Raw genomic sequence first — 72,089 nt, 5'->3', positions numbered from 1 at the left:
CACGTTATCACATCGTTTAATCAAAAATATCTTTGAAGACAGATAGTAATTGAAGTTCATGTTTAAGCCTTCGCGAACAATAGAATATTGTAGTTGATGAATGCGAACATAAAAACAGTTTTGTATGTGTGTGTGTGTGTGTGTGTGTGTGTGTGTGTGTGTGTGTAACTCAGCAGAATGGGATTTTGTTTTTATTATGCTCATTTCAGGAGTAATGCTGCTTCTTTTAATCACTCTGTATAACGTCGCTGACGGATTAAACTACAATATAAGTAAGTACTGTATTTAATTCTCGTCTAGTTCTTAGTGGGCGTGTCACAGTTGTAGAAAAAGATTTAGGTAGACTTTGTATTTTTGCAGCTTCATTTATATCGTAATTGATGATTCTTTTTTCAAAAAAAAAAGCTTTTTTAGATCGAGGGTGCAATCACTGGACTTACCCTGAACGTTATTATGTTTGGCCCACTGGAATTAACTCGGTCGGAATACTGAAGCCTCAAAGCGAAAATAAGTACAACGGTAAACGGAACTGCTCTTACATTCTGGTTCCTGTGGGTGTCCATGGGATTATGGTTTCTGTAAGAAAACTCAGTTTCACCAGAGACGATTGTAAAGACAACATAACGGTAAGGATCTCCTTCTACAACATAAAATGCATAATTCTCTGTACAGATATTTTACTGAACAATACATTTTTTAGAAATACAAATGATTATACTTTTTACTAACAATCTCTCTTTTTTTAAAACAGATCGTGAGCGGTTTTCCAAAAGAAACTTTGTGTCAAAATGGTGACTATTCTGATGAGAGAAAATCATTCGCTTCAGAGGGAGAATTTAAATTTCATTTTGCCGCGGAATCCAATGAAACGCAAGATGCTGTTTGATATAAACTGCTGTTTTCCGCATAATCAAACGGTACGAATATTATTTCGATAAACTTCTACAATTCTACAATCTCTTTATAATAGAAAATAAGTAAATAAATAAAATAGAAGTAGGTCTGTTCAAAACCAAAACTTCAACGCCACCTGTGGGTAAAACAGTCGACCATTATACATTTTACTAGTTCGATACACAAAAGGATAGGTAAATAAACGAGTGAAAATATTTGAAAAATATGAATTATTTTAAATATTCTGAAAACTAAGCCTTGTAGTAATTTTTAAAACTATATTCTTGGCAAATTCTGTTAGCAATCAGTCTCTTTTTTTGTCTTAATTATGTAGCGTTGATTTATTCGATACAGTTAGGAGTTGCCATTACTTTCTTTTCTTGATAAACTTGCTAGTCATATAATTTGTCTTTTGTTTCGCTTTACAAAGTAAATCGACTAAAACATAACATAAAAATAACATAATAGAAAAATACTAATTGCATAGTCATTTTCTGTCTTTAAACATTAGAAATAGGCAGTCCAATGTTTGTCTGAGATTTTAAACAAGAGTCTAACTATCTCTTCAGGACATCCCGTATCTAGAGATGTATTCTTCAACTATCACTAACTTTGTATACAAGAGTATTATCATTTTTAAAAAAGAAATCTCCCAATGAACTTATTTTTGAGCATGTATTTCAGTGTTTTTCCACAAGATATTTCTTATAATTGCGGTGTTTTGTGTAGCATTAAGAAGGTAACAAAACAAAGTATCATCACGTGTCAAATTAGGCGTGTTGGGTGGTGAGAGAAAGAGTTGCTTATTGTTCTGAACTGCTAATACTAAATTACAAGGATAGTTCTTGGTTGCCTTTGTCTTCATGGAGTAAACCAATCTCTTTCAAATCGAAACAAATCTGCATATTAACACACATCCTACTGATATTGTGGTGTTACAAAAAATATCTATTTTTTGTAACACCACAGTATTTACTATAGAGATAAATTTTGATATCTTTTAATAAAACTTTTAAATTAATCCAAAAATGTTTTTTTCTATGAATTTTCTTGTCATTTTTCTTGGGATACATGTTCATCCTCCCCGAATTTTGGATGAGGATGACGCCTTCCTCATCCAACGGCTGTTGCAACGTCAGCGCGGTTAGCCTAGTGGCTGTGCGCTTCGCAACCAAATGCCTGGGGAATGAGTGTCCTGGGTTCGATTCCCGTCGGTGACGTGAGGAGCTGAAGGATCTTCCTCATCTCGAGCCAAGTTAGCCGGTCTTGGGCGTGGACGGCAGAGTTTTCCCCCAGTTTATCTGGGGGGTTTCATCCCACAAACAGGCAAATCGGCCCAGTGAACACACACGGATACAGTCAGGAATACTTAAGACAATCCCTCTAGCCATAGGTCTGAACTGTCAGCTTTACCGATCCCGTTCCGGGATAAAAATAGGGGGGAGGGGGAATTGAGGTGGTGCCATACCTCCCCGTGAAAGGGGCTCACGGCCGTTGAATCACTATACGAAATGAATCAATTGTTGCAACATAGTCTATGGTAAAAAAAAAAGAGATAGAGGTCAACATTCGCTCTGATATCTATTATTATTCCAGTTTGAAAACTAATCTAAGAATTGGTATTTTAAATTTAAATATTAACATCACTTTTATAATTGCTCCTTGTTAATGCCACCGGGAGATTGATGTAATAATGTTTTCTTTTTTCATTTTATTCGTATGGGGGGTTCCCCCAATTCCTCCATCGTGTCTTAGGACTTGTTGAGCTCTCCTAATGAGGGATTAAATATGTATTTTATCACTGTAGATCCGTGTGTGTTCACAGGCCAGTTTGCCTGTTTTGAGGGACGAAAAATCCCGATTTTCCGGGTGACCCCCCCCCCCTACATCCATAGGAGACCCGCTTCCTCACCTTCAGCGAAAGAGATCAAATAGAGGTTCCTCATCGTGGACGGGAATCGAACCCAGGACCAAAGGACTTCGCCTATACCGATTGAGCTACGAAGGCGGATTCTTTCTGTTGGAAAGACAATTGCTGCCTGAATTCGAAACCCGTCTAGGATGTCAATAACCTCTCATACGAGTTATGAGAATTCAATATCTTCGAAATGAAAACATAAAAATATACTCCTCACACAGCCTTGGCTGTTTCTACCGAAATTACAGTTAAAGCAATCAAATTGGAATATATTTAAATAATATCATTTTTATTACGATTGAGAATGGGAGATGTAAGAAACTCAGAGAACAATAATCCATTTTGAATTAATTAATGATAGTCCTATGAAAGACATGAAATGAAGACACTGTTCATTGCACTGTAGTCCATGAGTTAGATAAAATGGAAGCCATATTCTGGAGATAAAGTGTCGTTAATTTCATGCCCCATTAGGTCTCCAGAAAGAAAGATGATGGATAGTCTCACGCTCCACTGTGAGACTATCCATCACTCACTTAAAGTCTTGCTTCTACCACTTAAAGACTTTCGTGTATTTACTCAGGCTGTCAAAAAATTAAACATAAAGGTTTTTATAATAGATTTTATAATAGATAATAGATTTTTACAATCTTTACGATATGGTTTCCATTTTGTGAGAAGTGCTTCGATTAACTGAGGTTAATTATTTGCTGTTCAACACCAACTTCAGGTTAAAACATTGGAAATCGATTTTGAGCTAAAATCAAACTGAAGAACTGCTCTTTATAAAGAATAGTGTTTTGAAAGTGTTTATTCTTTCCAGATGAATTTTGCAAAGCATCGGATCGATACAAATGTTTTGATTCAAATGTTTTCGATACAAATGTGACAATGGAAGATGCATTTCGAGGGAGGTCGTGTGTGATGTTCACAACTGCGGCGACCTATCGGATGAATATTGTACGAGTAAAAAGTCTCGTAAGTATGATATTTTAATACAGATAATCATGGAATGTTACCGATGAGGAGAACATTATCAGTTGTAATCGATAAGAGACAAACTTAAAAATCCCAAGACAAAAGTAAAAAATAAGCGAATATTAACTCAGCAATCGATGAAAAATACTCCTGGGTGATCACGGTAGTCTATAATGGTTTACTCTGGATATAGGAGACCAGAGGAGAAGAAAAGATTAAAAGTATTTAAAAATTTTTAAATTAAAATAAAGTCGTTATTTTCATATTTATTATTTATTGAATTTCACTCAATAATTAAAACATTAAATAATGTCGATTTAATTAAAAATGCCTTTTGGAAATTTAGTATTACTAAAAGACAACTTCATCATCATCATCATTTATTATTATTATTATTATTGTTATTATTAATTAGGGTGCAGATGTGAACAGTAACATATTGTTGTTAAATGATTTATTTAAATATAATGGTTAATCTGACGTTTAAAATCAATGTATAATTACCTGTTTGAAATATTATAACTATTTTTTATTTTGTATTGCAGTATCGGCAATAGAAGGTGTTGGAATTTCTGCTGGCGTCATAGCTGTGATGATCATCATTGTCACTGTAGGAATGGTTATTTATAAAAGGACTACGTTTAGCTCCTCCACTTCTGGAATCAGAAGGAATGAGAGTGCTGACACTACCCTATAAAAAGTATTAACATTCTGTTGTGATTCGAGCAAGAGCAGTGACACTTCCAAAATGTTCGAACGTTCTTAAGTATCAAGGAAAGTTTAAGAAGTTTAAATGTATTCGTATAATAGATATAATCGTAGGTATTTGTATATATTTGCATAAAATGTGAAACTCACTATCGGCAGAATGATATTAATATGAATATTATAGTCATTTAACATAATGTGTTGATGCATCTTAAGTCAGTTACCAACCTTATGTGGATGAGAACTGTGATTAATATATAAGAAAAAACAAAACAACAACAACATAAAAGAATTCTGCTTTCCTATACTAAGAATATTTTCATTTCTCTCCTTTTCACAAATCGTTACAGTGAACTCGTTTCTATTCATTTTATGTACAATTATTAATATTCTTAATAATTAACTAAAATATTTGAAATTTTAAAATACTTAAAATTAAATAAAATACTTAAAAGTAAATCCTGTAATATATATATATATATATTACGCAAAGGGAGTAGCAAGTAGACTTAACTGTTTTAAGTTCGACCTTTTTAAATGCCAGCTGAACTCCACTTTTGTTCGTCATCGGTTGCTAAGTTCGTGGCTACAGACGGTTTGAAGACCGACAGGTAACGAACGTATCCTAAACAATTGCTGCCATCTATGTTCCCAACACAACTAGTATTACTGCCTGAAATAGTGTAATTTCTAAGATTGTTTTAAGTCACAATTGTTTAACCGTTAAATCACACAAAATATTACTTATATTTTGTGTGACTGTTTTTTTTCTGTGTAAAAAAAATGAAATTGCAATCTAGATCATATTGATTTGATAAAATAAAAATTGGTGATGTTAAATATTAATTAATCCCTCCGCATATCACACATGTATTTACTGATCCGTATGAATTATTATTAATAATTTGACAATAATTGATAATAATTAGGATTATAACCAAGTGTGTATCTCAAGAATCTAAATTTCTTTGTAAGCTATGGTTCAAACTCTGAACAGAGATTCGAACTCTTCGTAGGGCTGTAGGATAAATGCTAGTGTGCGTGTGTGTGTGTGTGTGTGTGTGTGTGTGTGTGTGACTAATACATAATTAGTCGCCCGGATATAATTTTTTTCATAATTATTATCCTTAATGAGATTTTTTCGTTCTTGAAATTTTTCTTATTTGACTCAAAGAAGTACTTTGTAATAAAAGAAGGATTCCTATTTCAAGTAAATCTGGAAATTAGAAAAAAACAACACTCACATTTTTAACCCACACAGTTTCTTTAATTGTAAGCAAACATTAGTTGCTTTACAGTTAAATAAAGAATTAAATAAATGAAATGAAATAAAATAAAATGAATAAAATAAATAAATTATTATATAACTCTTTTTATTTGAATAAAAATCTTTCAAACTTCCCTTAATTCGAAGTGTTTTATTAATAAGTTGATAATACACCTTTTTATACTCTGAATACGAAAACTATATGAATTATTCATTATGGAAATTTTGGTTTTATCTTCTAGGAATGGTAAACTTGTCCTAGGATGATATGTTTAATTTTCATAATTTGTTTCCTTATCATAGTAAATGTTTTTAAACAGATTTATTACTATTCACGTTAGCACTAATACATATTTTCGTACAGTGCTAGGAAAGAAGTCAACGGACATCCCCATGGGCAAGGTGAATTGTGCCGTATGTAGCCTGTTTTTAAATTTGAGGAATAAAATGCTTTGAAGTGAATGCAACTGTGTCCGAGGGAAATGGCTGCGAAATGGGAACTTTTATTTATTCGTGTAGGGTCCCCCCCCCTTTTCCTCAATCAAGGGAACTGACGGAGTTTGAAAGATGCGCTGTGATAGGATGCTAAGTTGCAGGTCTATCTGTTCGGAAAATTGTTGACAAATTGGGCCATCCCAAGTCAACAATCAGTGAAACCATACCAAGATAGTCAAGTGCAACCTGCAGTGGACGACCCACTACACTCACCGAACGTGATCACAGGGTGCTACGAAGGGTAATATCTAAAAACCAACATTCGTCAGCCGACAAGTTAATACGGAGTTCTGGGAATCGACGGGTACACCAATCTGAACAAAATCATTCAGAACCACCGAGGCTCACAACATGGATTTCCATAGTAGGACAGCAATATGCAAGCTCCACATTACCCGAACCAACATGTGTCATCTTTAGTGCATAGTGGAACTTGGAAGCTTGAAAACCTGTGTTATGGAGCGACGAATCACCCTATACTCTCTACCGATCAGATGGACGGGTGTGGGTGTGGCAGATGTCCGGTGAACATCTGTTACCAGAGTGCGTAACTCCCTAACAATGAAATTCGTAGGTGGAGCTGTGATGGCATGGTCCTGTTTGGCCTCATATCTCTGTTTGTTTGTTTGTATTGCCCCGAACATTGAACTTCAGAACATTCTGGACAATGTAATGATTCCTAATTTGTGGCTTTTCCGGAACAGCCCATTGTCTCTTTCAGGAAGACAATGTACCGTGTGATAAGGCATCTGTTGTAATTTCGTAGTTTGTGGACACGAACATCATTAAACTTGACCGGATTCCACAGAGCCCTGATCTTAACTCTATTGAACATCTGTGGGATGAACTGGAGCGTTGAGTGAGGTCATGAGACGTCCGTTCCACCTTACATCTCTCATTACATGCCTATAGGAAGTATGGTCCAAAATTTCCATTGAAGGTTATGCTGTGCTTGAGGAAAGTATGCCCGTGGGAGTGCTGCATTCATCACAGCGAAAGAAGGTCCTGTATTTGATTAATGAGGGACGCTATGGCAGTTTGTTCCTGGCACTATGGTGTCCATTGACTTCTTTTTCAAGCAGCGTATATGCATTTGACCAATCTAGAGAACCCGTGGAGCGATTAATAAAGGAATCATTTTCAAAAAAAGTTAACTTACCTTTATTCTCGTGTATTGGAAGAGGGAGTTCTTGTGTTATGATAACATTTTCGATGAACTTGGCTTGCTAGGAAATGAAACTATTGGTCTGAATTGATATTTGATCTTTCGAAATATATTGAAAAGAGAATGAGTGGAATCAGTTTTTGAAACATATATATATATATATATAAGATTTCTTTGTTATCAGGATGGAATTAAAATTGTATTACGCAGATGAATATAGAAATGAGCAGTTCGTAGTCTAGATAATGTAATCTAAACATGCCTCACATGATATCAATTAACAACAGCTGTTCAGATTTGTTTTCGCCAGAGAAATACTTCACATTATTTATTTATTTATTCTAATTTTAGGCATGGTTTCATCACGATGTCAATTAAATCTTTGACAAGAGATAGTAAGCTGGGTATATTTGACGCATTATTGTAACATTTCAATAAAACCAGAATACTGCAACAGTTGAATGTGAACAAAAAACTGTTGTGTGTGCGTAGATCGTCAAAACTTGCGAATATTTCTGAACAGTTCAGTTGGATCGGATTCTTTATTATGTTTATTTCAAGAGCATTGCCGCTTCTGTTAAGCCTGTATAACTTCTCTAACGGTTTAAATTACAATATAAGTAAGTATGTACTTATGTAAATAGATAACATATTAGTTATGAAATTGGTTCATGAAGCTCCTCTATTCACTAGTCAATGTAAAATAATAGGACGCTTATGTGTTTACAAGCACCTCGAAGTGATAAACTAGTTGACTTTAGATCCTGTAGTTTAGCGACTGAAACTTAACGAAATGTGCATTACAATTCAACACTAAATTAGAAATAGTAATGTGTATTTTCAATAAAACTAACTTTGAAATTACACTTAAGGAAGGAATGATAATCTTCATATTTCTATCTTTAAAAAACATTTTTGGTATACTTTGATGATGATACTTTTTTTGGTGACTTTTTTAATTTATCACTGAACGTTTCGTGTTTCCAACAGACTTTAAGAAAACCGTGGTAATATCAATTTATATACATAAAAAAAATGGATGCAAAAATGATCTTAACAATTATAGGCCAATCTCTATTTTCAGTTTTCCCTGAAATATTAGAGAAATTAGTTAAAATTAGATTAGTAAATTATTCAGAAAAAAAAATCCCCCTCTAAGAACCAGAATGGATTTAGACAGAAACTAAGTACTGAGCATGCGCTGCTGAACTTTCCAAAATTGATTTACTCATCACAAGACAAACGCAAACTAGTTTCAGAAGTTTTTCTAGACCTCTGGAAAGCTTTCGACACAGTATCCTATAATACTTTATATTTCACGCGCCAAACTTTGTTTTTCTTCCTTGGAATAAGGATTTAAACCAAGTATAAAATTTCTTGGCATCTTTAACATATAATAAACCCAAGTTTATTAACATATAATAAACATCAAAACTTGACCATCATAATAAGGTCAAGCACCTTTTGTCTACTTGTATATAAGATGTATATGACTTCTGCATTACTTGAACCTTGGTATCTCTCTCCCGGGTCAGGCTTCCACTGATGAGGCCTCTATGTCGAAATCGGTTGGACGCCTGGGTGGTGGATAACAATGCGGTAGCCAATGAAGTTTACTGAGGCGCGGCTGTTGTTGCAACCCAGGTGTGTGTGTGTGTGGGGGGGGGGGAATGATTGGCAATGCTGTAGCCCATGAAGCTAATGAGCCACGGTTGTTGCTGTTACCCCTCAGAAGAAATATAAGCGGCTCTACTCGGTGGTGGGGGTGAGCCTGCAACGGGGTAGAGCCAACGCTGAGAGTTCTCGGTGACAGGGTGAGCCTGTTACGGAGGGGAACAACGCTGACTGAGGTTTGGGTCCTTCGGTTTGCTCATTGTTGGGTGATCTTGGGGACTGCACAAGTTTTTGGGAATGACCTGTACTTAAACTCTCAATAAAGGTTGAAACCGGCATGAGCACATGGTCAGTGGCCCTTCTCATTATGCATTGCATTATACACGCCCAAAAGGGGATTGTTTTGCATTATATATATATATATAAAGGCATATATTTATATATACAAGTAGCTTAGACTTGAATATATTTCACGCGCGAAACATTGTTTTGCTTCATTGGGAAAAGGATTAAAACCAAGTACAAAATTTCTTGGTATGTTTAATGTATAATAAACCCAAGTTAAAAAACTTTCTACACACCCACACAGGGGGGGGATACATACTAAGGCAAGTGATATGAAGTCATTAGCCTCTATATATATACAAGTACCTCAGACGTGAATATTTTTCACGCGCAAAACTTTGTTTTGCTTACTTGGGAAAAGGATTAAAATCAAGTTTTAATCCTTTTCCCATATACATTTCTTGGTATCTTTAGCGTGTATCACACCCAAGGTAAAAAACTTTATACATATATCTACATATATATATGTTATCGTTTTGTTTGAAGCTTTTTTAGATCGACGGTGCAATCACTGGACTTATCCTGAACGTTATTATGTTTGGCCCACTGGAATTAACTCGGTCGGAATACTGAGGCCTCAAAGCGAAAATAAGTACAACGGTAAACGCAACTGCTCTTACATTCTGGTTCCTGTGGGTGTCCATGGGATTGTGGTTTCTGTAAGAAAACTCAGCTTCACCAGAGACGATTGTAAAGACAACATAACGGTAAGGATCCTTCTTCGACATCAAAAATACGTATGATTTGTATGTAGGTATTTTATTGAACAATTATTTCTTGAAATCGAAATGACTGTGATTTTGACATTCGTTTTATTATCATTATTATATTTTTAAACAGATTGTGAGTGGTTTTCCAAGAGAAACTTTGTGTCAAAATGGTGACTATTCTGACGAGAGAAAATCATTCGCTTCAGAGGGAGAATTTAAATTTCATTTTGCCACAGAATCCAATGAAACCCAAAATGCTGTTGGATACGAACTGCTGTTTTCCGCATACTCAAACGGTAAAGAGATAGATACACTAGACTTATCGACCATTGCATTCCGCATAATTACTAAAGAAATATAATTTTCCAGTTACTTAAGTATAAAGAGCTAATAATGTAATAACAGCATAATGTAATAACAGCATACATTTCCTAGGAAATGTGTTTTTACATTATGGAAAATACCTAAGAATAGCGATCTGAACTTTCCCCCACCTTTGCAACGAGTCGTCCGGTATTGTACTACGTACTAGGATCACTTGCATTGGCTAACGCTAGTGTTCGCCGATACTTTATAGTTTACTATATTCGGCAAGAAACTCTGATTCCGATCTTTGAGTTTCTTATTCGGTTTTAAAACTATGTGGGATTTAATATCCCCTTAATTTAAGTAATAATTTTCCAGTTTATTTGTGAAGATATTCTACAATATTAAACTGTAGAGCCATCAATGGGTAAGCAACAAACTACCTTTGAGTCGATAGTTAGAACTCAACCTAGTGATTCATGTAGAGATCGTCCATCGCACTTATTTGGTATTGATGTTCTTATTAGTGCATCAATAATCTTTTAAATGTGTCCTAGTAACTCCTATGATGAAGGATTATCCTGACATGCTTTATTAAATTTCAAATTTCTAATTAATTTCTTTAAAACAATAATGTACTTATAATATTTTACTAAAATATTATTAATTTTATTAAATTAAAGATAAATAAACCAATATTTTAGCATTATAACTATGCACGTATAAGAAGTTTATTTATATTATAGAATACAATAATTATGGGGGGGATTATTACTCTGAAGGTGGGGATCTGGGTTGGAGATGAAACCCTGGGAGGATAATGGATTGCAATGCTCTAGCCTATGAAGTTCTAACCGAGGCTCGGCTATTGCTGTTATTCTTCTGCCGTGATCAGAGCTTTAATAGCCCAATAACCCCCATCCCTACACTGTCCTCTACAGATAACGGGGAAGATCAAAAGCATTCTTGCTTCGCCCCTTTAAGCCAGTCCTTATAAGGACTGTGAAGGTGGTGAGAATTTTTGGAAAAGATGGATGGATGAAACCCTGGGAAGGTAATGGATGGCAATGCTGTGGTCAATGAAGTTCTAACTAAGGCTATTGCTGTTACTCTCCTGCCATGATCAGAGCTTTAATAGCTCAATAACACCTTATCCCTACACTGTCCTCTACAGATAAAGGGGAGGATGAAAAGCATTCTTACTTCGCCCCATTACGACAGTCCTTATAAGGACTGTGAAGGTTTATTTTTAAAATGCTCATATTTTTTATCAATGTTTTCTGAGCGAGAATATTCTTGTGAGTTTATCATTCCATGAACACAGATGAGTGACAGACACTCATTTACTTAATTATGTGCACGTGTGGGATTAAAGGACTTTTCAATAATGTGTGTGATTAGGAAATCAGAATGTTACAATAGAAGTATTATTTTCTATGACTTGGAAGAAAAGTCAGAGAAAAAAAGTATTCCACAGAGGAAGTACGCATTGGATACGAGTACTTCCTCGTATTCAACGAGTTCTATTTTATTTTATTTTATTATTATTATTAATTATTAATGTTTATTATTCACATCACGTATACAAATTATACATATTATACTATTCAACTTGTATAATTATGACAATATTTCACAATACAATTCAATGTACAGTACAATGTTACAAAATAAAATTCAAGTATTACTATCATATTCTGTTGGTACTAACACTTATTTTGGCTATTATTTTATTATGGTTCATAAAAACTTTTCTCATATATGCAAGTAGAATATAATATATTTCGAATGGTTTCATAGTTATGATAAGTAACTGGTTTAGAGTAATGTAAGTTAGTTAATGCAAATATGCGTAACAAAGGACCGTAGCCATACTGGTTACTAGAAAAGTAATTAACTTAAAACAGACACTGAGAGTCCGGGGACCGCATCTAAGAGGGATCCCTTACCAGTTATAATAATGTATATGTTGATATTTTAATTCCTAATTGAATGAACCAATTTGTAAATCAATACCTTAATTAGTAATGATATATGAGTTATAATGATCTCTTATACTATACGTTTAAAATACGTTTAAAAAAGTTTCTCAATCTTTTTCTGAATATATATTCTGAGGTTATAGATTTAATTTCATTCGGAAGTTTATTATAGCTGCTCGTCGCAATGTACTCGAAAGATTTATGTAAAATTTCTTTGTTAGCCTTAGGTACTTTCCAGCGTGTTTCGACCGCAGCGCAATCCATAGTCTACATAATATACCAAGAAACTTTGAGTGTTTCTTTTTACATCTAACAGACAACCATAGAGATATAGTTTCTGAAATGGTAGAATATTATGAACGATATACAGATCATGGGTTGAATGTGCGAAGTCGGTAGTAGTTATGGCTCTAATTATTCTGTTTTGTATTCTTATTAATGGAAGCAGATTGTTATAATAGTCTCCTCCCAACAGGTAATGCTATATTGCAGTGAAGAATTTATCCAGGAATATTATAAACATCTTAAGAATGCTCTATTTACAAATTTTTTAACATAATATATTCTGTTAATTATGCGCCTAAACTTATTTGTTAAGAAAGTGGTGTGGGAGTTCCACTTCAAATTGCTATCGATATGGAGGCCCAAATACTTGACGGTATTTGTTTTTTTTGATTAAGCTACATTTACAATTTAGAGTATTACTACATTTCCTTTCATGCCATTTTATAGTTATACTGTGATCTAATTTGTCTGTTAATGTAAAGTACATATATCTCGTTTTGTCGGTATTAATGTTAAATCCGTTGTTGCTAAACCATATGCTTAGTTTTAACATATCGCTATTAATCTGATTTTTTAGATTTTCAAGGGTTGTTTCGGTGTATACTAAAGCCGTATCGTCAGCAAAGGATATCATTTTGCCAAAAAGTTTGTATTTACATAGATCATTAACATGCATGAATAGGATGGGTCCTAGTACCGACCCTTGTGGGACTCCGTATTTTATTATGTTCGTTGTGCTTTTAAATATATCATAGCTGGTATATTGTTTTCTATTATTCAGATAGGATCTGAATAATGCCGTATTTTGACATTTTTAATAGCAATAGATCATGATGAACACAGTCGAACTTTAGATATATCAAGAAAAACAGTTGCCGTGTGCATTCCTTTATTTATTCCACTATAGACCTTTTTATGAAACTCGAGTAGCGCTTTTTTAGTATTGCTTCCGGATCTGAACCCATATTGATTAGTAGCATAAAAGGATATTGTATTTAAGTAGCTATTTAAGCGTTTTTTTTTATCAGAATTTCAATAACCTTTGAGATTGTGGATAGTATAGATATTGGTCTGTAATTTTTGATTTCATTTCTATTTCCTCCTTTAAATAACGGTACAACTGGGGCAATGACATCAATGGTATTTGTAAAGAATTGTAATTTATGCCTAATGATAATGTTTAACTTTTTAACATTTATGATGTCACATCCCACTTTTTCCCCTTTTTTTAATCCGATTACTACACTCTTCACTTCTTCTTCGTTTACTGCATGTAGATACATAGAATTCTTAATCCACGGAAGGTGACTGACATACTTTGCCCTTTCTGCAGGGTCGAAAACACAACTGACATAATTGGTAAAGTGGTTGTTCATTTTGTTAAGTATATCAGTGATGTCATTGCCCTCTGGAAATTCTCGCGTTTTCTGTTTTGTGTTACCTCAGATTTTTTTACTGTTTTTCTTCACTGAAGTTTCCCGTCTATTTTATTTCTTATTCTGTTTTGTATTATGCTGAGATGCATTTTTAAACATGTTACAAGAAGTTTATTATGACACAATGATAACAATGTGTAGCATTAGCTTTCTTTAGTATAGGGATTATTACACTTTGAAGTCGCTTTTTCTTTTCAGACAATAATAACCTACACAATTGCAGATGAATTTCATCTCGTGGGTTGAGACCACTAACTTACTTATTGGAGACCTGAAGTAGGTTGTTCTGAAGTTCCGTGGTTGGCCATTGGAGTGCGGTGGTGGTTATGTTAACTAAAGTTTCGAATTATTAATCCTTGCTGTTAATACCAGACCCACGGTACTAATAGCAAGTGAAGTTTAATCTGTGAGATTCACATTAAAACTCATTCGAACATTCATAGCCACGAACTGTATGTAGTTGACGGATACTCATTTAGTATTATACACGTGCATCGGATATAAGTAGCAAACGATGCACTCGTTCTGTTTGTTACTTATATTTTAGTTGTGTATCTTCCGATTTACAAGCAAATCTTTTTTCTACATAGAAAACTTTTTTCTACACTTTTAGATTTTAGAATAAAATCTAAAAGTAGAAATATGATGTTTTGAATGAAATAGGCCATTTATTATGTCTATTAATCGGGGGGGAAGAGCCTGCCACCTCCGTATGGGATCAACTTATTGTTATCATTATTATTTACTGACCTATAGAGGATCGACATTTTTTGTAAGAAAATCATATTATTTCTACAGGAGTTAAAAATGCTAAATGCAGCTTTTAATAACATATTTTAATTAATCTCAAAATATTCCGTACTTTTTTCTGTAGATTCATCGGTTTTCTTTTGGATGCATCCCTTTCTTTCAGAATTTTGATTAAAATCCTTGACAGAGAGGCGTGCTTCAATGATATTTGAACCCACAGCCAGTTGTTATTATCATTCAGAATGCCAAAGAAGTTGTTGACTTATCTCTAGCTAAGTAGTTTATTATTTACTGTTTAAACTAACCAATGTATGCTGGAACGTTGGCTAAAACATCAGATATTGGTTTGTACCGATTAAAATAATCTAAAAACCAAACTCAAGAAGTGCAATTTTTCACTTCAAATGTTTATTCATTTCAGATGAATACTGCAAAGCATCAGATCGATATAAATGTGACAATGGAAGATGCATTTCGAGGGAGGTCGTGTGTGATGGTCACAACAACTGCGGCGACCTGTCGGATGAATATTGTACGAGTAAAAAGCCTCGTAAGTATCCTGTTTTAATGCAAATCATCATCATTTGCATTAAATTCCTCATATGTGCTCTCTCAAATTATTCCTCTCTTATTCCATATAAATTTATTCGCTTGACTTGAAATCCTACCATACCACCTGTCTAATTCTATTGATTCTATTTCCGTATTTAATTTATCATCTTCACGAAAAGTTGGGCTTGAATAGTTGAAACGCTTTTCTTGTTCTATAGGATCTCCATTCAGAATGTAGTTGATGCGTTCACTGTTCCTACCTATTTTCTTAGTCTTCGTCTTTCTATTTATATTCTTCTTACCAAGCTTATTACAGCAGTTATTCAGTTTTGTTTAAGGAATCAGTTCTCCAGATTTTTGTTTGATTTATTTAAAAGTATAACATTATCTGCATAAAGTAAGGAGCTAAGTTTAGTATTTCCAATTTTGATATACTACTTTCCTACATAATGTGATCCATATAGATGATGAATAAGAGTGCAGATAATAGGCACCTTTGATTCGTATTTAACATCAAATTTAACATCAAACCATCTTTTTGTAACTGCTCCAGTTCTAACTGCTGATTTACAACTAAATATAGATTGTGTATTGCTCGATATAATAACCCGTTTACAATATCAGGGGCGACTCGTGCACAGGCACTGCGGAACTGCAGCACCCCCAATTTTTCTCGATATATAAATATATTTATTAATTTATTTAGATTTGCTTGTAATATTTAATTTTATCGTCAACATTCCTATACAATTCTCTTATTTTGTATAAAAAATAATAAAAATCCATCTCCATCTTGTAGCACTTAGGAGGGCGAAGGACGCTAGCAGCACTGTGGTGAACACAGTGTCATATTTAAACTAAACATATTTGGTCGTTTATATAATTCAAATACAAACTTATTTATTAATTACTGACCATTTACGAAAAACAAAACTACACTAGCGCCTACCAGTTTCGCCAGCAAACTGTCTGGCTTTTTCAAGGCGTTTATGGGGACATGAAAACTGGTAAATGCAAATTGAAAGGAACATAAAAAAACGTTGTAAACCAACTTGTAGCTAAGGTTACACGTTCGCGTGACAGAGAGGACTTATTGTTCTTATTCATTATCACGCATGCGTGTTTGTTGTAAACGTGTAATGTGATTACCGGCTAGCTGTAGTTCACATTGATTTAGATAGAAGATCAGGTTTTTCCACGAACTGTTTAGGATTGCACCCTGCTTTCTGTTGAGGTTTCCACCAGTTATTAACACTATTGCGGCTTCCTTGAATAAACGATGTCTGCAGTCGTCATCCATATATGACATGGAGCTGTTTTGCCACTCTATCGTGTGGTTAGACGTACAGAAATGATGTGCTAAGCCGAAAGAGATACTTCTGTTGTGGTTTACATCACCAGCATGTTCTTTTTGTGTGATTTCTAAACTCCGTGAAGTTTGTCCGATGTAGGCAAGGCCACAGGAGCAAGGAATGTAATATACTCCTGGATATTTGTAGAAAGGCACCATACTGAACTCTCACTAATAGCCAACACATTATCACAAAATGGATATCCTTAAAACATCGTCAAAAATATCTATACGGTGACAACCCCAGACAAGAAGAATCACGCTCCCAGCACATTTCTACTGTAGTGATCCCTTTCATCAAGTCCATTCCTTATCAAATAGCCAGAATAATAAGAGTGTACAATATCAGAGTGGTCTTCAAACCAACCACCAGCATCAGACAAGTTTTAGGATCCCCAAAAGATAAGGTGCCTTTCTACAAATATCCAGGAGTATATTACATTCCTTGCTCCTGTGGTCTTGCCTACATCGGACAAACTTCACGGAGTTTAGAAATCAGACAAAAAAGAACATGTTAGTGATGTAAACCACAACAGAAGTATCCCTTCCGGCTTAGCACATCGTTTCTGTACATCTAACCACACGACAGAGTGGCAAAACAGCTCCATGCCATATATATGGATGACGACTGCAGACATCCTTTATTCAAGCAAGCCACAATAGTATTAATAACCAGTGGAAATCTCAACAGAAATCAGGGTGCAATCCTAAACAGTTCGTGGAAAAACTTGATCCTCTCTCTAAATCAATGTGAACTACAGCTAGCCGGTAATCACATTACACGTTTACAACAAACACGCATGCGTGATAATGAATAAGAACAATAAGTCCTCTCTGTCACGCGAACGTGTAACCTTAGCTACTAGTTGGTTTACAACGTTTTTATGTTCCTTTCAATTTGCATTTACCAGTTTTCATGTCCCCATAAACGCCTTGAAAAAGCCAGACAGTTTGCTGGCGAAACTGGTAGGCGCTAGTGTAGTTTTGTTTTTCGTAAATGGTCAGTAATTAATAAATAAGTTTGTATTTGAATTATATAAACGACCAAATATGTTTAGTTTAAATATGACACTGTGTTCATCACAGTGCTGCTAGCGTCCTTCGCCCTCCTAGGTGCGATTTTAGTGGCATTTATTTAATTTTAAAGAAAGTGATCGTCGTTTTGAACTCTGCCATTACTAAGCGATATACCGCATATGTGAATAACACCGTAATTATTGATCGTCTCGTTTGAATGTAATAATTAATCGGATGTTTTAATTAGCCTATACTTACCTCTTTCTGAAACATAACTACTTGTTTTCTTTGTATTTCTCAGTATCGGCAGTGGAAGGTGCAGTAATTTCAGCTGGCGTCATAGCTGTGGTGATGATCATCATTGCCCTAGGTGTGGTTATTTATAAAAAAAATACATGCAGTTCCTCTTCAAACAATTGTAGGGATGAAAATTTGGACACTGCCCTATAAAATGTATTAACATTCTGTTGCCATTTGATAGAGAGCAGTGACACTTTCAAAATATTCGAAATTTTCTTCAATATCAAAGAAACTTGAGTTTAAATGTGTTCGTATGGCAGACAATCCTACGCATGTGTATATATTTGCATAAATGTGAATCTCACTATCGATAGAACGATATTACTTCAATATTATAAAGTCATTTATCATACTGTACTAACGTGGCATAGTTTATTTACCCTTATGTGAATGGGACTGTGTTTTAAAAAAGTAGATAAATATATATATATATATCTTGTAGACAATCTTACTTGTTAATATGATCATGCATAAAATTGTTTGAGTGTCTTACTTCTAGATAATTAATATTTGCTTTGAATTTTAGACACTGGTAGCTGATTGTTCTTTTTCTCTTCACTTTTGTGCCTCACCAGTTATTGAGTTCATGGCTACAAACAATTTGTAACCTGACATTTACGAGAGTACCGTAAACACATGTGGCTATCTCTTCGTTCCTAACCTAACCTAACTGGTATTATTCTTTGTAAGTTATACCATCGTTTTTTAAGTTTCCAGGCTGAAAACTGGATTATTGTAAAAACTACTGCCCTCGCCTTAGCTTACATAACTCAGGAATTGGCTGAAAAAAAAATACCTTTAAAAATTCCTAATAAAAGTCAGCGATTATAAAAGCTCCCAGAATGAACTTTCTTCTGGCAATCTAGAGGTATGCTTGATGACTAGTCATGTTGTATACCATAATATTATTAGGAGCCTTTAAATACTTATTATTGAATTATTTTTATGCTTATTAAAGTATTTTTCACAAAATTTTAATATGTTAACATTTTTAAAACATTATTTTATATTATATAATAACATTAATAAACACATTGAAAATTCATCGGCTCCTTTTTATTAGAAATTGGAAAGCTAAACTTGCATGGAAATGCGGGTCGAGTTAAAGGTTATTTACACTTTAGCGAATCGATGGTTCTAAATAGACGATATGAAAACATATGAGAACACTAACCCATGTTAAGTCAACTATTTACGTTTAATTGTGTTATTGAAAAATATAGATTATCTACAGATGACATGAGAGTCATTAAAATCCTGAAATACAACGATTAACAGTAGGATGAGTCGAATAATAAAAGTCGAGTTTATGTTTCGTAAGTCTTAGTGAAAATACAAGCATTATTGTCTGTTTAGCTAAAATTTATTCGATTTTAAACATATAAAATTTTAACATTTATTATTTTTAAAAAATAATTGTACATTTAATAAAAAACTTAAAAAGTGATTTAAATAAAATTTGAGTCTCCGGGGAGGGTGTTCTCCGGCACGGCCCGCTGAGGGGCTTTGTCGGTGAATGATTTTCTTCGGAATTTGAGCGGTTCTGCTCGGTGGTGGGGGAGCCCGTCACTGAGTGGAACCAACGCTGAGATATGTACGGTCTTTCGCCCACTATGGAGTGGCCTAGAGATCGTCCGAATTTTTTTGAGTTCACCTTTACTTAAACAGTCGGTGATTAATACCCTTGGAGGGTAATGGATGGCAATGCTGTAGCCAATGAAGTCCTAACTGATGCTCGGCTATTGCTGTTACCCTCCTGCCATGATCAGAGCTTTAATAGCTCAATAACACCTTTATCCTTACACTGTCCTCTACAGATAACGGGAAAGATGAAAAGCATTCTTGCTTTGCCCCTTTAATGCCAGTCCTTATAAGGACTTCATACTTCAGAAGTGTTTGTTTGGAGATGGAAAAAGTCCTTTTTAGAGCTTCCAGGGTAACGAATGGCAATGCTGTAGCCAATGAAGTTTTAACTGAGGCTCTTCTATTGCCGTTACCCAGCCATGACTAGAGCTTTTTAGCTCAATAACACTCCATCCACACAGATTTTCTTCATTCAGATGACGGGATAAAGAGTCAAGGACTCAGTCCATCGCCCAGTTCTTATAAGAACTTCAGACTCACTTCGCAAAGTTGTGTGGAGGTATAACGAAGTAAGCTGTAATTTTCCTTTTTTTATTTTTGTAAAAGCACTGAAAGTATTTCGTGTTATTCCTTCTATTTATCGCTCTGATAAAATCAGCACTAAAGTTTAAAGATCAACTTGCATGAGGTTCAAAATAAATTATCTTCTTAATGGTCAACACGCTTCCTGTTTTAAAAATATCGAGGCCTCTTCACCCATACCACTATAACCACAATGACGATGACAAGTAGGACGAAGAGTCCCACAATGAGTCCAGTAAGAGAGGATACAGATATTCCTGTAAATAAAGAGATCCATCAGAAACTCTCTCTCTATATATATTATTTATGATGAAATACTGATTTCAGAAACGCAATGCGAATCTTAAAAGAAATACTTACTGCATTGGTTACCACTCACATCAAATTCATCAGAAAAGTCAGCGCAGTTAATGTTCCCATCACAGTAAAGTTTATTCCAGATACAACGTCCATCCCGACATTTGAATTTCTCTTTTATTTCGCACTTTGGGTCTACATAATGAAATAGAATTATTCAATACTTTTAAAGGCTACAGTATTTAGTGTTCCTGTAATACTTAATCTATATTTCGTTTATATTTATTAAAAAATTTTTTTTTGTTTTAAAAAAAACTTACCATATGGGTTAGCAATAAGCTCGATATCTGTATTATACGTGCGTTTAGTTAATTTGTAAGTAAATACAAATCCTTTATTATCTTGGTATACGACCCCTTTCTTGGAATGATAATTACAAGTAGTATAAGAGTATCCTTGAATTTCAATAATCTGAAAATAAAATGAAAGTTTGTTTAATAGTGTGATGTACTTGGGAACACAAAATTTAAATACTATCGGGAATTTCGATTCCCTTTATAATTAATGGAAGAACGTTAACCTAATAATTTCTTTATACTTTCCATCCTTGGATGTTATTCGATAAAAGTGCTTGAATCTGTGAATTTTAGAGATTATGAATATACCTTATTTTCTTGCTGAGACTATTGATCGATAGAATCATTTTATGGAGCGATCATGTTAATTAAGTCTTTCTTCACGGTGATCAGCATTCATAATTATGAATTTAGGGACACAAAACACACGTGTTGAAAAGATTATTTTACTGATTAATAATAAAATAATAACTTGACGTTTCGACCCCTGTATTGAGGTCATCATCAGAAGGATACATGTGTATAAGAACCAAGCTACATGTTGTTGCACTCTATACAGGTAAATTACATCTACGTTGTTAACTAATCTTTTTTCTTAGCCTGCCCTCTAGTGATAAAAAAATTATCAATAAAAACTACAATAAACTGTGCTCAAGTCCTCACGTCCTAGGATTCTTCTGGAATTATACACTTTATATTGTTATACTACGATTATCTTCTGGATTTGTACAGATTGCTATTGAATGTTCAGGGAAAAAAAAAACCACTTCACCAAGTCTTCTTGTATTGAGATTTTTCTTCGTGGTTGCTATGAAAGTTGCAGATGGGTCCTCCACATTCTTGGAATGGTTAGACCATCATTTTTATTCAGATTCGGATCATGTTTGAGCATTTCACATGCTTCCTTGAATTTCCACTCGAACCAGGTTTTGGTGCTGTGTAGGGACTTAGTACCTTTCCAGTCAATTCTGTGGTATGTTTGGAGTGCGTGTTCAGAAAGGCTGGTTTTTCCAAAATGCAGGTATTTAATGTGTCGTTTGTGTTCATCTTTTCTGATTGGGATGGTTCGCCCTGTTTCCTCTATGCATGGTATGTTACATGTGCAATCTATTTTGTAATCCCCTGGGTGGGCTAGGTGTGGCAGGGGATCCTTGGAAGAACTGAGTAGGTGTCTTAATTTTGTCGGGGTTTAAAGGTGGTTTTGATGTTATATTTGTGTAGTGTTCTGTCTATTTTTTCAGAAATGCCTCTAACATATAGTATAGCAATAGCATTCTTCAAATCTTTTTTTGTTATTAGTGGTATATTTGTGGAGGATCTTGTGAATGGTTTTTATACTGTATTCTTTATACTGTTTTTATACTGTATATTTTTATACATAAAAAATACACAACAATTCATAAGCAAAATTAAAAACTTTACACTCAACGACAACATCTATTAGTCAGCTTTGACATAACTTCCCTTTTCACCAATGTCCCAATCAATGATACTATCTTACTCTTACAGAACATATTTCAAGACGACATCACGGCCCTCTTTGCCCACGTACTCCGCTCAGGATATTTCGTGTGGCAAAATAATTTTTACCTTCAAAAAGAGAGTACAGCCATGGGCTCACCACTCCCCCCCCCCCCAATAGCGAACTTTTATATGGAAGACTTTGAGCAACGAGCTCTAGAATCGGCGTGCCTAAAGTCCAAAATGTGGCTCATATACGTCGACGATATTTTCGCCATTTGGCCCCACGGCCGCGAAGTACTAGATACATTCCTTAGCCACCTGAACAAACAACATAAACGCATCCAATTCACCATTGAAATAGAAAAAAACAACTCTCTTCCGTTCCTAGACACACTTGTCACACGTCTTTCTTCAGGCTGTCTCTCCTTCTCAGTTTACAGCAAACCTACACACACAGGCCAGTACATACACAAAACTTCTTATCACCACCCAACACAAAAACTAGGGGTCATTAGCACCCTTAAACACAGAGCTCAAACCATTTGTTCAAATGAACAAGCTCTTAACCATGAATATGAGACCATCAAACACCTTCATAAAAAATGGATACAGTATAAAAACCATTCACAAGATCCTCCACAAAGATACCACTAATAACAAAAAGTATTTCAAGGATGCTATTGCTATACCATATGTTAGAGACATTTCTGAAAAAATACACAGAACACTACACAAATACAACATCAAAACCACCTTTAAACCCCCGACAAAATTAAGACACCTACTCAGTTCTTCTAAAGATCCTCTTCCACACCTAGCTCACCCAACCCAGGAGTATACAAAATGCAATGCACATGCAACATACCATACATAGGGGAAACAGCGCGTACTATCCCACTCAGACAAGACGAACACAAACGACACATTAAATACCTCCATTTTGGTAAAACCGGCCTTTCTGAACACGCACTCCAAACATACCACAGAATTGATTGGAAAGGTACCAAGTCCCTACACCGCAGAGTGTTAAATTTTCCAAAAATATGTTTATTGATTTATTTAGAATAAAATTTTGAAAATGAAAAAATAAGCGTTTATAGAGTGAGCGATATTGTCTTCTCGTGCTTTCTGTCATTTGTTATTTGAAAAAAAAATCAACAATGAAAGAAAGAAAAGCTTGACGTATGTATGTCAAGCGATTTCCATGATAAAAGTCGTAAAACTACACTACAGTGCGACCACAGAAGCGAGAGCTGTCGCTGGCAGATTGCCAAGAAGAGTCAGTTCGTGTTGAAGGGAAGAAAGGAATAAGGCGATGTACGAATTCGTCATCAATACGCGAAATCACGCACTTTATACGTAAAATTTTCCAACTGTCGTACAGGCAAAATAGTTACCACTTTAAAAACTAGAAGTTTCATAAAAGAAAAGCTAATTTTCCGATGCATAAACATTCATCCCACGTTCGACCACAGATGCGAGACCCCTCGACATCTGTGGTCGAACGCCCAGAAAATTTTAATGGTTACTTTCACCTAAGGAGTAGTTTATTGATATAAAAGTATGAAGAGTTACTCACTGAGAAGTCAAATATACATTTATCGAATCGAAGATTAGTTTTCTTCACGGACACGATCATCCCATAACCTTGAGGAGCAGCAAAAACAATACGGCAAATTCTATCACCCGAGTATCCCTTTGTGCGTCGAGATTTGATGATTGCAGTTGAATTGATTTCCGTAAATACAAAGCTGTACGAATCGGTCTTCCCCAAAGCATCCTTACATCTATCCTCCAAATATACTGTAAAAAAGTAAACAAACTAATGCAAGAAAAGTAACTGGAAGATTTTCAGCAACAGATCTTCTTTTACTAACCAAATTCCAAAGAATCAGATATATATAAATAAGATAACTGCAGAGAATAAAATCCATTTATGAAGAACTTCAGATGACAGGGTTAATAAGGAATATAAGGAAGTTTTTGCGGTGTGGAGAGAATAGATTCAAGTTGCACATAATGTATCTAGCATTAAATAAATACACAACTTAATTTACTAATGTATGTACTGAAATGAATATGAAACTAGGCCTTTTAAATTAGATTTACAGTTTAGGTTACTAGAAGGATTATAAAATTACGATTTGTTTGGTTTAAATGCACAGTGAGGAGACGATAATGAATAAAGGTAATTATAGAGGTAATTAGTCACTAAATATCGTTCTTTTGGAGAGCAACAATCTCATCATAGTACCAGAGACCACTATAAAGATGAACCTTAACTATAGCGAAATGAGAATTTCATTAGTCCAAGTTCTTTTTTTTAATTAACAAACGATATGATGATAAGACCTATATTTTTAATTATCTATAAATGTATAAACACCAAGAATTATGATGTATTTTTTTAAAATCATTCTATTTCTATTATTTTAATTTTATTTTCTCAAAATACCTGACAAAACTCAGCTGCTACTTAATATAATTTTTATTTATAAATTTAATTACATAATTTGCATTATTATCTATTTTTTGTAATTTTAAAAATAAAACATTAATTATATGAAAAAATACGAAATAAAACATCAATTATATGACAAAAAACAAATTTTAATTTCATTGTCCTTTCGTTCACTCTATACTACTCGCCTGAAGAAACCATTTCTAGGAGTACACCTCATAGCTTATCCTTATAAGGACTGGCTTAAAGGAGCGAAGCAAAAATGCTTTTCATCTTCCCCGTTATCTGTAGAGGACAGTGTAGGGATAAGGTGTTATTGAGCTATTAAAGCTCTGATCGTGGCAGGAGGGTAACAGCAATAGCCGAGCCTCAGTTAGAGTTTCATTGGCTACAGCATTGCCATTCATTACCTTCCAAGGGGATTAATCACCGCATATAGTCCTTATAATGACTGGCTTAAAGGGGCGAAGCAAGAATGCTTTTCATCTTCCCCGTTATCTGTAGAGGACAGTGTAGGGATAAGGTGTTATTGAGCTATTAAATCTGTGATCATGGCAGGAGGGTAACAGCAATAGCCGAGCCTCGGTTAGGACTTCATTGGCTACAGCATTGCCATCCATTACCCTCCAAGGGTATTAATCACCACATCTCACGGTCGATTAACTCTGTCACCCCTCACCCGCATATATATATATATATATATATAGCTATGAGCAGAGAATAACAATTAATTCTGTTTTATACAAATATATAAATAATGTGTAAATATTTTTACAATTTTATTAATATTTATTTATATTATTATTAAAATATTAAGAATTATTTTTATAATGTATAGTGTTTTATTTACTTCATTTTAAATTTATTTTTAATTTAATTTATTTATATTTTATTTTATCTCGGATATTGATCAAATATTTACTTTTAAATTTTCAAAATTTGGCTTCAGAAATGATTAAGATATTTAATTATTCAATCAACTATCGGTATCTATCACCTCCTTTACTTATGACTTTGCAAAATATAACAGTCCCGAGAAAAAATAAACTATAAGAAATGTCAGGCCTGTCAATGACTATTAACTGTAGGCCTATATAATATTAACCTCATGCAGAAAATAAATGCTAAAAGCATAAACACTACTTACTTGTATTGTAATTTTCACACCAACAATACTTAAATATGGTTGAAATTAAAACCACAAAGATGGTACCGGAAATGACGTACGATGCCATAATCCTATCCAATGCAAAGAAAATATTGCAAAAACACAAACCTTATTGCAACGATGCGACTACAATACCATACTTAGTGAACGTTAGTTCACCTAATGACCTTCTAATAATGTTCTTTGTACTGTTATTGGCAGATAAGAGATAATGAGAGGAGCAAATAACATTTGTCAATATGTGAAATATGGTCCTCGTGAAGATACAAAAACGCGAAATGAATTGTTACGTCATCACTAAAACGAACATGAGATATAGATCTGCTCTAAGCAATAATTGAAACATTTTTGTTAGGAAGTTGTTTTTAACATTATAATAATTAAAATTTAATATTATTAATATGCATTTTTTCTATTAAATTATTTTATATGATTGAGATCAGTTCTACACTCGAGTTATTTATGCATGTCGTGCAGGAAGCGATCAACTGAGTAAATAGATTTTGGTTATAGACAGTAACCAATAAACAAGATTTATTGGTTACTATCGTCGGCTGTAGATTAGTGCAGTCTGTAAACGGCATTAAGGATTAGCAGTTGTGTTCTTGCGCTGTAGGAAATAGCACAGACTAAGAAACTGGCTAAGATGATTTTAATTGTTTGGTGTAAGGGTATTCCCTAGTTTATTAGGGACCATAAGATGGCAAGGCAAAGTGTGTTTGATCTCTAATATAGATTATGAACTCTAGGTTTATCCAATAAGGATATTAATCTGTCTTGAGTGAGACTACCATAAAACATCTCTTTTTTTTTTTTATCATCGGTATATTTTAAGCAGTCATAGTTCCCCCCCCCCCCACGCTGGAGTTGAATGGGTTAAAGCTAGATTCCCAGCTTTACCAGTGTTGAGTATAACAGAGTTTTCAAAAAATGTATGTACACTGCATACCAACAATTAATTAAATGGCTTTTGTTTAAACATTAAAATTATAATCCCGTGTTATAATGTAGCCATAAGAATATATAAACAAATTAAAAAAAAAAACGTTAAAGACAATAATAAAAAGGACCGTATCGTAATGGTGTTCTTCAAGTAACTAACATCACTGATTAACTCAATAATTATATCTAGAGTTTTTTTTTAGATTAATGCGTGCTGTAGATAGTTTATTTATTATTATTATTTCAACATTTAATCATATGCCTAATTTTGCCACTAAAATGGTTCTATTTAAAGCAAAAACTTAAAGGAATCAATATTTTTTTTGAAGAGATTCTAAATAATAAATTTTAATAAAATATATTCCATCCCGAATCTTCAAATATATACATGTGTTCGGACAGCATGAATCTAACAAGTGTTTACCCATCTTTACAAAATGAACCCCGAAATGCTAAAGAACAAGACAGAAGCAAAAGAGTCTGAAAAAAAAGTTTTATTCCACATAACAAACTATTAAAAGAAACAATAATAAATACCAGCATTGTTTTATAGCCAAGTTTTCGTGAACTCTTGGATCACCTACGCAACTTTTGTGGATTTCCAAGGCAACCATTGTTTTAATACGTGACTGTAAAACAATAATGTATAATAAAAAAAAGCACGAATACCATTTTAAAGAATATTATTTATACTTTTTATAATAAATGATCAAATCTAAGTTCAACTGGTGTATCAAAGCATTCGAGTTGAACAATGGCAATGAATAATCGATTGTTTTAAAAGAATGGAGACTATTATTGAGTGAACACAATTGCTCAAGAAATATTTTATTAGTAATCTCTGTATACAATAACAAAAAGTGATAAATAAATGAATATGATTGTTAAATTTGAAATGATTTTAAACCGGCCGCTTCTTCAATTAATACTTTGCATCAACAAGAACAAAAAAAAAAAAAAAAAAAAAAGGAGCTGCCCTGTACTTATCGACATTTCTCCATCAAGTATACTATTATAATCGCACCCACAATGAGTATTACGCCAGCGACTCCAACAGCAATTCCTATAATTGAGGATAACGTCATTCCTATTTAAGTAAAAAGCGAGAGGGAATTAGAAAGAAAAAAAAAACAAAGTTTAGCAGAGTTTAACATTGCAAAGTATCAAACACACAAATATTAAATCTCTGTCGTTAGTTAAAATTTAAAATAAATCAAATAGTTTTAAACTTGACATGGAATTTTAGACATATCTAACTATAAAAGGAGTATCAGAAGAATATTTCTTACGACATAGATAACGATCTTTATTAAATTCGTCAGAGAAATCCATGCAGTTGATATGGTCATCACATTTACGTTCACTCCAGATACAGTTTCCATCGAGACATTTAAACTGATCATTCCTTGTACACTTCGGATCTGGATAATGAAATCAAACAGAATAATCTATTAAAACGTTTCAGTTGTATGCTATGCGGAATCATGTTGTTTCAAAAGTCATCTAAATCTCAAAAACAACTCTCGAGGTAAACTTTGCCAAATACATAAAAGTGCACGTAAAAATCTTTTACCTGCAGCAATTGACATTAATGGCTTTAGGGGTGAAGCAAGATACTTTTCATAATCCCCGCTATCTGTTGTGGCTACAGTGAGGGTAAAATTTATGAGCAGTTTGCTCGCCCTGAATGGACATGGAGATTATGCATCGCTACGGGAAGTTAAATGGCTTTTTGGGCTTTTATATTTGAATATGTCCGTTGCCTTGTCTTTAGGAAGAACTTAGAGGCTAAAGATTGTAGGAAAGAGAAGAGATAAGGAATATTTGTATCTCGATGAAGTTGATTGTTTCTGATGAACCACGGGGGTGTTTAGAATCATTCGCAGGCACTTGTTTTGTACGTGTTGAAGTTTGAGAATATTAGTAATGAGGTACGGCTCCAGGCTGGAGAAGCATAAGCGACCATGGGACGAATCGTCAGCGGGTATAAGAGCCATTAAATTCTGATGTTTAGCTTGCTGTTCCTGTTAATTAGGGGGTAGATCTGGGGCGATGGCTTTAGATGCCTTTGCACACGTAGTCTTGATGTGTTGGTTAAAAGTTAATTTTTTGTCGAGCGCGACACAAATGTGTTTCTGTCTGTCAGGGAATTTTGGTATTGAATAGTAAGACGTCTCGTGCAGGAGATATCGATCTTTTCGTGAAGAGAATGGCTTAACTCTTTTGAGGATTTACTTGTAGTTCCATTCGGAGAACTATTTCTCTAACTTTAGAAGGTTTTCTTGAAGCTTTTTAGTAATGAGGTGTGGCCGGAGAGATCTGGCTAATAATGTTCTATCATCCGCGTATAGGAATGTGAAAAAAGAAATTCTAAAAATCGAATTCTTACCTGCAAAATTTTTTCTAATTATCCATAAAAGATCACTTTAACATAAAATATATTTGGTGTATAGGAAAAAATATTATTTAAATGCATTAATATTTTAAAAGTTACAAAAATATTTATTTTTCTTTCCAAAATTACAAACCTGCCAAATGTTTTATTAAGCTTTTTAAGTTTATATATTAATCTCTAGGTTCTAAATTGATAAAATACTCAACTTTAAATGCTCAGTGATAATCCCTTGATTTTAATTGATTTTTTTTTTCAAATTTCACTTTAATTAAAATCTAGAGAAAATTCTTTGAATTCAATTTAAATAAATAAGTAATTAGGACTTAATTCTCTAGAGTTGCAAACATGTATTTTGTTTTAATTGTAAAGAGAGGGAGAATTTGGCACAGGGAGAGTATTTAATTAGACATATATAATTTAATGGCAATTTAAAACAACTTTATGATTCATTTAATTTAAAGGGTATCGTTAGTGAGGCAATAAAATGTAAAAAAATAATTAAAAAGTGCAGTTATGTTTTATAGATTGCATTTGAAAAATGCAATCTATAATTTCTACACTAATCTTTTTAATTAAAACAACTACAATTGCCTTCTGGTATTATGTCAAACTCACTCAATTACTACCGTAAATAGACTAAGAGTAATAGCTCCATCTAGTGATTAAATATCGAACGTTTCCAAACCGCTTTGGTTGCCTGGTAAGCATGGTGGCTGCGGTCTCAGACTGGGTAAAAATTACCTTATTAGATTATTTAATTAAATAGGTTGTTAACTTAAATAAAAAAGGTGAGAGTAAAATTAATTAAGTTATGAAAATTACCGAGAATTTTCTCACATACTGAAGATTTCTATAAGGAATGAACTGCTTTAAGAACTATTGATTTTTCTTTGAAAATGCAAAACAATATTTTTGTGATTCCTGTTCTTAAAGATAATTTTATTATTTTTTTCTGTTTTATCTGTCTTATGATGGTGAAATGAGGTTCCTTCGAGGGGTTGGGGGGGGGGGGGCTGACAAAGGGTTCAGAAACCCTGCAATTCAGGAAACCCTCAATATTCAACCGCTGCTTCTCCGTGTTGAGAGATCACAGTTACGTTGGTACTGGCACCTGGTCAGAATGCCACAAGAGAGGCTCCCTCAGCAGGCCCTCTTTGCCAAGCCAGAGGGTGGGAGGCCACGTGGAAGGCCAAGGACTCGCTGGATAGATTATACCCAAAACCTTGGGTGGACACGTCTGGGAGTCCCACCAGAACACCTGAGCTTGGTTAGGGAGGATCGTGACCATTGGAAGTCCATCTTGCAGCTGCTTCTGCTCCCACAACCCAATTAGGAAAGGTGGTCCTTGAAGATGGATGGATGGATGGATCTGTCTTATAAAAGGATGGTGTGAAATTATTTTTGCATATGTCTTTCAATGTCCCTTGAATATTTCTTGATTTCCGCTACATTTCTATGTTACTAGACCTTCTTTCAAAGATTTTAGTAAGTCTTTTTTTATTTATTTTTGCAATATAATTCCCAATTGATCTAATTATCACCCTTGTTGAAATGAAAATTATCCTACATTAGAAGGATTTTTTTGAAGTTTGTAACAAAAGTGGGTTAATTTGTTCAAGTTTACTAATTATTTTTTCTTGATCAAGAATCTTAGTGTTTAATCATAAAGGTGGTTTCAACGTACTTATATTTAAGCCTACTGATGTCTATACGGTTACTGTTGAGTGATCAGTTATAGAAGTATGAGTCACTTCTGTATTGATTCCATACAGTAGCGCTATGTTTATCCAATGGATAAACTGTTAGACGAGTGCACACTGTATTCCTTGTAGCTACCAGTTCTTGTTTATTTTCCCATGAAGTTGATACCTACCCTTACTGAAGTAATTACTAAACACGTTCGAGATCCAACTCAGAACTGAATTCCTGAATCTACTTCTACCCTGAACTCGTGAACTTTATCAGTTGTTACGTCAATTAAATATTTAAACTCACTTGCTGATGTTATCTCTTCAGAACTGTTTTAAACGCCCTTTCCAAGATGTTTTAAACGCCCTTAAAAGCGGATATAATCTCCTATTGAATCTCTAAGAAACAAAATATCTTCTCTTTTATATCTAGTCAACGAATAAGGACTGCTACTCATCTCACATACTTGCTTCTAGCACTAAAGTAAGATCTACAACAGTAATTTTCTTCTTTGAAATTTTTAATTTATTCAAATTCAGTGAAATATGTTTCTTTAAGAAATATATTTTGGATATTATATGGCTTAATGACGTTATCTAACGAAATCATTATGAGTTTTTTCTTACTATGGACATTATTGCAATGGCCACGTTGTTTTCAAATGTGTTTTGGAGAACTTCTGGAACAACAGAAAATTCCTTGTTATAAATTTCTTCAGGTGTATGCCTTCTAAATTGTTAGGAGAGTTTCCTTAAAAATGTTCTAAACTAAAAAAAAGTTGATATATTATTTTTGTCAGGACACGCTACATGGTAGAAAAGCAGCAGATCCAAACTCAAGAAATAATAATAATAATAATAATAATAATTCATTCATTCATTTCGTATGGTGATTCAACGGCCGTGTGCCCCTTTTAAGGGGAGGTACCGCACCACCTCAATCCCCCCCCCCCCTATTTTTATCCCGGTTCGGGACGGGCATAGCTGACAATTCAGACCTATGACTGGAGGGATTGTCTTAAGTATTCCTGACTGCATCCGTGTGTTCACGGGGGAGGTTTGCCTATTTGCGGGATGAAAAATCCCAAATAAAACCGGGGGGGGGGGGGGAACCCTACTGTCCACGCCCAAGACCAGCTAACGTGGCTATGGCTGAGGAAGATCCTTCAGCTCCTCATCGTCGACGGGACCACTAGTCTAACCGCGCGGACATAGTAAAAATAATAATCTAATATGATGTGTTTGCATTAAGGCTTTAAGTGCATCTCTCACGGCACTATTCAGTGTGTTGAGAAATATTTTGTCTTGGGGTTCCCTGGTTTTATGATATCTTTTTTTTGCCTTATTTTTTTCCCTGATTAAGTTCATGATAGCTTCTGGTATCATGAACTGTTATCATGTTTAGTCTTAGAAGCAGTTGAATTTGAGGTGATAGATGATAAGGCTGCTTTGATTTGATGACTAAGTTTATTGACTGCAGATTCGGCTTCTTCCTTGGAATTAATATGAGGAACAGGGTGCATTTTGGATAATTTTTACCAAGGTATGAAGGTGAAGGGGACAGTCCCTTCTGATTACCCAGTTGGAGCAGAATAGGGTTGTGGTCTGAAGATAATTCGTTCAGTGATTCCAGGTTTTACTGTAATTTAACATTCTGGAGGACAACTATATCCAAGACATCGGAGGAGCCAATCGGACTGTGATGGGTTGGTACTGAGGGGCCAGCCACAGCTGCGCAAGTGGAACTTGAGTAGTTAAACTGGATTCTGCCATTTTTGTTGATAGATTCACTATTCCAGGCAGGTTGTTTTGCATTTAAGTCTCCGGCGATAATGACTGGCCCTTTAACTCCGAGGATGGCATCCAGATCTGAGGTTAGCAATGGTTTTGATAGTGGGTTGTAGGCTGCGTAGATTTTTAGGTTTCCGACGGAGTTTGTGATGACATTAATACCTGTGATTTCGAGATTAGTGGTTGTAGGGTTGGCTACAGAATGATGGTTGATGTAATTTTTGATGAGGATGGCTGTACCACCACCTCTATATTCGAGTCTGTCATTCCTATAAAGCTGGTATCCTCTGATGTTGGGGTTGTCAGCTGGTCTCAGGTACGTTTCATTAATTAATAATATATCCGGATTATATCTATCACTGAATTCTTGGATTTCTAGTATTTTATTTTGACACCATTTGCGTTCCAAGCAATAGCCTTTAGAGAATCTGGGGTGAGTTTTTTCCCTATACATCAGAGAGTGCTGATAAAATGGACTGGGTTTGCTGTAAAAACCTTTTTGTAGTGCTTAGTAATGGATTAGAGTTATTGAACTCCTGCAGCATATTTGCAAGAGAAGAGGTGATGACTGCTGTTATATTCGAATGTGGATTAGGCAGATTCTAGTCATGGACTGTCTTTTTGGAGCGGGACACGTCGGCATATGTCCTTGTTTGATGTTGAAGGTTCATCTTAGTTAATGGTGCGTGAATACCTGTTGCCCTGTTCGAATTAGTGGGGGACTAATGAGCTTGACTTTCTGGTGCTCCCGTTTTAGATAACGAGGTAGATTGACTATTTGGCTCAGTCTGCCTGTTTTTGGGGTGGTAATTACGCCCTCTATAGTTAGCAGGATGAGGGCCACTGCAGTTAGCCGGGATGGTTTTTGGCTTGGTGCAAGTATTTGTGGGGTGGATCTCGCCACATTTTAAACATCTGTACTGAGCTTTGCACAACTTCTGGGCATGGCCAAACGTTTGGCACATGTGGCACTGCCCAGAAGAAGCTCTTTTCCTCAGTGGCTCTCGCGAAAATTTAAGCCCACAGATGGACTTTAAGTTGTATATGTTTTTATAAATATTATGGATCTCCACAAGGACTAGAGGCATAGAGATCTCGTTTGATCTATACATTCTGGTGACCTTTATAGGAGGTAGATCTTGTAAGTTGAGGTCAGTAGCTATTTCATCTGGGTCAATATCTTCGGATACTCCCCCGAAGCACCACTTTAAAATTTTTGTCCGAGGTAAGTGAGAAGGAATGAAACTAAGTACCTCTGGCGTCCATTTCCTTTGTTAAATTTCTGTAGTCTGTCACCGTGGCGGGCAGAATTTTGATGTCGTGGTCTACGTTTTTGCCCTGGAATAGTTTATCTACAGGTTAGCCATGATGGTTTTTAAGGTTGTCCATCTCTGCTTTTCCCTTAGGATGATTGGGGTCACCTTTTCATTGGAAGAGGCAGAGGAGTCTGAATTGGGAGCATCTTCATCCATGCCAATATCATTTGTTGGTTCTGAGGCGAGAGTTTTGTGCTTCTTGCGTACGTGGGTCTCTCCTTGATAAGAGGGAGAGCGGAGACCACTAGATTAAGTTTTTCCTTCATTTGAGAAGTGTCTTCATTTTCATCATCGTCAATCCCGGGTAAGGAATAGAAATTTAGGAAGCCGGGCCACTCAATCTCGAATTTTTTAAGAAGCTTCTTTATGAAGCTGAATGCTAGCCCTTTATCGAAAGAGTCAATGATGATGTCAGGATCGATCATACTTGCAGGCCATTTAAGCTTGAACTTTTTTTGAAGCTTGTTTATGAAGATAAGTGCCAGCTCTTCATGAGCGAGTCTATGATAGCGTCTATATTGGACACTTTCATATTGATTGATTTGCGTATAAACGCAAGTAAATCCTGCGAGTCTAGTGGGTCTGCTAGCAATAGTTGTGTAGACTGAGATAGTCTACTAGCAAAGTTTGTGAGAAAGAGTTACTGAGTGTTGTGGGAAGATGCAGTGAAGTTGCTTGGCTCAGCTCGAATCACCTACCTTCCTAAGAGCCATACATTCCATCACTGGTCCTCATATCGGGTGGGGCTTACGCGGCTATTGACCTCATGCACGTTTCGTACAGAGGGGAAGACAGTAGGTTCGAACAGATTTACAGCCAGTGCAATGCAAGATTCACGGAATGCCTCCGTAAGTGGTGAAGTACAGCCTAAAAAAGCGCGGTGACTAGCAATAGAAAATAAACATAAACACGTCCATCAATTCCGTAATGAACACCGAAATTCAAACCCAAATTAACAACTTTAGTCCTTATAAGGACTGTCTTAAAAGGGCGAAGCAAGATTACTTTTCATAATCCCTGTTGTCTGTAGAGGACAGTGAAAGGATAAGTTGTTATTGAGCTATAAAGTTCTGATCATGGCAAGAAGGTAATAACAGCAATAGCCGAGCCTCAGTTAGAATATCATTGGCTACAGCATTGCCATCCATTACCCTCCCTGGGTACCAATTTAAGTCGCCTCTTACGACATGCATTAGCTACATTGGTGCTATTCTTATCCCGGCAACCACACGGGGAACCCAAATTAACAACCAATCCTTGAAATCAACAACCTTATCCTTATAAGGACTGGCTTAAAGGGGCGAAGCAAGAATTCTTTTCATATTCTCCGTTGTCTGTAGAGGACAGTGTAGGGATAAGGTGTTATTGAGCTAAGCTCTGATCATGGCAGGAGAGTAACAGCAATAGCCGAGCCTCAGTTAGAACTTCATTGGCTACAGCATTGCCATTCATTACCCTCCAAGGGTATTGGATGGAATGATTCAATCACCGCATCTCACGGTCGATTGATTCCTCTCCTAACCAAATTAACAACCCTTATCCTTATAAGGACTGGCTTAAAGGGGTGAAGCAAGAATGCTTTTCATCTTCCCCGTTATCTGTAGAGGACAGTGTAGGGATAAGGTGTTATTGAGCTATTAATTAAAGCTCTGATCATGGCAGGAGGGTAACAGCAATAGCAGAGCCTCAGTTAGAACTTCATTGGCTACAGCATTGCTATCCATTACACTCCAAGGGTATTGGATTGAAAATCAATCACCGCATCTCGCGGTCGATTGATTCCCAAATTAACAACCAATCCTCGATTTATTGACAATTGACATTTATTCTTTAAGGGTGAAGCAAAATGCTTTTCATATTCCCCGCTATCTGTCGTGGTTACAGTGAGGGTAAAATTTAAGAGCAGTTTGCTCGCTCTGAATGGGCATGGAAATCCTCGATTTATAATAATATACCTTTCATATACAAAAAATAAAGTGGCATTCTTATATATTTTCTTAAATATTTTTAAAAACAAATCAGATATAATATTTTTATTTATTTATTTAAATATAATATTATATTTTACAATAAAGTTAAAGTGTATTATTATATTTATCTATTTTTAAATAAAATATTTGTAAACAGAAATAACGGTTTGAGAAGTCGCTTGAATTGCTATTTTCATTGGAGAACAGTTCTTAAGTGAAAATAAAAAGAAAAAAATAATGCGAGAATGGCACTTGCAATGCTTAAATACACGGACATTTTTTATCTAATGATTTGTTCTAAATAATTAATTTTTCATTTTTAGCTAATTTTAAAATTATTTTTTATTATTATTATTTTTTGTTTTAATTTTAACATACCAAATGCGGTAGCAGTGATTTCAATGTCTGTATCGAAGTTCAGCTTAGTCACGTTGTAGGTAAATGACACGCTTTCATATTCGTAATAGACGACTCCTTTCTTCGAACTGTAGGAACAACGACTTAGAGAGTAGCTGTGAATGTTTATCATCTGCAAAAGACAACAGAAGCATTTTGGTACAGATTAAGACACAAGCGGTACAATTTTATGCTTGTATCTGCACTTCTTTCTCATCATTCCAAAAACAAAAAAGAGTAGTTAGAAAGGGAATACAAATTCAATTTATTCGTATACGTTTACCACCTAAACTTAGTGCAAAATTCCTCTATTAGGTGTAATTAGACTCTACCCGGCCTTTGCTATTTATTTCAAACAACAGCACGCCCATCAAGTACTACTCAAAGCCGGTAAAATAACACAGAGACCTTAGGAACATTATAGAATGGAATTTGTTGGTTATGTTGAACTATGGAGTTGGAATTATTCCATTGCCAACGTAGCAATTTCGTTTCTATGGCGGAACCAAAATCTATATTCATGTATACTACAGAAGCTATATGGATGGTTGCTGTGTACCACACTACCCAATAAACTGTGGGTTAGAGATTTATTTATGCACCCTGACAATGCTCCTGCTCATTCTTCTTTTTTAAATAATAAATTAGCAATAATTATTACATTATATAATAATATAGAATGCATTCAATAGTAATGGGACAACGGTAAATATACAGCAAAAGCTTGGCATAACTTGGCGAAAAGGGAAGTAAAAACTTCCAGGTGAGTACCTACTGATTTAAATGAGCCCAAGAGTTATTAATAATCACCTAGTGAGATGAGTAAAAAATTGGTGATACCATGGGTTAAAGGTTAAGTAATCTGGACATTCTACTGCGTAGACTAGACCAGACATGAAACATTTTCAAACTACTCCAGATCTCAGTAAGCACAGTGATGATCCCACAGTGCGATATTTGAATTCATCTACCATTTAAATTTAAAAAAAACAAAAAAACTTTACGAACAACGGTATGCCCACCACGCCATTCGAACCTGTTGTCTCTGAAGAGCAGACACCATAACTACACGGCTAACCAGTTTTTGGCACTAATTTGCTAAGGAGATAAGATTGCATTGATATAAGTTGAACGGACAATCTTTCGAAAAAGTTTATGAACATAAGAATTTGGCCATTTCGGACAGTGGTAGGGAATTTAAGTTCGGGAATAATATTTATAAGACAACTAATAAAGCTCATCAGAATTTAGACAAGTAAATCAAATACAAGTCTTTGTTTAGACCAATATTGAATTATGTTTACCAGTTTTTCTCGTTAAGGTTTCTAATGGATGCTAAGAAAAGCAAGGGCATTCAGAGAAGACTGACTAAATGTGTAGAGGGATTGTATTATCATAATTATGAGAATCATACTGATGAGTTAATCTAATAGGAAACTGAGAAGCGATTTGATTGAAGTTTATAAATTAATTCAGGGCATATGTAAGATAAATACCAGGAGTTTGCTATATTTTTCTGACTAGACTCAACCGGAGATCATATTTTAAAAAAAAGCGATAAAGAAAGTTCGAACAAATGTACGAATTTCATCATCATCATCATCATCATGCGTATCAATGATTTAGGCCTGGCATGGCCTGTTCCGGCCTTAGAAGTCATCATTGAATCTTTTAAGAGGACGTCCTGGCTTTCCTTTTCCTAATAGCTTGTACTTTAAGGGTTGTTTTGGTAATCTTTCTATTTTCATTCTTTGAACGTGTTCCATCCATTTATGTTTATATTTTTAAAATTTTTTCTATTACTGGTTCTTGGCTTAATTCTTTCATAATCTTCATGTAGGGTATACGTTGAAGTTTAGTTTTTCTCATAAACTTCATTTCTGCTGTTGTTAATCTTTGTTTGTCTTTTTGTTTTATTGTCCAGATTTCGCTTCCATACATTAAGACCGGTAGGGCTAATGTATTGTATACTTTTAGTCTGGTTTGTTTTTAAACTAGGTTTGGTTTAAATACAGAGTTAATTACACCTATTATTTTTAAATATTTTGCAAATTTTACGTTTATATCTTTTTCATTTTTATATGTATATATATATATATATATATATATTAGGGTTGAACTACGTTCAGGCTCAAACTTAACTGTTTGCTTACTTGGGATTAGGAGTAAAATAACCAAGTTTATAAAATTACTTGGTAACCCTAATATATATTATTCCGAAGGTAAAAAAAAAACTTATTTATATATATATATCCTAGTATAAATATGAATTAAAGTGATTCGTGGGGGTTTATGCCGTTGGCGCTCTATATAGATCTTGCCCTTGTTGTATAAGAGTATATCTACAATATATTGGTTTATAGGTATATCTACCTTCAACCGGAAACAGGTTAAGACTGCGACTAGTCGCGAGACTCCATGGAGGTGGTGTCACGCAATTTTTTTCCTTGACACTGACAACGACACAACATTTATTATGATAGACAATGAATCTTCCCAGCAAAATATTCTCTCCAACCAACAATCCACTGGTTCGAATCTAATGTAGGAGATGAATTTTAATCCCTAGTGTGTGAAGAGTCTTCCCAGCTTACTGGACTCCTGAAGAGTAGCCTGAAAAAGTTCAATGTTTGGTCTCTAGAAAATTATTCTGGAGTATATAAAAATTAATAAAAAAAAATGCCAAAAATATATGCGTTTAATAAAAAAATCCTTATCCCCCGCCCACTAGGATAATGTAGTATCCGCTTATAACTGTTTGTGGGTAGCAGTCACATAAAAAGATACAGATTATGTATATTTTTGTATGTGACACACACACACACACACACAGACTCTCATTGGAGGTATTATATACAGTACACGCATATAATTAAGACGTTATCATTCTGTGTTAAGATTCAGTATAAAATACTGGATAAATAGATTTTTAAATAAAATATATACAATGATAACCTGAACAACAACAGGTTTAATAGAAAAAAATTAATTTCGATTTTTCTATTTCACTTTAAATAGAAATTTAGTTGCCATTTTTTTCTTTGTTATAAGTCAGTTTTAATATAATTTGCAAACTATGGCTACATCTACTAAAGAGCACTTTAATAAATTTTAAAAGAGAAGAATCAAAAATAATATTATAATTCATTATGTAGTATAATCAGTGGTGAGCTATAAGGGTCTCGGGGAGGCTCGCGGGAGCCCTTTGTTAAATTTTTCTCAAATTTGCGCCCCTTGTTCTTCTTGTTTAATAATCTTGTAGAACTAGAAAATACCACCGTGGAATGTACACATGCTACAATGATTGCTGCTTTAAATTCATATGGATTTTCTGATAACTATATAAAAGATCATTTCATTGCAATTTGTTCTGATGGAGCTAGTGTAATGTTAGGAAACAAATCAAGTGTTGCAATCAAACTTCTACAAAAATTCCCAACGATGTATTTCGATTGCGCTCATCATTTACATTTAGCATTAGACGATTCGATAAAAAACATTAAAGAAATAAATCATTTTGAAATATTTAAGGATAAATTATATGCTTTTTATCATCAATCACCAAAAAATCAACGAGAATTAAATACGATTGCAAAAGACCTTGGTATCAAAATTTTAATGATCGGCGGCAGCTTGCAGTTTACGAACGGCTCTTGCTTTGTGGAGAAATTATCCAGCTTGATGCAAGCATTTTGCATCGAACGATAAATATAAGGGCTTTTTAAACCGACTTCTCAATTTGGAATTTTTAAAAGATCTAGCATTAATGATTGATATCCTACAGGAATTATCATATCTGTCAGAAGCTCTACAAAGTCGCAATATAAGTATTACAAGGGCTAAGTTAGGTCTTTTTTTTTTTTTTTTTTTTTCTCGACGATGCGAGCCCTTTGTTAAAATTTCCATAGCTCCCAGTGCGTATAATTAATTAAAAATAAGAAATAAAATCCTTTAAAATATTTTAAAAACAACTGATATACATTTCACAACCAGATAATTTAAGTACACCATTTCTTTATGAATATAATTTTTATGGAACTTTCCGAAAGAGATACTATCCATTATTGAATACCCTTGGAGGGCAATGGATGACAATGATGTAGCCAATGAAGTTCTAACTGAGGCTCGTCTGTTGCTGTTACCCCCTGGGACGCAGAGATTCGAGAGTTTGAGTTCGCTCTCTTAAGGTTTTCTTCTTAAAGGAGCAATTTGAGTCTCCAGGGAAAGTGTTTTCCGGTACGACCCGGTTAGGGGCTTTGTCGGTGAATGCCTTTTTTCGGAATATGAGTGATTCTGCTCGGTGGTGGTGGTGGGGGGGGAAGGCCATCACTGAGTGGAACCAACGCTGAGTTAGACGGTCTTTCGGCAACTCTGGAGTGGTCTAGGGATCCTCTTAAATTTTTAGAGTTGGCTTTACTTAAACATTGCCAATGAAGTTCCAACTGAGGCTCGGATATTGCTGTTACCCTCTTGCCATGATCAGAGCTTTAATAGCTCAATAACACCTTATCCCTACACTGTCCTCTACAGATAACGGGGAAGATGAAAAGCATTCTTGCTTCGCCCCTTTAAGCCAGTCCTTATAAGGATAAGGACTATGCATTATTAATATTATTGATAAGAGTAGTGTTGTCATATTTCAGTCAAAGTGTTGATAATAATACTAATGTTAGTAATAAAATATTAGATTGTACTATTTAAATGTTGCAGTAGAATCAGTCATTTTATGTAGTATAACAAAATAAAGTTATTATAAATTGCATATCAGTTTGAGAAGGAGACTGGGAGGAAGCTATTCACGCCAATTCTGATTCACTTCGACATCAGAATTATCAGTAATATGCAGCAGCAGAAACTGAATGTTCGTGTGTAAAGGGATAGAGGAAACTAGTGAGAGAGAGAATATTTAATTTAATTGCTATCTTCTAAAGTAAAACAACAATATTTCGTGATCGCATTATGATGCGCTCTCAGTTTTGGTAATCCTATTCAATGACTCAATGAATTTCTACTTTGTGTAGGATTAATAGATTTTTTTAGAGGTCTAGGAGGAGCTATACAGCTGAGGCGTAAAAAGAAAACCTTATTTCTTGTCAAAGAAATTTAACAAAACTATAGCTTTGTTAAATTTCGTAAAAATAATATCAATTAAGTAAAGGACGGAAATGAAAGAGTTGAGTAGTCCCCGGAATAAACTTCGAATTGATTATTAGTTGAAACGTTTCGTGTACTAGAGAGGTTGACTGTTAATGGATTTTTCATTAATTTTAGAAACTATTAAAGCGAGAACAGTTGGAAGATAACTTGATGGTAAACATTTATTGCATTTCTATGCAAAATGTCGGATGTTGGCTAATATCAATAACATCAAATACCCAAGTTGGATGGGAGGCTCTGAAGGGAAAGTTAAGGCGCAGTGAAATCGAAGAAATTTCAAATGGTTTAAAAGACTTTTTTTAAATACGCAACTGTTCTTCTGACCTCTTTCTAGAGCAAAATGAAACCAAAGGCATCATTGAAGTCTGCATCTTGGATTTCATTAGCTATCTTCAGGAGGAGATGTTTGCATCATAGAACTTTGAATAAGGAAACATTTATAGGGTCGATTCGAGCCGACAAGAGGAACTTTTTCTGACCTACCTTTTTTTTTAGGTCGTAAGCTAGTCGATCTCTGAAGTAGGTAGTTAAATGTTTTTTGATCTCCAAGCAGTTTGGTTTTTAACTTCATAACTTCAGAAAAAATAACCATGAAAGGAACTACAACAATATCGATTAATATTAAGAATGGGGTAATGATCCGCGCGGTTAGTCTAGTGGCTTTGCGCTTCGCAACCATATGCTTGGGGAAGGAGTGTCCCAGGTTCAATTCCCGTTGTAGACGTGAGGAATTTGAGGATCTTCCTCAGGCATAGCCAAGTTAGCCGGTCTTGGGCGCGGTCAGTAGGGTTTTTTCCGCCAGTTTATCTGGCGTTTTTCATCCCGCAAACAGGCAAACCGGCCCGTGAACATACGCCTCTACAGTCAAAAATATATCCCCCCAGCGGCAGACCAGGCGACGGGTCGGTTGGGAGTAGTACTAACAAAGAAGTCGCATCTAAAGTAACACGCGGACCCTGCATGGGAAGTGGGAATAACGCGAAGAAGAAGGATAAGAATAGGGTAATGGCTGCAGTTGTCCCCATTGTCACCGCCTTGTGTCTAATACTGCGATTAACTAAATTATCGGCGATGACATGAGACTGTTTTCAAAAGGATGTGCAGGAAGGTTATTCCCTGGATATTATAATATTTGTTTCATTTCAAACCTATTCAATTCTACTTTTCATAACATTGTTATATTCATATTTATGTATATAGCATATCCTAGTAGAAACGTGACCACCGCTAAACACCCCAATATTGCTTTCTTTATAAACAATAAACTGTTTACTTTTTATAGTCGCAATAATTGCAAAAAACATCTTATTAACTTTATAAAAAATCATAATTTTTAATAACATTAGTAAAAGACAAATCCCTAAAAATCTTTTTTTTTTTAATAAATTGCTTACGCTTCTTAACTGAGAAAATTAAATTGTACTTACTGATACATTAAATGGACAATTAATGAAAGAAGAATATTTCTTGTTGATAGAGAGTAACATCCCATAACCCTCAGGAGGGGAGAGGACAACATTGCACAATCTGTCAACTGAATAGCCATTAATCCTTCGGGGTTTGATGACTGCTGTTGAATTGCTACCATAAGACTCGAAAGTGTAGACATTGGCCGAGTCATTTTCGCCTCGTACACTTGTGCATTCATCTTCCAAATATACTGCAGAATTCAAAAGAAACAGAATAGAACGAAGATAACAAGAAAATACAAGTGTAATATTGTCAAATAAACCAATAACAATACAGTAAACCTCCCATTATGATTAAACTCAAATTAAGGCATTCACTTTGTTGTTGAAGTCTTCGCTTAATGAAACTTTTCTGTTAATGCTTTGAAATAAATTTTAAAATGATACACAGTTTAATACATATTCAAGATCTAAATACTATTTATTTATAATTATAATTTATTTATAATTATAATTTATTTATAATTATAATTTATTTATAATTATAATTTATAATTTGTTATCTATCGATACTGCCTCCTATGTGTGGAATAAATAATTAAATTTAATATTACTTACTTGAATTGTAATTCGCACACCAAAAAGATTCGTACATGGCTGAAATTAAAAATACAAATAACACCCCGTGTCGGACATTCGATGCCATGTTCCTAAAATACAGTGTTCTTGAAAACTGCAATTGATTTAAATTATTATAACGTCGAGATTTCACTTCACATCAGCTTGTGTTCTGATTTTCTAATAACAGTATTTAGTATTTTATTATGGAGATAAGAGACATGAGCGAAATAAATATCAGATTTGCAAGTATGTACTTACTGACGTGAGATATGGTAAGCGAAACATTCTTCATCATCATCAAATACGCTGAATAATATTATCACTTTGTTGCTATGGTTTATCCTGAACAATTTGGGCGTCGTATAAAGTTGATTACCTTATTAGCGGTTTTTATAACCTCACGATAAGTTAAACCGATTTGCACAAATAATGCTATAAAGCCGCTGAATGAGTTGCGAAGAAATAGCTGGCGCTGCTTCTTGAAATGAAGGCATTCTGTTGGAGAAGTTAACAATTAAAACCGAAATGTTTGCAATTATGTTTCGTTTTGAATATGCACATTAAAAAGCACTTGTCTTGACTTCCCCCATATTGATAATTCCCCAGATTGATAATTGTTTTCCCATTTCGTTTTCTGCAAATGTTTATTTATTACATTCATTCATGTCATACTTTAATTGTTTATAATAATTATAAATCAAAATTTTTTTCTTTTTGAAATTACTGTCATTACGCCATCTTCTGGGGCAATTATAAGCATGTAAATATTAATACTTAGTGTAAATGTATTTTTGACCTGTTCAAATGGATGTCCCTTGGAATAACAGACGATTCTGATTATTTGCAAAACTCTCTCTCGTACATCGTCATCAGACGAGATAAATGATTAGGTCAACTACTCCTTCAGTGGAATTTCACCTCTGTAAATATTTGTTAGGATGCCAAAGACTCGTATATTTTTCGTAATCCTGTTTTTTATTTTATTTTTTTAACCTTGCAAGGCCACTGATCTCAGTATTTAAGTTTTATCACAGTAATGTAAGGTTTATCAACCAGCTCGAAAACAAGTGCATTTGAACGACTGGAGTTCACACTGGCTTGTTTGTTTCTAGTAGGATTTTTTTTTTTTTTTGGTTGCGAAGGTAAGAAAAAAGAAACTATGTTTTCTTATCATTTAAAAGGCGCCGTCTTGGAAAAATTTCTTCGCATGTTTGCAGGGACCCTAAGCAAAGGTTTTTATTATTTTTTTATAATCAAGTGATGTGCTTCTTATAAATTGCGCATGGTGATAATTAAGTGAGGTATTATCTGGGGGGGGGGTCCTTTTTTCATATGAAATAACTTCAAGATTTGGCTTCTACGATGATCAAGAATATCTAATTCACTTAGATCCCTTATGTCAGCAACCACAACAAAAAACAGGTCCCCTGTGGTAATCTGTTCGAAACTGTTGGTTGTGTCACCTTGTAAATGGAATATCTAAAAAAAAAAAAAAGAAAGAAAAAAGAAACAAAGAAAGAGATTCCATTGAGTTTGTAGGGATAACAAGATTGCCCTTCTTGGATAGCATCAGGTGTTTTTAATTAGCTCAAACACGAAGGCTTTTACATTCTGGCAGATTTAAGATTAGTATTAGTACTGGTTGAGAAGTAGTGTCTTCAGTGGAAAATGTTCATGGAGTGTGATTAGAGGAGGACACTTATTGAAGCCCGAAGTGGCTTGAAACAATTCCATGCGTGGCCTCTAGAGTAGGGATTCCGGACTATGTAAAAAATAAATAAAAATGGAAACAATATTTAACTCACCCATGGTACAAATCTACTTTAGGTTTACAATTAGCCTTTCGTGGGTGGAAACGACAAAAAATTGATATAATTTGCTTATGCCAAGAAAGGCTAGAGGAAAAAGAAGTCCAACACGTGAACCCTCATGAAGCCTTCAGATCTGAGTATTAAAAAATGTATGAGAAATCTTTCTGACGAGAAAGAAATCCAACCTGTGTTTTGGTAGCATTGAAGTTTGCAAATATATCCACATTCCTCATTGAAGAATGGCAAGGAGATCTGTGTTTATGACGTAGTTAAAAAGGGCTTTGAAGTTTGAAATGTTTTGAGTGCTACAAGATCTGTCAAACAGAAGATGAAGGAAATGTACTACCATCAACCAAACTACAGATAGGATTTGAGTTTAATGAGGGAAAAGGAAGATTATGACTAAAAAGTAAAGTTCTGAAGTCCAGCATTAGGGTGTAGTCTGAAGAAAAGCAGATATTCTGAAGAAATATCAGAAAGAAAACACTGGCGATCCAGTTGCAAAGTGTAGCATGTAGATCATAAGATGGTAGCTAAGTAAGGAGACCTTTGTTGCAGACCCCGTCAAGTGCCTTCCAAATATCAAGAGCAACCACATGAGTTTCTCCAAACCTCTCCAAAGGTGGGTAAGGTTGACGAATATTATTTGTGATGCGAGAGTGGTGGAATCCATATTGGTAATACCAATAAATATATCAATCTCTTAAGGCAGATGGGGACTCGTAAAGAAATACTCTTTTAAAAGTATTCGAAGCTTTAATAGAACAAGGAGTAGAAATAGTATATATTCAGCAAAGAAAGTAGAACAAATATCACTCTGTTTAAGATACCAAGCAATTTTATAAGCTAGGTTTTAATCCTTTTTCCCAAGTAATTTTACGCCTGCACGTAGTGCAAGCGGAAAAAACTTACTACAAATATCACTCTTTTCAATCCCCCGATTAAAATGAATTTAAGTAGAGGAGTACGTCAGGGTGATGTCTTATCACTTAATATCTTCTCATCTATTCTGCACAGCATCATTCGAAAAATTGATATGAAAGGAGGAATAAGCATTGCTGGTGAAATGTTAAATATTCTATTATTCGTCAACGATGTGTTATTAATATCTAACTTCCCCGAATCTTTAGAATCAATGCTGAATGACATAAGTCAAAATTGGATTGGAAATACATCCGGACAAAACAAGATGGATATGAAAAACGAATATTGTAAAGATTATACAGTCATTATAGAATCTGACACCATCGCAAAAGTTGAAGATTGCATCTATCTTGGACAGTCTATAAAATGGATAACGACATGTCAAATGAAATAGCAAGGAGAAAAAGAGCTGCTTGAATGGCCTTCAACAAATAAAAATCAGCAATTATCAACCGAAATATAGATATAGAAATAAGATAAGAGCCTATCATTTAAAAATTTTGAACATCAATAATAACAGCAAATGCAGATTATGCGATCAGAAAGATGAGACTGTAGAACATCTAATCAGTGCCTGCAGCAAAATAGCTCAAACAGACTACAAATACCGCCATGATCAAGTGGTCAAAATAGTTCATTGGCATGTATGCAAAAAATATGGCTTTCCTACTTCTGAGAAGCATAAAATAGAGACTGTATTGAAAAACGAAACAGCAAAAATCCTCCGGGACTTTTTTTAGAATACAAACTGATCGGCATTTGGAACCCTATAGACCTGACATTACAATTATCGAACATCAACAGGTTTGGATTATTGATATCGCAGCATCCAGTGATAACAACATCCACAACAAAGAATTGGAAGAAAAAAAAAGACTAAATATCGAGATATGACAATCGAAGTTGGTCAGCTGTGTTTATACATACCAATGTCATCCCAATCGTTATCGGTGCACTTGGTGCAATTTCAAAGAAGCTATTCAACTATTTACAATAATTAATCATAAACGAAGTGACCCCCATATGACCTACAAAAAACAGCATTACTTGGAATAGTTCATATTTTACTCAGATTCTACCCAAGAATCTTAGATTCTTGGGTAGAATCTGAGGTGCTCTGTATCATCAATGAAATTGTTGTTTAAATGATATCTTGTTTTTACTGTGTATCAAGTGTGTGAATATCATCATAATAATAATAATATGGTTGTTGCGTTGATTTAGCAAAAATGTCGTATTATGAATTGAGGAACAGAAGTGATTGTTGTCTGTTTCTGAATTATGTTAATGACCGCCACTGTGGCCCAACAAATACTCAATATAGCCTGAGTTTTGTATGTACGCATGTATGATCTCTGATAGCCTTCTCAATCTCTTTCATTTTCGCACATTCCTTTTTATATTTTCATTTTGTTTTTTCCATATATATATTTATATATATATATGGAAAAATCAAAAAAAAAAAAAACGCATGACATCAAATGCGTATATGTTAAGCCAGTCCTGCATTACACATCAATTTTCAATCAATCTATAACCGATCTAATTTTGTTTTAATATTATATTTCTTAATTTCGCTGCTTCTATAACCAGTGCTGAAGGCCATTCCATATATTTTAAACACTTCGTATTTTTATTCTAATTCTCTTCTTAATTATAAGTACCTAAATAAGTACGTTAATCAAAGATATCAACCAACCAAGAAATAATCAATTAATTTTATTACAAAGTAGCTAAATGATTAATATCCGCCATGTGTCAAATAAGTCCAAGTAAATTTGATTTTTTTTTTAAAATTTAGTGCCTTAAAAATGGTCTTGAATTTTAATTTATATATCCATTGAGAAATATTGAAACTTATAAATTAAGTAAATAATTAATTTTATTTTTCTAAATTATTCTAACAGCAACTGCCTGGTTTCGTATCCCGAACAGTTGCTGTTTAATATCCCAAGGGTACTTTCATTAGTGTTCATTGACAGAAATATATACTCTATACCTAAAATTATGATGCACTGGTATTCTTGCATGAAATTACAACGTTTTAATTTAGTGGACCTTATTACCAAGTCTTATTCCTTACTTCTGTCAGGAATAAAACTTGAAATGAAAGGATTAAATAAAGTTAAAGGAAATGAAAGGATTAAATGAAGTATTCCGTTAACTATGCTGTTTGTAATAATAATAATAATAATAATAATAATAATAATAATAATAATAATAATAATAATTATTATTATTATTATTATTATTACATTGCATCTTCATGCAATCTCAGAGGTCAATGAGAGAAGACTCTCGTCATCGTTCCACTCTGTCCCCCTCCCCACCCCTCAAGCATATTTTTGTCTTTTAATTGCGTCTGTTCTCCATGAGTAAAATCTTCTTAATTCTGTATAAGATCACCCTACTTACTCACAACTGAAAAACAAAAGTGCCCATATAAAGATTCTTCGTGTCATGACAATATTCGAACGGATTTTAATTGATATTTCGATTTTTTTATATACATTCAACAAATTTTCCCATATTCAAGTTAGTTTTCGGTTTAAAATTATACTTCTTCTTCTAGACATTTTAGTTACAAAAGACTTTGAAAACTGGCATCTGCTAACTTTGCTATTTCAGCTGACCATCCGTTTGTTGAGCCCAGAGCATTAACATGATCACAACAACAACGATGATAAATTAGAAGTAGAGTGCTGCCAAGGCCCTCTGTGGCTCACTCAGTATAGACGAAGCCCTTTGGTTGGAAATACCTGGGTTCGATTCCCATCAGTGACTTGAGGAACCTTAACCTGGTCTCTTTCGATTAAGGTACGTTAGCCAGTCTCATACGGAGGTAGGGGATTTTTCGTCCCCCAGAACAGGCAAACCGGCCCTGTGAACACACATGGATTACAGTTATGAATACTTACGACAATATGTGGAAGAGCCAGGGGTTCGTACCATATATCGTTGCGCCCGTAGTCAACCATGAGTCACATCATGACAATCAACCTCCTAGACAGGAGATGACACACGAATGGATGGAGTGCTGCCAAATCCGAAAATCCTCTAATGTAAGTTTTATTAAAACTGGGTTATTCCACCCTTCTTCTCATGTCAGGTTAACTTAAAGCACATTATAAAACGGGGTGTACAAAATTGCCCTCATTTTTACACGATAAAAAACTCCAGTTACGCGGAGGAGCGACCATGCCAATCTCCACACAACTGAAAAGTCCTTAAAAAGGTTCTTCTCGCAGCAGATGGTATTCGAACTCATGTCTTTCTAAAAAGAAACATATCGTGGTTATTACCAACTGAACTGTGAACGAGGATTATGCAAACATTATATGCCTATGGAGATTGCGAGTTGCACCTTTAAAGAATAGAACCAATTGCTACCCAGTAATCCTAATTTCATTTTGCTTTTGTTTCAGATTTTCCGTTTTTTTTTTTTTTCTGATGTTTTGGGAAAGCGGCCGTCACCTTTCTTGTCATTGCTTAAAGTATCACTTTTTTTTTACAATGATTTATCTGCCTATTTTCAGTATTTATCTACACAGAAAATATACAGTAATTTGACACACTGATCATAGATGGTACCCTTACTCGGGGTTCCTGAGCATACACCCCACCCCATTCATATACGTGAAGAATGTGTAGCTCAGCTAATATAGATGCTGCCCTTTTGTCAGTGAGACCTGACTTCGAATAAAGTCTAAGACAAGCAGAACCTTTTCAGCTGAAGTAGGTCTCCTACGATGTTGCAGGTCTTTTACTTTGTAAAACAGACAATACCGTCCACAGAATGTATGCTGTGACAAAGATATAAAGCATTCAGTTAAGATTTAGGATTAACTACTCTGTCATAACATTAGAGGTTTATTTGAACAAAGTTATATGGTCAGAAAGTGGGTTAATATATGAAGTTCGTTGTCTTAGCCATAGATGGCGATAGTAGCTCAATATTTATACCTAACACTGATAAACAGCCAATAAGTGTCCAAGATGTTTTTTTAAAATATTTTCGAACCATTTTTCATTTATAATTGAATTTTATAATATTATATAATATGTAAAAGTCCACAATATTTATTTTAAAATAAAATAAAAAAAAAGATGCAAGGAAAAAATGGACAACCTATGAGAATCGAATCGTTTCTTCAAGTGTTGGTGTTGGCAGAGTTGAGTGATGAATTTCTTTTTTCATATAATTGAGAAATATCAGAGGAGCTTCGCATATGCATCCCCTGAAGATAATCATATTTTATAAATATCAGGTTCTCTACAAATTATCTATAGATTTGTTGTAAATATACAAGACTATACAGAAAATACTATAAGACTATACTACTAGATTATACAGACTATACAAAAAGATGCAAGACTGCCTTAAGGGATTAAAGGTAATCTTTTATTCCCTAACTTGAGGACATTCTCATAATTGTAACAAACGACACTTGACGCCTGAAGCCAAGATAATTGTAATTAATGTATTAACTTTCAGTGCAGATAAAAGAAATAAGCAAAAACCAGGATACATTCAGAATATTATTACATTTTTCGGTTATTTTAATCTGGAATCTCCGGTGGCAATCTTACAATGCCAAGGAACATATGCATATGATCCTCTGTAATTTCGGTGAAAATAAACTTTTTTTTTTTTTTTCCTATGGGTTTATAGTTCTATAAGTAAACAAGCAGCACTTTCCGTAGAAATAAACTTAATATTTTCGAGAAAATCTAAATTCACGCAACCAATTTTATTTTCACTGAAGAGATGTTTTACAACATTTAATTATTTATTTGATTTTCAAGAAATTTAATATTTATTTTCGATTGCATTAATGCTTTGATATGGCAGAAAGAAGCTTCATTCTCATATCAACATCGAGGCTAAAAAAAAAAAAACCTTGAAATTTTTAAAAGTTGAGCAAGTGGACGGCCTGTTAGCGGAGAACTTTAATTTCTAACGAAGTATTTCCGAACAGTAAGAGTATGAGTACGAGAGTATGAGTATTCATGAGTACGAGAACAAAATAAAAAATGTTAAAAATCTATTGCGATTTGCAAAAAAAAAAAAACAAAAAAAGTCCATTAAAAAAACTTTGAACGGTAACATCGAGATTGCCAGTTCAGTGTTGGAAATCCCAATCAGATATCTTCAATTTTATTATATTTTTCTTATCAGAGTTCTGGAGAACAGAAAAAAAAAAAAAAAAAAAAAGAGAAGTTTTTTTCAATGTTTTTTTTTTACAATGTTACAAATAAAGTTAAAAACTCTATTTTTAACATTGTAGCGTATTGAAAACTGTATTCTGTTGCAATATTTGTAGTATAAATTATATATAAAAAAACTCATCTAACGCCTTTTATTCCTAAGGGGAAGACCGAAGGACAACCAGTCTTCACCGTAAGTCATCAGCGACAGTTGAGCCAAAGGATAAAAGAGATATCAGGGAGAGAGAGAAGGTACTAGTAAGAAAGTTCCTGTAGTGGGTGAGAAAATCGAACCTTTAACGGTCTTTCTCATAGGGATCTAGCGCTATGGTAGTAAATGCTATTTCCACAGGGCTATACAGACACCCAGTATAAATTATACATTATGTAAATAGAGATGGTTTAATTTATGCTGAATTATATGCTTCTTCTGTAATTTATAGACTCACATGATGTGCACAATGGAAGCAATTCATTAGCACGCAAGTACTTACGTCATGTTCCCAAACTACACTAATAACTGACAATGAAATAGATCTTTTATAATTTGACTGCTAAAATCCATATGGATTCTAAAATGTTTCTGTGTCGATAAGATAGTTTGTTTTTTCACAGGGATAATAAAAGGCAAAAAGAAGAAATATCACGATGTTTCTTAATATGAAAAGGGTTATCTGTTATTAAAGCAAAAACACATTTCTCAGTTATCTAGTGGAAAATGGGAGGACATTTGATATCACCAATGTTGCGATACTTGAGGAGTGTCTTATCACTAATTTCTTCGGAAGATTTGCTATTTATTGTCATGTCGATATAATATTTTACCGCAGATATTTTGCTAGTATTTAGAGCGTAATATCGTTGTGAATTCACGGGAAACATTTTCTTGTTCAGCTTGTCTTCTTTATTTTTTATTTATTTTTTTTTGTCTCTCCCCAAAGGAAGATTGTAATACAGTGCATCAGAGCGGGCGAGCTAATAATTTCTGTATATTTTTGCTTCTTCCCGAAACCCTGTTATGGAGACCAAAAATGGAACTTTTTCAAGCCACTTCAGACCTCTGGGGGGGGGGGGTGATGGTCTCACGGCGAACCACAACATCCAAGTGAGCCAATGGCTTTGGGTACGATTCAAATTTGAAGCAGTCGACTGGTAAGAGATCGAAAACGTTAACCACTTGGAATTATAGACACGTTAACACAAGAATATTTTAATGTTTGCCAAATATTTCAGTTTGAAACTAACAGACTATCCTTAGTGGCTTGGTAGGAACAGTTTTTACAAAGTGGAATACAAACAATTGATCATTCAAAAGTAGAACGAGCCGCGTTATGTTACATTGTTAACCATTAAAGAGAGGTAAATTTCATCAGAGTGATGAATAAATTATAGGTATTAATTCACAATTTCATATAACACATGTTTTAAAATATTCTTATGTTAACGTGTCTATAATTCCTAATTATAATGTCACAAGGATCTCTCAAGAGTTAACTACTTGGTTAACCAGAACACCAAAATAAAAATAAATTCATTATCTAAATTAATTAATTTTGACTCAATAGTTGTAGCCGTTCTTAGTCCTAGTATCTGTTTTCTTTTCTTCAGCCAATCCAATTTTATATTGTATGAATCCTCATAAAATGATAACTTTTATTTAGAATTGTTATCTTACCTGTATAACTTTATAAAGTTAACGACTTCTTCTTCTTCTTATCTCCTCAATCTTATGTTTGGTGGGATAACAATATGTTATTTAAAACGGTTTCACAAATATTTTATTCGTTTTTCATACAACAAACATCATCTTAGATAGCAATAAAAAAAAATCAGAATTGATTTTAGAGTTGAATTCAACGTCATTCCGAAGGTGAACAGGTCATTGTGAAGTGCTGATGTAATGAGAATCAAACTACTGGGTTAAGTTCCATGGCTGTACTTCGCGCATGTGCATTATTTCGTTCCTCTTGTCTGCTCTTTAACCGGACTATAACGACAGTGATCACAATAATTAATACGAAGACACTGCCAACAGAAATTATCATAATCTTGGTCATTGAATTACCTGTTGGGAAAAAAAAAGAAAGAAAAAAAAACAGAATGTCAGAAAAGAAAATACCAAAATGTTCATCTTAAAATAAGTCATATTAAGAGTCGTAATACAAACCCAGTGAAAAAACACTAGTTTCCGGGATGAAAAGCCTTCTCCTCACTGTATGAAACTAATTAATTAATTCGCCTTCAGTTAAAGGAAACCCTTATAAAGGCCCTTCACGTCCTAGACAGGATTTGAATCCAGGTCTTACCAACCACATGACATCGTTAAGCTCGTGGACAATGGAATTCTGTGCTGAAAAGAACTCTTGCGTAAGATATCATTTAGGCAGAGTGCTTCGAGTGCAACATCAGGATTCGTTTATTAAATGATCTCTCTAATGACTAAGAAAATGCACAGTAAAGAGTGTTTGTGTGAAGGACGATACTTACCACACGGGTTATTCCAGGAATCCAATTCATCAGAATAGTCAAAGCAGTTGATGTGGCCGTCACACTCAAGTTCTCTCCAAATGCAACTTCCATCCCGACATTTAAACCCATCTTTCATTAAACAGTTCGGATCTACATAAATAATGATAATAAATATAAAACAATTATTAATCTATTAAAAGAAATGAAGAACCTGAAAAAATATCTATTCAGGTTTATATATATATATAATCTTTTCTTTAACTTACCATATACGTTAGCAGTTAATTCAATGCTTGTATTATAATTCCACTTAGTCACTTTGTATTGAAATAAAATTGCGGAAGGATCATAATATACCAAACCTTTCCTTTCACTGTAAGAGCACTGAGTTAGACTGTAACCTATAATTTTTATAATCTGCAAAAAAAAAAAGTTTTTGTTTTGTTATTGAGTATGGCGGATAACTTACAACACTATTTTTATTCAATTTTCATTGTAATTTAAGGGAATGTACAGAATATTATGATAGTCCAACAGAATAAAGTTTTCTTTATGGCAAGGATTATAACAATGAACACCATTTCAAGTCTTTGATAACTGAGATACAATTGAATTTTTTTCCCGACAAACTCCTTATGAGAGAGATCTCTGAAGGGCTCTCTCTGGAGAGTTTAAACTTCATTGAATTCGATTTCAGGAATGTGAAGCGTTCATTTTTGTGAACTTTTCTCATAAGTGATTAGCAAATTGTTTAGCTAAGCGCAAATTGTAGTATATAGTATATGTTAGCTCAGTTATTATCGGCAAAGCGTCTCATAGAGACACTTGATAATAAACTACAGCAGCAAAAAATACAGAATAAACCCCAGACTGGGGCAACAATAACACACTAGGTGGTGGGAATAGCTTAGGCCTCACCAGCATGGCTTTGCCGCGTACGCGGACCCTTGGAATCGAAGTGAAAGCTGATGTACGACCTCGATGTTTGGCCAAAGCCCTCATCGAAAGCGTCGGTGCTGAGCAGATTTTTGGGTTTACTCCCTTTGGTGGTGGCCGCTTCCAAGTAGTAGTAAGGAGTGAGCAAACAAGAGACAAACTACTTGCAGGATTCGAATGTAATGGAAAAACAATAGTTCCATTTTTGGTAGGGAGTATTACCAAATTACTTAGAATCACCAGATTCCCTTTAGAATATATTGAAACGGATGTAAAGATCATCCACGAAATATTCGGGAAATTCGGCGTTATACACAAGTTGGAAGTCCTAAATGACGCAGAAAACCCCAAATTACCATGGTGTTAAAAAACAATGTTTCAGATGTGGTGCTTTCACTCACCTTGGGGCAGACTGTCCTAGAGTGAAATGTAAAAACTGCCTCAAAGCAGGCCACAACCAAGACAACTGTGAGTCAGCTTGCCTGAAATGTGGGGTAATTGACCACAAAGTGGACACATGCCCATCCAGAACCCTTGCTGAGAGGATGGGTGGTGCAATCACGCCAGCAACTCCACCAAGCAATGGAAATGACACACCACAGGAAGCTTCTCCTCCTTTCGAGGCTGCTCCTGATATAACAGAAATCCATACCTCCACTTCTAAGAAAAACCGAAAGGGAAAAAAAACTTCCACAAGCAGTAAAATCCAACAAGAAGAAACAGTGGCTATTGAAACCATCAATACCAATATAGATACTAATACAGATGAAATAGATACAGAAGAAGGAAAGATGGAGGTGAACATCAACACCTCCAAACGGCCATTAAGCCCACAGGAAGAAGAGTTGGTAACGCCAAAAACAGCAAAAGTATCTGAGACCGCTCACCCAGAAGTTCCTCATGCAAAAGCAGGGGAGACTCTAAGCCATCTTATTAGAGGTATCCCTGGGGTGGCGGATAAATTCAAAGAAGCGATGGCAAAATTAGGAGAACCTGAACTCCTCCTTACAGGGAAGCATGGACCTGATGTTGTCAGTGCAAAATGGGGTGACCTTTTCGTGGATGACATCAGCAAAATCAGCCCTGATCAAGTAGAGGTAGCTATGGATTTAGATGAAGAGGCAGTTTCGGCGTTTTTTATAGCTCTCTGCAAACTGGACATGGTCAAGGGAAGTGAAGTAGCCAAGAGAATATTAACAGCCCACAACAAAAGAAAGACACAGTAACCACTTTGTGGGTTTACTGTACTCAGCTTCACTGGTTTTTAGCTCCCACAGGTGGGGGAGGACCTGAGAACCCGAGCGGCGAAGGCTTACAGCGAGGCGGTGCAGTTCCTTGTGAGCTGCATCACTCGGGCCAGATCCTTCCTCCACCTCTAAGTTTAGCTTTCAATTATTGCTTTTCTGTGTACTTTTTTGTTTTTGTTTTGTTGCATGTTTCCTTTTTAGGATTTTTCCTTTTTTTGTAAAGTGAAAAATCAACGACCGTTTTAGAAACGCCCCTGGGGGGCAAACAGCTAAAACAGGTCAACTGAGGCCTCTTTCACCTACTCTACCACTATGCACTCTATCTTTATTTCCTCTCCTACTATCTGCTGACTCTCAGCCTATCTTACTCTACAGGCCGATGATGAAGATTTGTTGAACTCACAAATTATTAATTATTTATTTATTAATACCCTTGGAGGGTAATAGATGGCAGTGCTGTAGCCAATGAAGTTCTAACTGAGGCTCGGCTATTGCTGTTACCCTCCTGCCATGATCAGAGCTTTAACAGCTCAATAACACCTTATCCCTACACTGTCCTCTACAGATAACGGGGAAGATGAAAAGCATTCTTGCTTCGCCCCTTTAAGCCAGTCCTTATAAGGACTATAAGGAAACTCCTTATAAGGACTATAAGGACAAACTTGAACAATATTCAGATGGATTTCAAACCAAACTGCTCAAATTTTATTAATATTAAATTCTTGTGTAGTTGCGTTGAAAATGCTTTATTTATTATATTTATTATTTATATGTACAGCACGTCAATTATATTAAATTATGTTATATTATATATAGCCTGTCAATTAACGGATGAACAAAACAATATGAATATTTTATTAATATGAAATTCTTGTGTAGTTGCGTTGAAAATGCTTTATAGCCTATCAACTAACGGATGAACAATATGAATATGGAGTAAAACAAGCAAAATCTGAAAATCCTTGTTGAGAATTATTAAAAGAGTAATGTATATGTTCATTAAGAATGCATGCACCATTTTCTGATAGAAACATAAGAATTGAGTGGCATTTATTCTATAAGACAAAATCTTATAGAATAAATCGAACACACAATCCTTAACCAGTTTAATCATACTTTTAAAAATATTTGAACGTTAATCCTTTCCTAATCTATCAAATATTGAGAAAAGACACCTACTGGGACGGTACTTATGTGCACAACAGTAAAAACATTGTGCAAAAACAAACGCAGGTGCAGTCAAATACGATAATTCACATTCTTATCCAACTAAATCACGTATTATTATTTAAATAATTAACCAAGCCTCATCTTGTACTGTATTTGTTATTCAAAACAGTTCTCGATAACCAAGACAATAAAATTTCTTAAGTATGTTTAAATGTTCGCATAGAAATATAAATAATGCTTAATTTTGCAATAGTCAGAAGTCGTCCAATTATTTTCATACGGCCAACCAAAACATTATTGATATGAATAAAGCGAAATGATCTTTTGTTACCAAACATTTCATAATGAAGATTATTTTAAATGCTAAATGAAATCCAGTTTTATTACTTGAGTTGATTTTGTATGTTTTGAACCAGGTAATGTCCTACATGTTGACGATGTAGCCAAATGGATTTAAACTGTTTCAGCAAGAACAATTTCCCAGGAGACAAAACATGTGACTTCTCACAGTGTGAGAAGATGGTTCATATCCAAGAATTACTTCCTCCACTGGTGGCTTAATTCTTCTGATTTGAATCCATTTAATATTGGCAAGATGTAGAAAGCAGCATCCACCGGTCGCCTGTATCTTACCCCAAACATCTGAAGATAAATAATTATAAATAATTGTTGTGGCATACATCGGTGAGCATAAAGGTTTTGAATTCTCTGCTTCGATCGAATGAGGATAACGATACTTACTGAAAAGTCAAATGGACACGAAGTATACTTGGATTTTTTCCCTTCCTTTATAGAAACAATCATCCCATAACCGGGAGGAGAAGAGAGAACAACTGTACATAATCTGTCACCCGAATAGCCATTTTCACGTCGGGGTCTGATGACTGCTGTTGAGTTTCTGCCAGAGAACCCAAGGGGATATGTGATGCGCTGGGACAAACCAGTACATTCATCCTCCAAATATACTGCAACATTTAAAAGAAATACGAAACAGATTGTTAACGAAACAACTAACATTGAAATATATTCAATAATAAAATTTTTAAATTAAAAAATAAGTAAGATAACTGAAATGGGGTTTTATTGATCGGAATTTGATACAACTAGTAAGCAACCAGTTTCTGGGTTAGATGAAAATACATATATCAGCTTAAAACAAACGAGCTTAGATTATGGATCAATACATAACTGAAAAAAAAAAAACATAACAAATTCATAGTAAATGCTACACAATACAACTACGTGGAGCGTGGATGCTAGCACTTGGTCAGTCATTATTCAGCAGGTGCGCCCTATAGTTAGCCGCGAAATTAAATTCTGTGTGGAGAGATCTTATAAGTGATTTCTAAATGCAACATTGGATCATCCCTTAGTTTCTGTTCAGGGTACCTTGTGAGCGGATCAACGTTGTGGTGAGTGTTGGAAAAATGGAATGCCAATCATGAACTGTCCTCTTTATTCCAATGTGCTCAGTTATCTTATTTAATTATTTTTGTAGTCGAAAATAACATACTGAGCATGAAAAAAAATTCTAAAATAAAAAATAAAAAATTCTAGAATCAAAAATAACGAAAACTTTTAACTTTTATTTCGGACTTATTTGCATTTCTAAAATTTAATGTTTTACAGACGTTATGAACAGGATTGCGTAGATGACAAAAAACATTCTTTGCAGAATTTACTAATCAGTATTTAACATCATCAGTCATTTCTGCATTTGAAAACATCGTTATAATACTTTCCTTAAACTACATCCGGACCTTCTAGTACAGATTCGATGTCCTGGATTTAAAAGAGATAATCAAACCTTGGAACAGATACAAAGACGGATAGGATAATAAAGGCTATCGGATCAGTGTCTATGAACATAAACTTAAGGACAAAACTTGAAAAAGAATGTCTCGACACGAAATTCCGAAATTAGCATGTCATGTAATTTCTTACCTTTCAGTGGGAATAATGCAACTTACTAAAATTTCGGCTCATCTCAGGTTTGGGAATTAATCCATTACGAAAATCGGACTCCTTCCTTTCCAACGGCTGGTTCGTTAACATGGTAGCCTATGGGAGACCGCAGCGGACGCACTAATGCGTGAGCGGATACCTCGTCTTCGTTCGCTACTGAAAGAGACGTCACCGGAAGGGGGATGAAACGGAAGTAACACCAGGTTGACGTCACTGTGACGCTTGGCTCTCTCTCTCCGCCTGCGAGTAGGATAGCGGCCATGGTCTCTGTATGTCTCTGGTTACGATACGGTCGCTTGCGTGAATATGCGGCCAACCACATGCGGCTTGTTTACCGAGGCTCCCTATCTTGCTTTGGACGGTGTTTGACTCCTTTGGAAAATTGCAAGACACATTGCATGGTTAGGTTAGGTTAGTTCTTAAGGTTAAGTTAGTTCTTAAGGTTAGGTTAGTTCTTAAGGTTAAGTTAGTTCTTAAGGTTAGGTTTATTCTTTAGGTTAGGTTAGTTCTTAAGTTCTCCACTAATAGGTTTTATGTGGTGACATCCAGAAAAAATGCTTCTGATTTGTGTTAAAGCTGTTTTCTTTATATCCTACGTACGTTCAGTTCCTCTGGTAAAGGAATATCTATTTCAAAATCGGCGGGCGCCATTATTCCAGTAGCGGAAAGCTAGTGACGTCTGCCTGATGTAACATCCGCTTCGTTCCCATCACTTCCGCTTGCGGACGAGGACTCGGCGCCTACTAACGCATCACGATGTGCACAGCGGTCTCTCATAGACTTCAATATTAAAAAACAGACCGTTGAGTCCCTTCTAAAAATGGATTAATACAAAAACTAAGGATTATCCGTATTTCCAGTTGGTTGCGCTGTGACATTCCGCAGATAAGGGATTGTGTGTCATGCAAGTTTGAAATTTTACAAACGAGACATTATACAGTAAGTCATACCAACTTAAGAAATCTAATTTTTAAAGATTGGTTATATAGTTGATTTGTTTTAGAACATATGTTTCTTTTCGTTACATCGAAACTTGTCCTTAAGTCTTTAAAAGGACTGGCTTAAAGTCCTTTAAGGCGAAGCAAGAACGCTTTTCATATTCCCCGTTATCTGCAGAGCACAGTGTAGGGATAAGGTGTTATTGAGCTGTAAAGCTCTGATCATGGCAAACAGCAATAGCCAAGCCTCAGTTAGAACTTCATTGGCTAAGTATTGTCATCCATTATCCTCCCAGGGTTTCATCTCACCCCCAGCCACCAACCACATCGAACCTTTGAACTTTGAACTTAATTGGTTGATGGACTGAGTCCTTGACTCTTTATCCCTTCATCTGTATTTTAGATTGTGGGTGATGAGATTATTGTGGGTAATTTACCCGCTCATTGTGAGCATTGAGGCTGTATCAGCTTTCTCTTGCTATGGAGGATTTCGGTTTTTTTTTATGTTTGAAACGATCTGAGGGTTTGTAGTCCGCTGCTTGTCTAATTAGCTGATTTGGATGATTATCCGTGATTGTGAAGAATTTCTCTGCAATGCCTGTCATGTAGGTCTTAATATCTGGAAGATTGGCTTCTTGATGTAACTGGATGTTTCTGATGAACCATGGGGCATTAAATGCCATTCTTAGACATTTATTCTGTATTATCTGAAGTCTGTTGATGTTGCTTTTAGTTGTGTCACCCCTGGTTGGAGAGGCGTAAGTTAGTTGCGGTCTGATTACCGATTTGTAAAGGAGAATTTTGTTGCTTATGCTTAGGAAGCTGACTTGCTTTAATGGCGACTCTATATATGTGTGACTTGAAGTTTAGACATCTATCAAGATGAATTCCCAGATATTTGGTAGAATTGTGCCAAGGGATGATTTTACCAAACATTTGTATGCTTGTATTCGGTTCTGCTTTACGTCTGGTGAAAAGTACTGCAGAGCTTCTGTTTGGATTGATTGCGATACGCCATTTGGTGTACCATTCCTCCAATTCATTGACTGCTCTCTGCATCTTGATTGTGGCCAGGTGTGGACGGAGGGATCTGGCTATAATGATTGTGTCATCAGCATATAGAGCGGCGGTGATAGATGGGGACAGTTTGGGGAGATCTGCCATGTATATGGAGAAGAGTAGGGGAGAGCAGAGAGCCTTGAGGGACTCCGGCCGTGATTCTCCTCTCTGTGAATCTGATACCGTAGAGTTTTATTTTATATTTTCTGTTATTTAGATATGATTTGATAAGTAGAACTAGTGGTAATGGAATACCAACTTCGTGTAGTTTAAAAATTAGTCCGTGATGCCACACTCTATCAAATGCCTGAGTGATGTCCAGGAAAACTGTGCCAGAGTGTTGGTGCTATTTATAACCTTGGGTCATATATCCGACAACTTTGTAAATTTGTAGTGTTGTGGAGTGATATTTCCTAAAGCCGAATTGTTTATCTTGAATGACATGGCTGATATCTGTTGCCATTTGAACCCGTGTGATAATAGCACGTTCGGCTATCTTACCTATGCATGAAATAAGGCTGATTGTTCTATAATTTTCAGGAAAGTGTGTATTTTTTCCAGGTTTGGGAATTACGAAAATCGGCAATTTTCCATTGCTTTGGGAAATAATTTAGCCGGAGGATGGCATTAATGATGGCTACCAGATGCATAACCCCTTTGCGGGGCAGTAACTTGAGTACCTTGTTTGTTATTCCATCTATACCCGGAGCCTTTTTCTTATTTAGTTTTCTTAAAATCTCATATATTTCTGTTGGTGACACGGATTGGATTTGTTGTTGGATAGGATTGAGGCATTTTGAGTTATTTTACGCACTTGGGTGTGAATTTTACTTATGAAATTTATATATGCATTGATATAATTGGGGCTGCATTGTTTTTCTAAGCTGTCAGCAAACGCTTCAGCTTTTTCCTCGTCGTTGTAGACAACACTAGATTCACTTTGGATTGGAGGAAGTGTAAAACGCTTTGAACGGAGTGATTTCATCATTTTCCATACTGATTGATCCTCTGTGTTTGATTGGTGAATTTTATTATGCCAGAGTTGGTTACGGTGGTCCTTTAGGGCATATCGAGCCTGGTTTGTTGCTCTGTTGACTGCTTGTTTATCCGCTGGGTCCATTGTTTTCTCTGATATTGTCTTCTTAATGTGTTTTTCTCTTGGATAAAACGATTTATATCCTCTGAGAGTTTATTTGATGGTGCAAATTTGGTTATATTTGTTACCTGTGTTATAGTTGTCAGTAGTTTTTTTCAAGAGTTTCCACTACCTTTTTCTATATCTTCGGTGGATGTTATATGCGATATTGGACCAAGGTTTTCCTGGAAGGCTGAGGGAAGTTGTTTCCAATTTATAAATGTGGTGGTGTTTTCCGTTAAATCTTTTATGGTGCCTAGTTGTAATATGACGGGGTTATGATCAGAACTTAAGTCGTTGATTGCTTGTATCTGATAGCTGTGCGCTATATTTTTTAGTATAGCTATATCTAGTACATCAGGACGTCCGGTTGCTCCGTAATATGTGAGTTCAGCGGGTCCTATTACTGTTATATTTCTTGAAGTGGTATAAGAGTTGAGTATTCTTCCGTTAATATTTGAGTTGATGCTATTCCAGACTGAATGTTTGGCATTAAAAATCTCCGACTATAATCACTGCTCTGTCTGTATTTAGTATCACATCTAAGTCAGATTCAAGGAGTTTTTTTATTTGGGGGGGGGGGGTTGAAAGCTGTATATATCGTAATGCTGCTTGTGTTTTCCATGTGTATTTCTATTCCTGTAGTTTCCATGTGTTCTGTTTGGGGGTTCGGCTATTGAATTATGTTTTATGTTTCTTTTCATAAAGATGGCAGTGCCTTCACCTCTAGCAAAGTATCTGTCTGTACGATAAGTGCTATAGCCGTTGATTCTGATTTTGTCACTTGGACGAAGACATGACTCATTTATGAGGATGATGTCTGCTTGGGTTTCTGCTGCAAACTCCTGCAGTTCTCTGTAATTTGATAGATAAATCATTTGCGTTCCATGAAACAATTTGTAGCGATTTCAGTTTTCTTTTAGACTTATCCATTAAGAATTTCCATAAGGAGTGATTGTGTGTGCCTTATGATGATATCCTTGGCTTCTTGAGTTGGGTTGGTTTGTCGGAGTTCAGCAAGCACTTCACCTAAGTGGTTTGTTATGTTCAGTAGGATAGGTTTGTTGGTTTGCTGTGACTGATTTGGTTTTGGCTCTTTTTGGAAGGTTGATCTTGTAACTTCAGCATACGATGTTCCATCCGTTGTGGAGACTATGGTTTGATGGGAGGATGTGCGTTCTTGAAGAGGTTTACTGGTTTTGAGTTATAGCTTTTGGTTTGGGGGAAATGTTATACAGCCCCTATAGTTTGCAGGGTGTGGTCCTCCGCAGTTTGCACACTTTGCTGGAAGTTTGCGGGTTTTTTTGGCATTCATTTGATGCGTGTTTACCATCACATTTCACGCAACGAAATTCAGCCTTGCAGCATCGTTATGCATGCCCAATCTTCTGGCATATATGACACTGGGTTGTAGTTGATTTATGTTTCAATGACTCAACTTTTATGACTAGATCACAGATGGTTTGGAGATTGTATATATGTTTTTGGTCTTTACTTATTTCCACCAGAATTAAGGGATAGGGTGTTTGACTCAGCATTGCCATTCATTATCCTCCAAGGATATTAATCACCCAACTTCACATCGAAACAGTTCTTAAAAGAACTGGGCGATGGACTGAGTCCTTGACTCTTTATCCCGTCATCTGAATGAAGAAAATCTGTGTGGATGGGGTGTTATTGAGCTAATATAGCTCTAGTCATGGCTGGGTAACGGCAATAGCCGAGCCTCAGTTAAAACGTCATTGGCTACGCACTGCCATTTGTTACCCTAGTCCTAAAAAGGACTTTTTCTCATGTTTTTATTTATTTATTTTTTTTTTTCACATCGAAACTTATAGTCCTTATAAGGACTGGCTTAAAGGGGCGAAGCAAGAATGCTTTTCATCTTCCCCGTTATCTGTAGAGTACAGTGTAGGGATAAGGTGTTATTGAGCTATTAAAGCTCTGATCATGGCAAGAGGGTAACAGCAATAGCCGAGTCTCAGTTAGAACTTCATTGGCTACAACATTGCCATCCATTACCTCCCAAGGATATTAATCATTAATCACTGCATCTCACGGTCGATCTTAAGGTTCAGCCACGGTCCACATCGAAACTTGGACATCACACATATTTATATATATATATGTAATAATTATTCTAGACAGGTGTGTTTATGAATATTCATATTATATTATATATCAAAACTTAATTTATTAATTATATGAAGAGCCAGCTTCAATTCGGCGACATATAAACTTATTTAAGTTAAGGGATATTACATCCCATATTGTTTCATAGCTGAATAAGAAACTCAACGAGTTTCATGCCGAATATAGTAAATATATAAAGTTCGGCGAGTCCAAGCGTAAGCAAATACCTGGATAGTGTTACAACTGACCCTAAAGGGAGTGCAACACTGAGGCAACTCATGGTAAGGGTGGAGCAAGCTCCGATCACTATTCTTGATATTTCCCCATAATGTGAAACCCAGCTCCTAGGAGCTGTATTACTGTTCTACATTATGAGTGAGAGAAGGTCACTACCCAGATCGGTTTCAACCTTTATTGAGGTCTCATCAGTGATGCACTCCCTTTAGGGTCAGTTGTAACACTATCCAGGTAATTGCTTACGCTTGGACTCGCCGAACTTTATATATTTACTATATTCGGCATGAAACTCGTTGAGTTTCTTATTCGGCTATGAAACAATATGGGACGTAATATCCCGAAACTCAAAACTTAATGTTTTTGAAGAATATTCATAAATTTAAAATACATTCAATAATATAATTTTTTTTATAAACATATTCTAAGTTAATTGGAAATCATTTATACGGATATTGTAGATTTTTTTCATTCTGTACTATAGACATACAATCTAGAGAATACATACAATTGATCGACAGTGCACTGTATAGATGGGATTAACTGTTTGCTCACAATATTAATTAGATTTCTGTGAAAGACAAGTTTGATTTAGCTTCCCACTAAGAAAAAAATTTCTTTATAATTTGTTTATAAAAATAGCGTAGCATAGTTGTTTTTGTTATGTTAATAAAAGCCGAGTGTAATTTTTCCCTATTAGTTTTCAAGATTGAACTGGATGCACTGCAACTAAAGTCACCCACTTAAGAATATTAAGTAGTTTGACTATATTACAAAGATTATGAGCTAATTAAGAAGTAGAACACCATTAATATCAGTGAAAGAAACTCAACTTACCAATAACTACTAGTGATTAGTCTTAACTAGTTTAAGCAAAGCGCTTGTCTACACACGATACTCACATATTGTGTAATTCGCAGACATGCATGATCTGCACATAGAAATAATTAAAACCACAAACAGAGCACCAGAGGTGACATACAACGTCATATTTACAAACTTCTGTAAAAACTGTAATTATAAACAAACTTAAAAAAATCCTTGCTTTATTACTGCGGTGCTAAGGCCAAGGTGATATCAACTTCAATATGAATTTCAAGTATTCTCTTTCTCTCTCTCTTGTTTTACTGCATCTGGTTATCAATACATATCTGGTTATCTATTAAGAGATAATATAGAACAATTCATTTCTAAGCGATTTATTTCAACTACAGAATATGATACGAGAATGTAGATAGTATAAGAAATGTTGTTAAATCATTATCAATAGTTTTGCTGCCGATTTATTGATTACTTAGCTACTGTAATAATTTTTTCGTTGAAGTAGAAACCCAACCTTTGTTTTGTACATTTAAATGAAAGTTCGTTTCTGAATGATATATTTGACATTAATATTAAAGCATATGGGTTACACGTTTTCCAACCAGCTAACGAATACTTCAGCTGCCCCTTAACCTGACAGATGGTATCTGGACGTAGTCTGCCTGTGGTCATATGCAGGAAGATCTCTCGAGGACAGAAGACTAAGTTTCCTCTTCCACTCCATCCCTATAAACGAACGACAACATAATCGAATACAGTTTTATTGTGGGCAACAAAAATATTCAACAAAAATAATATCAAAAACCTCAAAAAAAAAAAAAAAAACAGGAAATCAACATACAATTTCAAAGAAACACAATACAAAAAAAAAAAATCATTTTTTCTACTTCTTCACAAACAAACGTGGCTTTAACAGTAATAGAATGAGCATCACCAATTATAATCCCAAATCAGACCTGCTGTTCTACAGAACTATTTAACTAATGTCCTCGACTAAAGACAAAACCTATCGTCCACCTTAATTGTCTAATCTACACCTTCTACAGGTTCTTAACTTAAAACTGTGACACGCAGCTTTCACATTCCGTGTAAAAGAATGACAGTTGACCCCCCAACATTTGATCTTCCCTGACTCATAATTTCCTTACCAAACTTCGTTGCAGTCATTTGCTATCTCGATCCTTGTTCGAATTCCCATAACCACTCTAATCCTCCCCCCCCCCCCTGAGACTGCTTATCTCTCAATATAATTTTCTGGAATCCAAATATTCAAACATCGAGTTCATCTTCCATGTGAACTTCGACGTCTCCATCGCGGTTTGGCTTCTCTTTCTTCCACTGATTACATTAGTAGGGATGAGAGATATTTGCTGTTGGCCGATCTAATTCAAATAGTTCACGAATCCACCAGACCGTCTGCTAATCCTAACTATCCTGTTAAAACCTCCCAGCTTTCTTAACTAGTTTCCATACAGCTACGCTGTAAACGTTAAATTTCCTCTAAGTAATTTAGACCACAACTCCTTCTAAGTATTCTTTACAGTGGAACAGTATCACTCAGCCATTCTCACTTGGGATTAGAATGGTCCAAACTGGGATAAACTTTGTGACCTCTGCTCTCTCGCCTTTCCATAGTATGATTACTGTTTGCATTCTCTTGATCCAAATGTCTGTTCTAACTGAAAAAAGGCATTCGTTATCATATTCCTTCAAAAATCCTCGAACATTGTCGTTAAAATGACTGGTTAGATATGCGAAGCAAGAATGTTCTTCATATACCCCGTTATCTCTAGAGGACAATGTAAAGATAGGGTGTTCTTGAGCTATATAAAGCTCTGATCATCGCAGGAGAATAACAAACAGCAATAGCCGAGCTTCAGTTAGAACTAACATAAAATATGTACACCAAGGTAGTAATGGATGGCTACAGCATTGCCATCCATTACTACCCTGGGTACATATTTTAGTCGCCTCGTACGACATGCATGAGCTACATTGGTGCTTTTTTTTAAAGTAAAGACTACTCTAAAAATTAGGACGATCTCTAGACCACTCCATAGTGGCCGAAAGAACGTCCAACTCAGCGTTGGCTCCACTCGGTGATGGGGCACCCCCCCACCACCACCTAGCAGAACCGGTCATATCAGAGAAAAGCATCCACTGACAAAGGCCCTCACTGGGAGCGACATTCCGGAAGAAACCTGAGAGAGCAAAACTCTCGAAACTCTGCGTCTATTTAGTCACCTCTTATGACATGCTTGGATTTGCAATGGTGATGTTTAAGTAAAGCCAACTCTAAAAATTAGGATGATCCCTAGACCACTCCATAGTGGCCGAAAGACCGCCCAACTCCGCGTTGGCTTCACTCAGTGACGGGCTCCCCCCACCACCGAGCAGAACCGCTCTTATTCCAGGGAAAGGCATCCACCAATAAAGCCCCTCACCGTGCCGTGCCGGAGAACACCCTCCCCCCCCGAGACTCAAAATGCTCCCTCAAGGCAAAAACCTTAAGAGAGCGAAACTCATACTCTCGAAACTCAGCGTCCATTTAGTCGCCTCTTACGACATACTTGGATTTGCACTGGCGCTATTCTTATGCCGGCAACCACACGGTGAACGAACACTGTCCAGGTTTATTGACGTTTGCTTTATTAAGCGGTATATTTAAAATGAAAAGGTTAATTTCAATTTAAAGAGCTCAGAATTTAATCTAGGAAAACCTAATTAATCATTGTTGTTTTGATATGAAATAATAGTTTCATTAATGTTTAATAAAAATTTATAGAAAATATCCTAAATCATCCTGGTGAAATATTCTTGAACAAACTAACAAACGCATCAAGGCATACACCATGAACGTCATAGTTATCATTCTGTCCAGCGCATGCGCAGTGTATAACTGTATAAAATAAATCTAGCACGGTACTTTATTATTATTATTATTATTATTGCGTGACACCTCCAGGGATCCACGGACACAACGTGGGCGGGCGCACTACTGTACTTCTCTAAATACATCTCATCCTCTCCACTATTACTTAACTCACCAGCAAAGGTTATTCGGTTGGTAGAGCCTCTGCTACTAATGGCTCACGGAAAAAGTTAAGCAAGTTTGAGTGCCATTGGTAGTTGGAAGGGAATCAATCGTTTGATGCTGTTGGTTGGCACACTCTCCCTCGATGAGTCTTTGGACTCCCTGGAGGTATCACATAATAATAATAATAATAAAACTACGACACTACTAAAGGCCGATTTGTCTGTATGCGGGATGAACAACTCGAGTTTCTGGGAGATGAGATCGGCTGACATGGTGCTTTTCCTATTGTTTGCTTCGCTGTGTCATTCATGTATTAGAATATCTGATAGGAAAGTAGTAATTAAAGTACTGTCTTCAACTATTCGTTTTATTCATCCACGAAATCATAAACCAGAAAATAGAAACGTGGTAATGATAATTTAATAAAAGGTCATCATTTATCTTTGACGTCACTGACTATTCTGCCACCTAGTAGACGCAAATACAATTAAATACAATCATTTCCACGCACATATGGAAATAAATCGCTTGTGACATAATTGAGTTATTGAGTTATTAAATTAAAGCTCTGATCGTGGCAGGAGGGTAGCAGCAAAAGCCGAGCCTCAGTTAAAACTTCATTGGCTAGAGCATTGCTATATATATATACATTATATACATTCCCTTGTGACATAATTTGTCTTCACTATTGAATTAAACGATTTTTATTTGGGAAAAATTATGGTATAATTATATATATATATGTTTTAACCAACCAGAAGTGTGTTTGTTATATTTCAAATGTTGCAAAATATTAATTTCTTAGTTCATTCTAACAATTACAATAATGTGTAATATTGCCAATTTTACACTATAAAAATAGTATCGTCAGATTTTCCCAAACGAGTTGGCGTCCGATCCCATCTGGAATGCGAAGACTCTTTATTAAGAATTTGCAAGAAAAGGTGGGTTAAAAAGTCTTATATGGTAGTGGTAAGCTAACACTTCGTTCATTCACGCACTGATGTGCTATAGATTTTTAAATGAGTGAGATTCATATTAAAAAAAAAAAAAAAACAGGAATACCAGGAATAGCTAACCAATCCCGAAATTCCATCATATGAGGAAAACCTATGGAGCTTCCCTAACAGATGCGACAACCTTTAAATCTTCTTGTAAATGCTGCTGACGGAGTAATAGCAATCTTTTTTTATTATTATTTTATATGACCCATCACGAAAGGTTGTAAATCTATAATACATCAGTACCGTAAGTACCTAGTGCTCATCTTTCTCCCCCCATGCAACAACACTTACACAGTCACTCCCACATAATAGTTTGGCATTTTAACGGTGCCAAATGGGATAGCTTTCGCAACTTCTGTTCCGCATTTCTATGGTTGAACTTTTGTTTCTGATCTTCCAATCCAAACATATGTACCGAACGTATCGCCAAAGTAATCCTCACTGGCATGAAAACATAATCCCCACACTTCCATGAACCGCCGTTCCCTAACTAAACCCTGGTTCTCCAAAAGATGTGCCAAGGCTTTTCAGGCAAATCACACCTGGCTTAAATCAAGAACTCCATCCTCCTTCAATGTCTATACTGAAGCCCAAACCAGATGCAAGAAAATTATCAAAGCTTTCAAAACAGAATTTGAACGGGCATAAAGCAGGAAACTTGCAGCGTGTACAAACGGAAGCCATGCCATTTAGTCTCTTGCCAAAGAATTAGTCGTAATTTTTGGCCTACACTATTCCCACCCCCTATCATACCTACGTGGCTCAATTACAACATCACCCACAGAAAAAGCTAATCTCCTGGCTTCACACTTTGCCTCTACTACTTCTCAACTCCTTGTCTACGTATATTGTCCTCTATGCCCGAGTAGAATAGTTTTCCTGAATTCAGATTTATAACTCCTCCTGTCCAATGGGTTTCAGCCAAACCTACGATGTCCCATTTAATCCCAGCAAGTTCTTTTTTCCATCAAATTTATTTTCCCAAGTTTCAATAGTGTCCTAATATTTAAGGTTAAGGGATGCGAAACTATATTGGCTGACCACACACTAAACTTCTCGACTGCTCCCTGTGATCTAGGATCGGTCGCGTCGGTTTCCTCGGACGCAGTAACATTCTCTTGACACAGTGGAGACTCCAGATTCATAGGGTTGAATGGCAGAATAATGCAGCCGACTTGCCACTTCTCTGCTGCATCCTTTGGTCCACGACTCCTTATTTTTTATTCGGAGCAACCCGTTGGGGGTTCCCCTCATCTGCCACCCTAGGGACGCGCTTGGTAGGAGTCAGGTCTCCCCCAGGTCTGTATATATACAGGCCTGGGGGGGAGACCTGACTGTATATATATATATATATATATATATCAGGGACGAATATGTTAAAGTCTCCCCAAATTGTTTCCAGACCTTCGCGCGACCCTAGTATATATATATATACTAGGGTCGCCCCCCCCCCCTGGCGTCTATGGCGCCCAAACCCCCGTGCTCCGGACTGGTAGGCCGGTTCTCCTTGAATTCCGATGACTCGAAGTTTGAAGACTCTACACTCAGGGTAGCCCCTGAATTAAGAAATGAGAAAAGAGGTCCATGTAAAATAAACCAAGAGATGGTCTTATAATAATTTAATATTATTCGCACATAGTCTGACGTCATCGAGTTTGTATTTTCTAAAATATTCAGAGCTTTTGAAATAATCAATTCTATTCTCTTGCTTTTCAGAATGACATGTAATCGCGTGCAATTGTTCATAACAAATTCAGTTATGAGATTTTTAAAGGAACTTTTTTTAGGCTTCATATATTCATTCCGTATTATGAAAATATTCGTCTGATGATGGATGAAGCCGCTTAAATTTAGAAATAAAATATGATGGCTGATTTTAAAATTTCCTGTGTTCTGCAAATTTGACTACAATCAAGTCTCGTGTTAAAAATAAACAAATAAATCAAATACTTCCATGTACAAGTACAGGTCCAGCTACCTTTACCGGACGCTCATCTAGTTCGTTATTACTTGAGGGTCATTAATATATGAGAAGATAAAGTTTAGTGTTGTGTAGGCATATTAGCCGATTTTGAGGGCTAAATAATAAAATGAACGAGTAACTATTTATGAATTTACGATAACATCAATAAATATAAATCATTTGTGATGGAAAGGCAAAGGAAAAACGATATCACTTTGACTTTAGTCGCCGATTGGAGCTAAACCTTTTTTAGTCAGTTCTAGTGCCCAAAACAGTAATCTTAATGGGTTTATCCTCACACCAGCCAATGAATTCCACCTAGTTTTTATTTATTTTTTTTTTCATTCATAACTTAAAGCACAAT

The 72,089-nt window shown here is 35.3% G+C and overlaps 3 protein-coding genes across 7 annotated transcripts; all 3 read right to left on the bottom strand.

Annotated features, from left to right (window-relative positions):
• Positions 1–19,508: 19,508 nt before the first annotated feature.
• Positions 19,509–26,919, bottom strand: LOC150105552 (uncharacterized). 2 transcript variants are annotated; one of them, XM_090394894.1, is made up of 5 exons: positions 25,965–26,919; positions 23,936–24,159; positions 20,857–21,007; positions 20,600–20,731; positions 19,509–20,496 (listed from the first exon to the last, which is right to left on the bottom strand). In XM_090394894.1, exons 1-5 carry the CDS (start codon positions 26,050–26,052, stop codon positions 20,390–20,392), a joined length of 702 nt encoding a protein of 233 aa, XP_090251020.1. In that variant the 5' UTR covers positions 26,053–26,919; the 3' UTR covers positions 19,509–20,389. The 2 variants fall into 2 exon arrangements, with proteins under 2 accessions (XP_090251020.1, XP_090251021.1); XM_090394895.1 differs by having other exon boundaries at positions 20,619–20,731.
• Positions 26,920–27,458: 539 nt separating this feature from the next.
• On the bottom strand, positions 27,459–43,830 carry LOC150105551 (uncharacterized). The gene is made up of 5 exons (XM_090394893.1): positions 43,668–43,830; positions 43,068–43,300; positions 36,466–36,616; positions 28,217–28,348; positions 27,459–28,014 (listed from the first exon to the last, which is right to left on the bottom strand). The coding sequence occupies exons 1-5, from the start codon at positions 43,753–43,755 to the stop codon at positions 27,911–27,913; spliced, it is 708 nt and encodes a 235-aa protein (XP_090251019.1). The 5' UTR covers positions 43,756–43,830; the 3' UTR covers positions 27,459–27,910.
• A 9,560-nt stretch (positions 43,831–53,390) lies between these two features.
• On the bottom strand, positions 53,391–65,933 carry LOC150105550 (uncharacterized). 4 transcript variants are annotated; one of them, XM_090394889.1, is made up of 5 exons: positions 65,802–65,933; positions 58,177–58,400; positions 54,349–54,499; positions 54,101–54,232; positions 53,391–53,678 (listed from the first exon to the last, which is right to left on the bottom strand). In XM_090394889.1, exons 1-5 carry the CDS (start codon positions 65,887–65,889, stop codon positions 53,521–53,523), a joined length of 753 nt encoding a protein of 250 aa, XP_090251015.1. In that variant the 5' UTR covers positions 65,890–65,933; the 3' UTR covers positions 53,391–53,520. The 4 variants fall into 4 exon arrangements, with proteins under 4 accessions (XP_090251015.1, XP_090251018.1, XP_090251016.1 ...); XM_090394892.1 differs by lacking the exon at positions 65,802–65,933 and adding an exon at positions 65,737–65,788; XM_090394890.1 differs by lacking the exon at positions 65,802–65,933 and adding an exon at positions 59,406–59,489.
• Between the last annotated feature and the right edge of the window lie 6,156 nt (positions 65,934–72,089).

Source organism: Typopeltis vanoorti, chromosome 6 (assembly GCF_054136105.1).
Source record: "Typopeltis vanoorti isolate ZY-2024b chromosome 6, IOZ_Tvanoo_1.0, whole genome shotgun sequence".
Taxonomy (NCBI): Eukaryota; Metazoa; Arthropoda; class Arachnida; order Uropygi; family Thelyphonidae; genus Typopeltis; species Typopeltis vanoorti.
Note: the sequence above shows the minus strand (reverse complement) of the source record. Positions and strands in the feature narration are given on the sequence as shown.

Coding starts and splice junctions, on each gene's coding strand:
- LOC150105551 (XM_090394893.1), bottom strand. CDS start 43,755: ATGGCATCGAATGTCCGACACGGGGTGTTATTTGTATTTTTAATTTCA. Junction 43,301..43,667: donor GTGTGCGAATTACAATTCAA/GTAAGTAATATT, acceptor TGAATTCTGCAG/TATATTTGGAAGATGAATGC. Junction 36,617..43,067: donor ATTGTCCATTTAATGTATCA/GTAAGTACAATT, acceptor TGTCTTTTGCAG/ATGATAAACATTCACAGCTA.
- LOC150105552 (XM_090394894.1), bottom strand. CDS start 26,052: ATGGCATCGTACGTCATTTCCGGTACCATCTTTGTGGTTTTAATTTCA. Junction 21,008..23,935: donor AATGTATATTTGACTTCTCA/GTGAGTAACTCT, acceptor TTTTATTTTCAG/ATTATTGAAATTCAAGGATA. Junction 20,497..20,599: donor TGTGAGTGGTAACCAATGCA/GTAAGTATTTCT, acceptor CTTTATTTACAG/GAATATCTGTATCCTCTCTT.
- LOC150105550 (XM_090394889.1), bottom strand. CDS start 65,889: ATGACGTTGTATGTCACCTCTGGTGCTCTGTTTGTGGTTTTAATTATT. Junction 58,401..65,801: donor GTCTGCGAATTACACAATAT/GTGAGTATCGTG, acceptor TAAATGTTGCAG/TATATTTGGAGGATGAATGT. Junction 54,500..58,176: donor CGTGTCCATTTGACTTTTCA/GTAAGTATCGTT, acceptor TTTTTTTTGCAG/ATTATAAAAATTATAGGTTA.